Raw genomic sequence first — 72,089 nt, 5'->3', positions numbered from 1 at the left:
GACGATTTTTGAGTATCCGTGGTCTGTAAAAGCTTTTCAGTATTTATGTAATTCATTCAAAAATGTAACCTCAAGATCATTGAATTGAAGATGAAACCGGTCTATCAAGCAACACCGCTTGAGTATGAATTACTGTCCGTGAGCGCAACCTATACTTGAGTGTTCAAATGAAGTATATAAGTTCTTGAGACATGCCTTCGCTGATCAGGCCCTATGAGACTTAGGTTTCATGTATTCGCATGAATTAGCATTTCGAAAGTAATACTGCGTTTCTATGGACAACCGAGTTATGGGAATCGCATTTCGAAAAATATTTGGAATTAAAACAGCTGGTTGGTGGTGCAGAACTTGAGGATTGCTTTCATCGCAGCAGGTTTGCAGTGACTCGAGTCGCGATTTGCTGATGACTTGACGTGACTCGACTTGTCTGCGCATGACTCGGACCAAGTCATATGACACGGGTCTCAGACGGCCAAGACCGAAATTTCATTGTAATTTCGAAGAATAGTAATGTAACCACACTGTTGGTATTTCACCTATCGGTACCGGCGCGTGAAAAGGCGACCAGAAACCCTTAAAATTGAGGAAAATTAGTATATTTTAAATGCGAACCATTTGATATCACCAAACAGAGTTCTAAAAAATGGTTTTAACAAGACTTTAACTCAAAATGAGCAGTCAACGCAATGACTTGGACTCGGATTCGAGTCATAATACCACGACTCGGACTCGACCCTCTGCTCGCTGATTTGGACTAGGACTTGACTCGGTGGCGAATTAAAAATGACTCGACTTCAATCGAGTCAAAACTATAAAAGTGATATTGACTTGCGACTTGGAGCCTTGTGACTTGGTTCCAACCCTGTCGCAGCACCAAGTAACCTACATAGGGTTTCATCATGTCCTTCTTTGAAAGGCCTAAATGGAGGACGCCTAAATGTCGTCGTTTTTGGGAATTCGTCCTCCTTTATAGCTTTAACAGCCAGTGGACAGGCCGAACTAAAAACGCCATAAATGGCGAGAAATAAGGGTCTTTCGGAATTTTGTTTTGTCAACACAACAGTATTTGTAGAAGGGTGGGTCATGCGGAAGTAGAGTTGGAAAAAATGCCATTTTTTAGTCAACACTGGAAGATTTCCAGTAAAAATTCTGAAAGTAGTTTTCTATTCCGGTCATGTAACTTTTTGATTTGTGAAAAGTGTCCTCCTTTTCGGATACCAGAATATGGTAACCCTACAAGTACAAGAATACCTTAACATTAAATTGAAGTCTTTTCAGTTGCATCTTACGAAAAGTTATTGGTACACTAAAAGATAGAGCCTGACCGATATTGAATTTTTGAGCCGATGCCGATTAATCAGATAACTAGCAAGTTCATCGATACCCCGGTATATTCGGCTGATAGGCAACATATATGGCATCTAGCTTAAGACGCATTTCTAAAATTTCGCAGCATGTCATTGAACAGCTTTACAACTATTACTTTGCTTGGAAATGAAATAAACTATGGCTGCATATGGACATCTGCATAAGCTATTATAAGTTGATCTGTATACTCAGTCTAGCTGTCGCAGATTATTATAGTTCTCTTGCCGATATTATTTCTTAATTTCTGATGGCCGATGCCTTTAGTTATTTCAAAGTGTAATATGAACTCGCCATTATCGGTGAACCGATTATTATAATACACCAGGATCTACTAAAAGGATAGAAACAGATTTAGAAGTGATCAAATGTGGCAAAGTGTGACATAACATTCAGCTTAATCGACCACGAAAGTTGCATTGAATCAATGGCAACAATAATCATTGGAGTATTCGGTGTAACAGGGGTTCACAATCTTGTTATGTTCGGGACCCGATTGGAAAGGTTCCGCGAGCCACCACTAAGTTTGGCAGGCTTATTACTAAAAATGTGTTGGAGGTTTATCTAGGCTCCTCCTAGCCATCTCATCCGCGTAAGCGGTGTCTTACAGAAAGAGTAGAAGTAGACCGTGCTACAAGTCGGCAGCTACAGAGTGAAAAAAGAAATATCGGCGTGGTGTAAAGGGTCATTGTAGTCGAAAACACCATGAATGTCACAAACAACAAGAACTAAAAAAAGTAAGCAGAATCACTTCCGCCCAGACCTAAACACGCATATGTGGGAGGCTGATTACGATTATGTGCGTATACTATAGTGAAAGTTGTCGTCAAAGTAGTGAGGTAAGCTGGTCCAGTAAAGGTGGAATTAGCCACGCCAATATCTACCAAAATAGGACTATAGAAATAGAACTTTAAAGATCAACTTATAACTGCTTCAAATAGAAATAAAACTGGCTGACTTTGAATCTAATCAAGTAACTAAGTGAGTAGGCCTATGTAACTATAGGTAAGTAGGTAAATTAAGCTATGCGGAGGGTGCAGTGTGATTGGTTCGTACTGCTACATCTCAAGAAGTCTATATTTACACACCGTAAGAATTCGACCGCACCATTGGATGCAAATGATAGTTTTGCTGTGGAACAGCGTTTCTAAACTTTTTCTACCTCAACAACCCGGTCTAGAAAATTTCATGCAATGGTGGCTTCCCCTTTCAACTCTTTTGAACCTAATACTCATTTATTCGAATCATGCACAAAGCATCATCAGTGAGATGGCTACTGTTGCTTCTCCGTGACCATCTTGACTATGCGTGGAGCTATAGTTACCAGAACACACCTTGGATATGGTTCGTGTATTCGAATGAGGGATTCTGTGTTCAGATATATATGATATTTAATGTTTTGATTTTTGATACCACTGGTAACCATAATTTTAAAATAGTAGTTTGGACTTACTTATCTGTTTGTGGTTGACATTCTGATCGCGTGTTTCCAGAAAAAACTATGAAACGGCCATGCGCCCCTGGTACTGTATTTGATCCGAATGTCGGCGTATGCAACCATCCCAGAGACGTTGACGGCTGCACGGGTGAGCTGACCGGTTCGAATTTTTAATTTCATATATTACTCAAAATGTCAAACTACACGCCATGACATAGTATTGTAAAAGGTGATCAAAAGTACTTTTTCGCACTGCGTGACATGCAGTGATATGAGATGATAACCTAACACAAATCCGGGTATTTGGTCGATAAAAAAGGATTTGAATATCTGAATTACCGTCTTTAATTAAGAATCAAGTTCAGATTAAAATAAAATTTGGAATTTGCAAATCGCAAATATGACTGTGGTTTGCTAAATCTAAAAGTTCCTACTTAGCTACTCTCTAGTCAATGTGTTTCAGTACTAAAACAAATCTGAATATTTACTGAATTGTGAATTGGAACGCTTCACCACCCGGTTGTACTTTATTTAACGTCAAATCCGATTCCATCTAGTTTTGGGAGCCCCTGGTTCGATTGGGAATCCATGTATGATTACATCGGATTCGATCCGGATCCAGAAATACGTTATGTATGTGCTTCTTCGAAGTATATTTATAGTTCAGTACTGGCCCGTGAATTCGAACATTTAGACACCGGCATGTTATATACATGCTGGTATAGTATGCTTACAATGCCTACGTCGTTTTCGCTTTTTCTCTGATTATATGGCTGTAGGCAACATCTTGGTTAAATCAGACTGCATTGGTTGTAGTATTTGGAACGTGCGAAATAATTCATCCTTCAAAAAAGTATTCATAGTCAATTATAATACGACTGAAATGTCGGAGTACAGCATACATTTATATTTACAACTTATACAGCCACCTATCGCCACAAATAACCCAACGACGCCTTAACACACTATTGACATTTAGGCACAGAGGATACAGACGGTTGCCATGGGCACGATCACGGAGAATTGTACGTTCCAAGCGATGGCTGTTTCACATACTTCTACCAGTGCTCACATGGTATTTGAACTTACACTGGATGGTGCTACACATCCTAATCATTCGAATACTTATTGTTGCATGTAACAACTTTTGCATTAGGCACTACTTATAAAATGGATTGCCCGAAAGGCCTCATATTCGATGACTCTCTGGATATTTGCAACTGGCCTTCTGACGTAAGCATTTGTAATTCAGGTAAGCATTCATCAAGTTACTACGGCCTATTGTTAGATTTGATAATTTGGTGACTCCCATTTATACTACTCGGGTATCAATGACGTCGTCAATTATGCAGTCAAGTACAGGTAGAAATTGATAAATCACTATATTACTAAAGCTAAAACTTAAGCGAAATTACTTAAAGAAGAAGTATAAATAATCGGAACTAATGTTGACGAAGATATCGTTCACATGGTTGAATCAGTCCAACTCAGGAATATAGTCAGGTTCGATACGGGGCAATATAGTATCATTTACATGCGAGCATGGTAATGCCTGACCAATTCGATTTTTTTGATGGTAGAACCCCGTATAAGTCTAAGGCGTTATAAATAGACATTAAAAGGTTAGCTGTGTAAACATTATCGATGCTTTTCGTGGTCATGAATAATATTGACTTTTGAGAGTTTCGCTTGATATATGACCATGTTCTGGCTGCGAGTAATAACATGAGTAGTTTCCGTCACTATTCTATGTGTTAAGTGTTTGGCCTATACTCCTGAAAGGCGACAATGCTATCTATGGCAGACGCAACCGGAAATAATATGTTTGGATCCGCGGTGCAAAATATAGTTCCAGGCCTCTGCAGAGTAGCGGACCAACACAACAATACTCAGTGTGAATGCGCGAACCATACTGATAAAAAATAATCTACAAACTGATATAGAACACTGATGAGATATGTCATTACGGGTAACATCTTATAAAGGGCACCTAGAGTAGCCTACTTGATGCATGTACATTATTTTCAAACGACACTGATGTTGCGCTTCTAGATTATGCCATTACGACTCGCAAGTTTTGAATATATTTACACTGTGTTTGGAATCACATCGTATTTCCAGAGATTCCTTCATGAGTTTGTGTTCACATTTCAAAGATTCACACAACACCTATGGAAAATGCAACTTTAGCGGCCTTGCTTGAGTTATCCAAGTAAAGTCATTAATGATTTTTCACTTTACATCACCAACTCTTGAGTTGGGTAGGGACAATGTTCCCTCTAATTTTTCACGAGTCTACGCGCACTCACCAACTCACTGCGCGGTCCCTGGGACAGCAGTGCGTAACGACTAGAAAGGTCATCACTTTGGATTTCTGATGCGTTGCTTAGATTTTCTGTGCGCAGGAGAAAACAATGGTAGGGAATCATTTTTCGTTTCCATATTCAGGTAACGGCGGCTGCAATGGACATTCTAATGGGGAATTGTACGTGGATGGAGACGGCTGCTTCGCATTCTATTACATTTGCAACCATGGTGACTTGAAAATATGTGATAGAATAATGTATTCTGAATGAAGACGTACGCATGTATAGGTATAGACAATAATGTCATCGCTGCAGACTCCACGTCCGTGTTGAATTTGAAATGAACGTCTTCACATAAAAAAACTAACCAACCTATTAGATGCATCGATGACAGTGTTTGGTATGAGAAGGGTGAATGATTTTATAACCGCTAACAAATCATTCATTCATTTTGCTGACGACACGTTGATGCAGGTTGGCAGGTATAACACAGATAGCGGTCAGGTCTGAACTCTACTGATAAGGTTGAAGTTGATATTATTCAGATTTGACGACAGGATTATCATATTTGTGAATGCACCATTCCGGACCACAATTCAAGTATCGAATTCCCAGATAAGCCAAATATGCTGAAGCAAAAATAACCTGAACTTTAACTTGAACTCGATGGAACGTCGTTATCATTGGCCACTAACATGACTTGGCACTCTAATGAGCTTTCACTCAGTTCAGCATTTATCCATGCATGCTTCACATTCCTTCTATCGCTATGAAAAAATTCGACATAGGCACTATTGTTTTGTTCCTTTAGCGAGCCATATTATTTTGTTTCCAGGCAAACCTGTCAAACAGCCCTGCGCGCCTGGAACGATATTCAACCCGGATCACAGCATTTGCGATCATCCTCATAACGTAGAAGGTTGTGGTGCAGGTCAGTGTATTCGCTGTGTTGGTGATTTCCTAATAGCATTTGCAGACACAGAAAATCTTTACTTCCTCCAGACGAAGGATGCCACGGTCACGATCACGGAGAATTGTACATCCTGGATAATAATTGTTATCCTTACTTTTATCAATGTGTACATGGTAGGATTATTAGTATTAGTATATTTGCCGAAACAAATTAATCATCTTCCTTGTTTACTCCAGGGAAAGCATATAAGATGCCATGTCCGGAAGGATTGGTGTTTGACACGGATATTTTACGGTGCAACTGGCCATCGGAGGTACAAGGGTGTGACGGACGTGAGTTTTTCGTAGATACGCGAAGAGTTTATTCAATATAATAACGATATCATGACATATATCCAGAATCTGGGAGTAAAACAACCCCTCCTCATAATGTGGAGCCGCCAGCAACTACAGGTAAGAAGAATTTTCTGTTTTAATTTTCTTTGAAGATGATAGTGGGACGTAATACATAATACAAATAGTGTACTCGAGACACCCCATCCAAATTGGCATTAGCAATGTTGTCATTGCACAACTCAAGAGGGTGTGCCAAGACGTTGCGCGCGGAGAGTCAACATGAATGTTCTGACTCTCAGCAACTATGTTCAACTTTTCCCGAAATTATCGGACCTGTACGTGACGACAATAGCACGACATTTCACGAAAATGCCATTCTCAATTACAATTCCAAATTGGAAGGCGATTTTGAGAGGTTCCGGTGTACCCTGGCCTCATTCCATTTAATCAGATTTAGGCATCAAATAAACGCCAGCTTCCGTTTGATACAGGATTTAGTTTCACCTTTAGGCTGACACACCTGAAGTTACTATCATTCCTCGATTCCAAAAGACGAGAAATATATTGTATACAAGCTCAGTGTGCGGCGTCCAGTGATTCAGTCTCCGCAAATGCAAGGCGATGATAGTTGAACATTATGTGTAGGGTAGGCCTATACCTCGACGTTTTCATCCTGTGTACCTCCCTCATTTCATTCTTTTACTTTAATATATTTCAGAAGCACCTAAGCAAAGTACCACTACTACCGAAGCGTCACGAGGTAACTGCTGTTGCATTCGTAGGTTTAATGTAGTAAATGACATGGGGAAACGCAAATGTCGTTCGTAACGAAGTACTATTTTGGAGTTCTGAAATTAGTTTGCTCGCATGTAGGACCGGGCAAAATCGAGTACCTGAGTGATTCGATTCTGAATCACGTAATATGCTTCGAGTCGAGTCGAGTAATCGAGTATCACTCATTATGACGTCATAACAAAATGTAATATGTCGAAGTTCCAATATGTAACTTTTAGGAATATAATGCCTGTTTTCCATCACATTAAAGATACTTTGGTATTCTTTCGACCGTACCGATTTCATTGTACGTGATGACAATGTTGTGGGATGAGCATGATTTCGGAAATGTGCTATTGCCAATAACGTTCGTAGCTTTCTACTTTATGTTACTTTATGCCAATCAAGGTTTCAAGGCTCAAGTATAGTATCGAAACTATAATTATCGTTAATAAATTAACTTTCAGTGGCGAGGAGCGTATAATTTCAGTACTCAAAAAAAATCGTCTTTTACTACTCGACTCGAATCATTAAAATTAATACTCGATTCAGATTCGAGTACTCGAATCATTGTGCCCAGCCCCACTCGCATGTACTATTAGCCCAAGAGGTTATGTTGGTAGATTACTACCTCTCCTACCAAACAGATCTTAGGTAAACCGACTTACCTTTGCACTTTGGATTTTGTAGTAGAACTAGAAAGTAGTCTTGGGATATGTTTACATCACTTTTATTAGTGAAATAGCCCACTGAGCGAAATAGCCCACGCATTACGGTAAATGAATGTATTTCTGAATATGGTATACCTAGCCTTGTCATTAAGAGAGATGCGCAAGGTAGGTATAGTTCAGGGTTACCATACTTTGAGATCCAGAAAATACAGTATTTTCGCGACATTTATGCTCTTTTCTAGTGGTGCCTGTACAATCGCCTAGCTGTCAAAGCTGTATAAAGGATAACGAATTGCCAAAATGAGGAACATTTAGGCATTATCGGAGGACATTTTAGATTTCGTGAAAAAGGAGGACAAGTCCTTCTAAAGGAGGACGTATGGTAACCCTATTATAGCTAGTACTCAAGGGGAAGTTGTAAGTAAGCATAAAAGCGGAAATTCCACGCCTAGTAGTGCCTGAAAAACTTAAAACTATGCAGTAGAAGTAGTCTACAATTATATCCACTTGAGGAAGTAGAAGCATATATACTTCCTTCCCGACCACCACTGGTCATTAATCGATGTGTGTCAGCTGCGAAGATGCAGCCGTAAATTTTGGAACTATAGTCACCTTCTATTATTTGCTAAGAGTATGAGACTCTTCAACCAAATCTCCTCTTTAAGCTACTTACTTAATTTTCAGACCTCCATTTTCCATACTACCACTTGAAATAATTCGAACATGTCTTGGAAGAGGCTACTTCTGCTTGCAATTGACTATAAAATTATGGAATTATTCCTATAGTAACAACACTCAATACTGTAATCGTGATAGCAGAACGACTCCTATCGCACGTACGAAGACAAAGCTTGTTTTATTCAATGTCTTTGATGACCATGATGATTGTCACAATCAAAACAAGTGCGTATGCTATCCGTGAAACTGCGTGTGCCTTACAGAACGAACGTACGTCGGTTTTGTGATTGACGATAGCGGTTCCATGGCGAACGAGATTGAAGCTGTGAAGCAGTGGCTGAAAGGGTGCGTGGAAGGAACAAAATTCTTATGCGGTTCCGAGCCCACAGGAGGATGGATTGTTTCTACATTTAATGACCCAGGTATGCGTTGATGTATTTAATCGGTATGATATGCCAGCAATAGATTTGGCACCGTCGGATGTAGGAATTATCGCGTACATTTCCACGTATATGTATATATATACCTTGATCAAGTGACTTTCTCCTGTCACACGTCAAAAGCGTAAGCCATTGCTTTTTCGCATTTAATTTCATAGCTTCCAAAAGCTAGTTATTATCATATTACACTAAGAAGAAAGAGATTTACTGATATTTGCTGAGCGACTGCTGACTCAGATGCAAATTGCCGTAATATAATGAGAGAAGAGACATCGAGCCGGTAGAATCCAACACTTTTGAACTCTAAGTTACGTCAAATATATTTTATCATTCGTAGTAAATTTTATATGGTTAATGCTCAATATTTGCCAGTTTGATTGCATCATAGGGCAGAACTCAGAACACTAGCTCTTAAAATTTTCACTTTGAACAGATTATAATATCCCAGTTGAGAATAAATAATCTTTTGTAATCGGACTTTCGTGGACTATAAAGTTCTAAAAGCGCTCACTGCTGAGAAGATTCCAGCAGTACTTTTGATTTGTGTATGGAAGCCATGTTATAAGGCTGGTTTAATTGTACGTACAGTAAGTAATTCTTTAATCACTTTGTAGATGCGAAGTTAGAAATCGGACCAACGACTAACTCTGACGATGCTATCAACGCAATTAACTCATTGCAAACACGAGGAGGATGGGATTGCCCTGAAATGGCCATGGCTGGAATACTGGTATGAATATGAGTGACTATGAAGTTTACAAAGACTCACAAGCGTGCAGGATTGCAGTATAACGTTTTAAAGTCATTCCTCTATGCTAGAATGTGACGATCAATTGATGCCATGTCAGTATGCCGCTGCGATAAGAAATGTAAGAAACATGCAGGGTCGCGGGGAATGAATAATCCATATAAATATTAAGCCCGAAAGAAATGTGTTCGAGATAGGATAGAGTAACACAAATTACATTGTAACCCAGAATGAGTTAAGAGCATATATGTGTCTTTCATCACGATGAATATAATGCAACTCCGTCTTCATCGAAAAAAGTTAATAAATAACAACCAGGAAAAGCGATCTGTCAAATTGTGAAAATGCTGCATGCCGTTCGCCATTTCACAGATTTCCATGAAACAGCATATCCCTGAGTTACATAGCGGACTTTGCAGTTATCGAAAGACGAGTAGAAGTTGCAAGGTTGAAACAATAGTTTGAAATTCTACTTAACTGATGCGATACTTTTCGTCGGTATGAAACTTTCAAGTCACAAGTCAATGCTCGGGGAGGTCGCGGTCTCGAATTGCTTCTGTCAACGCTCGTGTTAAGTTCAAGCAGGGCCGTTCCTCGAAATGTAAACCCTAATCACATGGATTGATCATTCCTTGATGTTCCAACGTCAATATACTATCCTTGGTAATTGCTATCTGAGTCCAATATACGTGTTTCGCTATGATATTCTGTACCATTTTTTTACTATTCTACGTATGATATACCAACATACTATGGTATGATTGGTCACGATCATCAGTATCTAATGAGGTTGCCTGCTGATATACCATGCATATACTATGCATGAGCTAGATCTGCATTGAGAGCCGAGTTGAACTAACGTTGATTCAGTCCAGAGTATACTAGATGCCGTTTTGTATTATTATTACTTTTTCTGGAGCAGGATATAATTTTCATGACGGAATATCTTCGTTTTTACGAGTGAAATCGCCATCACGCTCTCACTTTAGCACGATAGCTGAATTTAGTTTTGTAATGGAATTGCTTTCGACACCATTTTGAATTAGTGGTGGAATTGAACTCGCTAATTGCATAATGCATATTTACACAATTATAACATAATTATACAACGTCTGAAAAAACACGATTTTTTTTATTAAAAGGCATTTTTAAAAACACCGTTCGACACATGTTGTGAACAAAGTGTTTTAAAATATCATTTTTGTAAATGCAACCCTAATGGCAATGATGTGTAAAACACGCAGATGCATAGGCTGCAATCATTTCCAATGCTAATTGATCGATCAAACTTTTAAATATTGATTTTCATCTCCTACTTCAGCTATAGCATACGCATGAGTTTTGTGCGTTCCTCTCTCAAGCAGTATACACCGGAAAGTAAAACCACCTACGCTGGATCAATATCAAAGACTCTGAACCGTCTTTACTTGGATAAGACGTCATTAACCAGACGGGTCATCGCTCGCTACATTAATTATATTTCGCACCCGGACTCATATGCATCGTTGTTGCGCTGTAGGATTCTCCATAAACGCATAGCATGTTATTATCTTTACACACCCCTTTACGGGTAGTCAGAATCAGAGTTGGATCAATTGTAATTTGTAATTGTAATTGAATGTAATTAATTACATTTTTCAATGTAATTGTAATGTAATTGTAATTGAAGCATTTTTATTTTGTGTAATTGTAATTGTAATTGTAATTTGACAAAAATTTTGCTCAATTACAATTTCAATTACATTAAATTGCTATTGAAACCTGACAAGCACAACATAAAATAATTGACTTATAATGCATTCTCTTTAAATGTCGACAAGGAATTTGGTGAATCCATTCGCCGAAGCCCTTGACTGCGCCCTTACGGGCGAAGTTTTTTTAAATTTTTACCGCTATGCTGGCCTCGGCTGCCATTGTATACAATTTTTAGATTACTAACCAACGGATGGATTCGCAACACGTGACTCACGATTAAATACGCCGAGAAGCGGACTGCTGAGCCGGCTAAAAGCAGCAGAATTGATAGTCCCATAGCTGGCGATCCAAGCGTCGAAATTTGATATGTATGGTCCTAATCAAAAGCTAGTGTCGCACTGATACCGCAATAAAAGTATATTTCCAGGCAATGGTACCATCCCAAAATAGTCGTGAAAGTCTGGGAATCGGCATTGTTCTGAACAATCGCTGGGCGTAATTGGTAATTGTTGTGGTCATGCTGCTGCAGCGCTCTCACTTTTCAGAACAGTCGGCCTTAAGCGGCTATTTTGGAGCAGTTACATTGCCCTGACGAGATTTTATTTTGTATTTTCGGAATTAGTACATCAATAGCTTACGATAAAAACCAGATGCATCAAATTTGGACGCATGGATCGCCAGCTCTAGGACTACAAAGTTTGCTGCTTTTAGCCGGCTCTGCAGTACGTTTGTCGGTGCATTCATCCGTGACTCACATCTTGCGCATCTATCCGTGGGTTGGCAATCTGCAATACGATTTCAGATCACGATGCTGCATCGTTACTTCGTCTGGCTAACTAACCAGACCACTGGATATTATATAACGTCTTATCTGACAAAGCACGATTTTGTTTTTACTCCTCATCCTAATTCCTACGTCCCTCGATAAAAATAATATTATTTCTTCAATTATATACTATATACGCAAACCAACACGCGCATATATTATAATACTTTTTCAACGACATACTGCACCCTATCCTTAATCCTAACCCATAGGAAATTAGGTAAATAACATTTTACATTTCCAATTACGTGAGCCATAATTACCGAGCATACAAAACACGATTATATTACGTCACAATGACATCTTACATAGCATACTATGTACGCACATAAACGCATTTATTACTACACAATCTGAACTAGACTTGAATTGTTGTTAAATACGACACTACGGTTGTCAAGGAGCACGGTTGAATTTATGATTATTCAATCACATGTTTAACAGCAGCAATTGTAATTGTAATTGTAATGTAATTGAAGCATGCAAGGAGTAATTGTAATTGTAATTGTAATTTGATATTTTTAGCATGGAGTAATTGTAATTGTAATGTAATTGAAACATGCATGAAAGTAATTGTAATTGTAATTGTAATTGAACTGAAATAATGTAATTGATCCAACTCTGGTCAGAATAACATCTTCTGTCTGTATTCCCTACTCGTTATGTACGCGAATGGCGAGTAATGTTGCGTAATAGCTTTTCCGTGTCGTCGAGCAAAATTGCTATCAATTTATCGTCTTCAGAAAGCATTACACGAGGTTCCTGACGATAACGACGGGTGCAAGATATTTTTATTCAGCGATGCGGTCGCAAAAGATGTCGACAGAGCGTATGAAGTTTTACAACTTCTACTGAGAAAAAGTAGGTGAACGTTGAAATGCATAGGTGTACGTTCGAGCTAAGCTATGGTAACTACGTAGTGCGGTTTCGTAGTTTAGACCCGCAGTGTATTAACTGAACAATGAACATGCAACACTCCTCATCAAGTATATGTCATCAAGTGAATGGGTTGTCTCTCGTTATTTAGCATGTAAGCTGCCCACGTAACCTAATATTCAACATGAAGACAGAGGTATATACACGTCTAACGAAAATAGTGTATATTCAAACCCTTCAGAGGATACAGGAAAACAAAAACTACTTCTGAATTTAGAAAATCCACTCTTAGGGTGTCGATGGAATACCGGACTTGTGATTGACTGAACAGTATTTCCTTATCGGTGTGTTTCAATTTATTTTATCACGGTCTGGTCCAACCATCATTATCAATCGGTGTTTTTCTTTCTATGCCTACATTCAATCGCTAGATTGGTTCTTTTGGTTACTTTTCGAAACAGGGGCTTGTGATTGATTCACGGGTTAACTTAAAGGCATTGCTACACATTATAGGCCTACTGCATAGTACATACCTATGTGCATATACTTTCGAACGTCCCTCCGGATGTGCCTATTTTCCTCACTACTCCATTTGTAGTTATTCTAGTTTGTCAGACATCATTTGTATTGAAATATTATGTTTGATTTATACCGCAGTATAGGTTCTGTTGTTGTCTACCTCCTTTATGGTGTGAATACATTCTCTTTTCGCTAACCGTAGAGTGTATAGGCTCTGCGTTTTGTCGTTAATCTGATGTACACCCAATGCTGTGGAACCTGATAGATACACTAATTTTTACTGGTCGACTTACTGTGTAGGTGCACTTAATCCGCTATTTTATACCGCCCCCCCCCCCAAAAAAAAAACTGTCATTATATTCAGGCGTTGTAATTTGCATTTACTGTTTGCAGGGTGTGCATTCATACCGGTGCTGACTTCCTGTTGTGGAAAGTGCCTCTGGCCTTGCATGGTTACGGGTTCTGACTTCTGTAAGCAGCATGTCTTTGAAAGAACGCGTACGCTAAGAAGGAAGCGGTCAACAGGTAACTTTAAACGACTTCAAATCAACTCAGTAATTCGAATATGTTACTGTGATCTTCCATGGCAGGTTATAGCGACAGAATGGAGAAAGCTTTCTATGAATTAGCAGAAGAAACCGGAGGGGATATCTTTATTTTGCCGAAGCCCGAAACTCCAAATAAAATGTCCAGTGTCCTTGAAGAAGTTTCTACGGCGGGTAGGACTATTGATCGTACTCTCGTAGAACACAACTAAAAGTTTACTTTGCTGTCATTGAAACTTTTTTCTGCCAAACCATAGTGACATAGGGCGTATAAAAATATATTGCCGGTGTGCCTGCGGTCCTGTACAATTTTAGGATGCGATTTGTAATCCTAAATCTACCAATACGCTAATGTGCACGTGATACGTTAATATTCTTACCTACAGCTAGAGTGAAATAACCATGCAAAGATTGCGAAAACAACATTTCATGGAGTACATACAAACTATATTTTATGTCATTATGACCACCATATTATGATACAGGTTTATGCGGTACGAGCATTGTCGCTGGACCTTCCAAGGGCGAATATTTATGTGAAGCTGACGTAAGTAGATTCTTGGTAGAATTAATAGTATATAATGCGCCCGCAAGTTATATAATCGTTTTAGATTGAAGTTTGTGAATAACATTATAGTGAAGTCTGAACTTATTCTTCTGTCAAATGATGACCCAAAAACCAAGAGCACATATCTAATCGCGCGATGGTCGGATTCCGCCCGTTCGCACCGGTTCTAAAGAACCGTCTCATGACTAGAGCAATTTTTTTAGATGTAGAAAACAGTCAAAATTAGCTCAAATTGTAGCGTTAGGTCCAAAAATGTCAGAATTGGTAACCAACTCAAAAAAATTTTGCAACCTGCATTTCGTTTGTATCGTAGATTTTGCACTGTCGCTGAGCTTATCGTTTGGAATTTTACAGTTTGTAGCCTACTTTATACGCCTACCGTTGCCTGTTCATTCTGAATCATAAACATTCAAATGAAACAAATAGGTTGATATGATGTTATGCTCAACGTACCGCAATATACTAACTGAAACGAAATTGCGTGGGCATCAAGCAGCGCATTATGAAAAATCGTGATGTAGACACGTTTGTCAGAATGAAGCAACTAGGTGTGTCACCATCAGTGTACGCACGCACAGCTTCAGTGTTGTCAACCAACAACTGCTACTGTTGAACGTTCTTTCTCCATTCTTAGCAAGATGCTTGGTAATTACAGTCACTTTCGACCCAAGAATGTAGGAAAGTATCGTTCGTTGTACTGCAACAAATTTTAATTATTTCTGCCATAATACGTAATGTAACTACTGGAATTCTTCATAGGGCCAGATTTCGTTAAAATAAAGTTTTTTCACGTAACAATTTGTCAATTTTTGAGTCCAAAAAGTTTTTTCACGCTGAAGTAAATCGTAAGGACAAACAGTTAGAACCAGAAATGAATATAAGTAGTACAATTCTAACATCATATGGGGAAAAAACTTAATTTGCATACATTAGGTCAACATTTGGCCAAATTAAGTTTTTTAAGGTGACAAAACGTCAAAATTTTGATTTTTTAGGTCAAAATCTTCCGTTTTTTTAGGTAAAAAAACTGCCCCACTCATGACATTTAATGAGATCAGCAAACCGGATTGTAATACATGTTACGCCAATCACTTCAATCACAGAACTTTCTCGATCGAGCTGGTGTCAAAAGTGTGCCATCTCCCATACAACTCTCTGAGTGATTTTCGTCCGTCTTGACGTCGTAAATGGCACGCCAGATCAACCCGGTACACGACTAATGTGAGAAGAGCGTTGTTAGGAAATATATTCACATTACAGTGTCTCGCAATGAAGATGTGCTGGGACCGGTCGTTGAGCAGATGCTTTTGTCCTGCCGTTGGAAAGTGCGCCACTGAGCTTATTCCGGAGCATCGTTCCCGGTGCACGAACGCAAGGGGCCACGTGTTATGTCATCCAAACGTTTCCCAAGACTACTTCGTGGATTCTGTGCGCTGTGACGCGTTCTTTACGTGCAAATGGGGGAAGGCCACCCACCATGAATGTGAAGAAGGTTTGAATAAATTCAATGGTCAATATATTTAGTATAGGCGGTATCATATGATTATCACGTTGAAATTAGAGCAGTAATATCCCTACCATTGAGGTACAGTATTAAAATCGGAGGGACTTGTTTTGGTGCAGAACATCAATATCCATTCTAATATTATATGCATTACCAACATATATTAAAATCCGAAGCTTTTCGAGCAGGCACTCCTCAGAGGAATTTCAAAAACTTTTATCTAACTACTTCTAACTTCGGGTTTTAATATTTACGTATACAATATTATTATAATGTAGAGGAACGTATTGGAATACTACCCCAATGATATAGTTAGATATTTCTACTATGTAAAACTAAACATTGCAAGGCAATGCAAATTACCGCAACATACCAACTTTCAAAGTTTGTTTTAATTTAGATCGGTGGATTAAGAATTTCCAGTGTCAAGACTTCTCACAATTGTATCACTAGCGCTGGTTAGTGTATGTGCTATCAGTCAAATTCCAAACATATACACTTCTTCCTTCCTTGGACCAAATTTATGTAGACTTTATCGCATTTAACAAAGCACTTAACTGTATATACTCTATAGCAGGGGTGTCAAACTCAAATTGCGTCGCGGGCCGGATTCAAGCCTTCAAATCTCTCGCGGGCCGGACTGGTCAACTGATTCCAAAATGTTACCTCGTGCTCTTGCTTTTCACTTGAATACCTCAAAAGCATAATAGATAATACGCGGATCATAGGGTTTTTAAACTAGCAAGTAGCAACACTTTTATTCGCGAACAGTGGAATTAGCAAAAATATTGTTCAGCTAAATACAGTTCAATACTACTAAAACAATGGCGGTAACGAAGATATAAATTGGCATATTCTATACTAGGGTTACCATATTTTGGAATCGGGAGAGGAGGACACTATTTCAAAATTTTCAAACGTAGAGTAACGGAGGAAAATCTTGAAAAAATGATAAATTTTTCCCACTTCGTGGTCGGTTGACTAAAAAAAGGCTAACTTTCTCGCTCAGCGCCCGGAATACAGTATTTCTCTTCATCAATTCATTGACTAAAAAAGGGCCAACTTTCCGCTCGGCTCCCGAAATAGCCCCCAGAGCGTTACTTCGGTGCTGATTTACAGTATCTCAGTCAAATTTTGCCCTATATGTGACCAAAATTCTCAAAAAAGAGGACAAAATCTCAAAAAGGAGGACCTGAAAAAGGAGGACAAATCCGCCTAAAGGAGGACGTATGGTAACCATATTCCATACTCCCTTTGATTTAGCCTTAATCTGATGTTAGCTCTGCATGTGCGATGTGAGAAATACAAGATATTTAATTGGAAACGCGGACGTTTCAATTTGGTTTATTACTGGTCAACACATATTTTTAGGCAGACAAAGTAAGAGTGGTTTTTGGGGTTCTGAAGGGCACTGATTCCGAATATGGCCTTATTTTTTAATTGGCTCTATCTACTTTTTTGTCCATATTTGTATAAAACTCGATATGAACTCAGTGCGCACTCCTAACTTTCTTGAAATTGGATATCAATTTCACAGACTTGTTGTTACTAGTGGTAACTAAAGTGAAACACAGCGTCGTATAGTCGGGTGGTTATGATGGGGCATATTAAAATGGAAGTATATCCTTCAAAAAATCTCAACATCTGTTACAAATGTGATGAAAATATAAGAATTTTTCAAGCTACTCAGAATTGCTTCGCGGGCCGGATGAAATCGTCTGGCGGGCCGGATGCGGCCCGCGGGCCTTATGTTTGACACCCCTGCTCTATAGAATACGCCCGTCTCTTTTAGAACCAACCATTACCTCAGAATATACCGCTACCCGAACGCGGAATTACATTTAACATAGGACTCGCAAACGCGGAACATATCCTTCGATTTATCTGCTCCTTTGGCAATCACCTTCCTTTATTTTTCAGGAAAACTATATACTTCCAGTAGAGCAGATCACTGTGATGTTCCGGAAAACGTCGAAAAACCGTGCGGTAAAAAAGATGAAACCGAGGAAAGCAACCTCTTCTAACTAAAGTCACCCACTAAATTCCTTAGAGGCACTTGAATCCGATAATTTATTAGTAAAATATTATACAAATTCATTTGTATTAGACGGAATAGATATATTTAATCACAGACGCTTGTTGTAAGACGTAAGTATCGGAAAAGCAACTGATCTGATAAATATGTTATAAAAAGGCGACGCATTCAAAGTGGATACGTGTCTTTTGCATCGCAGCCAGTCTGCTCAGCTGTTTCTGCTTAGAGATTTGAAGAAAGCGGGTATATCAGTTTAGTCGTATATTAAGCTTGATAAAATGTAAAAACCTGGTGCTGTTCACCTTACATGATACAGGCCAGTGATCTCCAACTGTGGAACGCGTGCCGCTGGTGGCACGCGAGAGCTTCTGATGTGGTACGCGAAGAGTGCTGTGAGTAATGCCAGCATACCCCGGATTGAAAAGCTTCTGCATAAGAAACAGTGGCAATTATCTCATTGGTATTGTGGTGCAATTCTAAGAGGAATAACCAATAAACGCCGGATCATTCAAGCAACCTAAGTAATTCAGTAGGTTCGCCGTGTAGTGGAAAACAAATTAGTGGTACGCTGTGTGGTAAAACGAATTAGTGGTAAGTAATCGGAAGAAGTTTGAGAAACACTGCAGACGGGAAATAGAGTGCTCGTCCACAAAATATGTTATGTAAGCCAGTGGTTCTCAACCTTTATCACCTCGCGTACCGGTAACATTTCAAAAAATGTTTGGCGGACCGGTGGACTTTCTAAAATTGAAATTAATCAATCAATCGAATATAAAAAAAAGTTTTTTGCAAGTTTATGGTGCTAGAGAGTGACATTTAGAGGACTATTCACGTAATTAATTATGTCCATGATGGCATCCATGTGATTTTGAGGTAGTGAGTCTGCTGAGTCGAGTTAAAATTGCCTTGTCCAGATAAACGTGCTACCGCCGACAGTCGTTTACAGTCTTTCTTATCGAAGGCCGTGGTTAATCGACCACACCAACTCGGATAATATTCTACTCTTTGACATCATCGAAAGAAGAAGAGTTTCGGAGTCGAAACAAGCACCTTGTCGTGCTACCTTGCTCATTGCCCACGACCGTCAGACGTAGCCTATACTCTGGCAACTGCGTGTACAATGTGCCGCACGAAAACACCTGATAACAGTTATACCGCGGACACCTGCAAAATCCGGGCCGAAAAAGCACTTCCTCAGCCAACCCACTAAAAATCGGTCTTGGGCCCTGACAGGGCAATAAATCAGACCCAACAGTTGGATGGATGATTTCATCTTTACTCGTGAGCACATTAAATCCACTTAGTGTGAGCAGAGAGTTTTATAGCCAAGGCTTAATCGTACCAATAGCAACAAATTTCGATCATTCAATCGGTCAATAATATTGGTAATTGCATATATATTGCCATAATTTTTTCATCCTCTCAGAATTGTCAGATCTTCTGGTAGAGTTGAGGGAGGTGTCGTCTTGGAAAATATCGAGCTTAAACATATTAGGGTGGGCCTTTTGAAATAATCCCTTCTTTGCATGTCATTATTTCGTGACCTAATAATGTCTGTTATATTGTGAAGAGAAATTGAAATCGTTCAATGGTACCTAACTAAAAGCCGCAGACTATTCCAAACTGGTATTTCTTCACTGGCAAATACTTTTGCTGTTTGTGATGGCATCTGTCATGTGGGGTAGGCTACAGATTACCGGGGCAGCAAGATTCCGCGCCAGCCATTTAGGCGCCTATGGGCAATTATTCATGTTAATCGAAATTTATGGTCCACGCAGTCCTCTTCGGGCAGGTTTTCTCGCTGCCGAATCTGGAGTTCCATGTTAGCCTCAACTTCATTATGTGTTGGTGAGTAGTGACGCGGTGATGGCTGAAGCCGAAATGCTTATTTCTATAAATTATGCGCATTTATTGGAAAAGAGCATCCCATATGCAAGACATTTAGTGACATTAACCCTAGAATGCATACGCGAGAAAACTTACGCTAATGCATAACAGGGGTCATTTTGACCCGTACTGATATTACTTGCAATTCTATTATGAAGACATTGAATATTTTTCTTTTTGGCCTCTCCACGGATCTTCCATTTGCATGAAGACGACATATCTACAGTTTTTGCTTCATTCTAATGAAACAACCCACGAAAAATAGTATAAAGAAGCCAATGGTAAAATGAAAGAAAAGTCCAGAACAGCTCACACTACGAAGAATAGCCTGATTCATACACTGCATTTGTTTCCTGTAATCATGGTCACGCTGTATTCAGAGCACACGAATCTGCAACATCTAGAGCAACATTTTGCAGCTTTCTTATCCTTTGGGTCTGAAGATAGGAACACCGCTTCTTCTTCAGCAACGTGTTTGCTGTTTGCAGGGATTAACTGCGAAAATCTAAGCCACATCTCACCATAGCCTTTCTTGTGGCTCTGCGGCATTGTCTCGTCTGTCTTGTCATTATATGCCAAGGCTCAGTATTGGGACCAGTCCACCTCAACTTATATGTCAACGACATTTTAAAACCTCCTAATTGAACACCGCACTGTCTGCTGATGATACTCACCTCCTCTCTTCCGCATCTTCGACGGCAGAGCTGGATGCCCTGACGAGTGACCAAATGCCCAAAGTGCATAAGTGGACGGCCCAAAATAACCTTTGCATAAACGCCTCGGAATCCTAATTGCTGACAGTAAATTAAAAAAATAACCCAACCGTTGACATCGCTGGTCAGCCCGTCTCCAACACAGAAAATGCCAAATATCTCAGGGTTTACTCGATTCGGAAATGTCCTGCAATAGTCATATTCAGTCCCTAGACATTACATTATCAGCGAAGTGCGGCCTGTTCTACAGCATTAGACGCTTCATGCCAGCCTGGGTTCTTCTGATACTCTTTAAATCCTTAATCCAATCCAAGCTACAATATGCCGTCCTCTGTTGAGGGGCTGCTAGTAAAACTGCACTCGAGCCACTGCAAAAACTACAACATAACGTACTCCATATCGCAGCTAGGACCCCAAAGGGGACTGGTTGTCCATCCAACAAGTCGCTGCTGTGTTCTAAACATAGAAGATATGCGGAAACTAGAAATCGCCAAGTTTATGTTTCAGTTCAACTGCGGCCATTTCCCCGAATATTTCAATGACTTCTTTACCTCGGAAGCAAAAGAGTACAAGTACAACACACGCGCGTCAACGTCGTCCAACTATCACATGATCGACCGAAGTTCATCACTCTATCAAATATGCCGAATCTGTTGTGTGGAACAGAATCCCGCCGGCCATCCGACGAGCATGTCCACATGGAAGTTGAAATACAAGCAATTACTACTAAATTAATACTAGACCATCTTCAAGATTACCGAACCACGACCTGACACATCAGTCTCGCCATCCATGACATCTCGCCCCATTTCTAGAGGCCATCGGCAGGTTTGTCGTTTGCAAGTATATGTTTGAATCATTTGGTCAATCAAGACCACACAATCTTTGTCTGGTTATGAAATCTGATGATCTCAGGCCTCATTTGTTGGCTATTTTTCTATTTCAATATGCTGCGGGTCAAAATGACCCCCGTTATGCATTCTCGGGGTACTTGATGAAAAATGCATTTTTCTTGTCAAAGGTAGAATTTTACAGAACAATTTTTCCCCATCATGTACAAGTATAAAAGACTAACAAAGTCAAGAAATTGCAGGACTTAATTCCCAATATGTGTTGAGCTGTTATGATGAATAGCACCGTTTGGGTCATTTTGACCCCTGTTATGCATTCTAGGGTTAAATCGCACAAGAATGAAAAGAAATTGAAAAATGTTGGAAAAAGTTTCAAAAAATACTCTATGATTTATGTTGATTTGCGAAATAATTTTGGGTCACCTTCAAGCTCAGCCCCCCTCCAATTTGGGGGGTAGGGTGCACCAGTTACGGTCATTCGCAAAATGAATGAATCAAAAACGAATGATCGCGCAAACTGCGCGGTTAAGCGAGTCAGCTCGTACTTGTTACTCGCATGTCGTCAAATGACACGTCTTGAACTTCAAGTCAAATCGAACATGTTTCCAGCACTAATGTTACCTGAATCAGTTTAAAATTAGATGTTTTATTTATATTATCAATGGACAAGCCTATAAAATTGTAATATACCTGGCGGACTGGCAGGAACGTCGTCGCGGACCAACATTTTTACGAAGAAAACTACCGAAGAGCGTCAGGCTCAGTAGTCTACCGTAATCAGTGGAAATATAGCTTCTGTTAGTTAAGAAATATCGACCGGCAAAAATTGATTACCGCGAAGTGATTTGAGTACGTCAATGTCCACTAATTTTAGATTGGGTATAACATACGATCCTGGTACTTGGAAACGGTCATACATCGAAACATATATCTACGTTATGCTTCACATGAATGCTATAGGCCGATAACCAGAGTTGACCTGGTGCATACTGAAAACGAATTCACGACAAATGGGGCTCTGCGACTTGCGTCAATCGCCGGAAACAATATTGGTCCCAAGAGCACTCGGTGAATCGTCAAATACACTGTCTAGAAGGAATAGCGAAATGGATTCATCTGTGCGGTGGTAATATCGTATTACCTTGGCGTGTATTTAGTTATAGCTCGTGTGGTTGTTTTATAGGTCATGCTCATGATTCCAATCATACGTGCTTTCAGTAAGGAGAGAAGTGAATATCTAGTAATTGAAGTCATTTCACTGAAGGTATTAAGGTAGTCGGAGGCCGCTATAATCGAATGACCTCCGATAACAACCACAGGAAAGGAGGCTGTCGAAGAAACTTGTGGCACAACCTAGTAATAGGAGGAGAAGGTGTGAATCATTGGAAATGCTCTAGCGAGTCGAAGTCTGTTTAGAAGACAGTGGCGCATTCTTTATAACATTATCAAATATAGCGGAAGAAGCAAACGATCAATTCGAAACGTTGCTAGTGCATCAGCTGGGAAATAACGGCCAGAATATAAATTTATTATGGTATATGGGAGCTTCATTGCCTGACAGTTCAAACATATATGATCCACTAACATTCGATTTGTTAAATGGCACGGGAAGCAGTCTACATTTACTATTCCGATTAGTAGACCGATATAGGCTACTTCAGTGAGAGTAAGTAGGTATTAGGGAAATACTGGGGTTTAGCTGCTTGACTTTTCGCCCCAGGACAACAACTGGCCAGTGGCCATAATCGTTACTGTATGTTACACTGTGGCAATATTTTAAAAGTATATCATGCGTTGAAAATCCATGAAATCCAGTTTACCAGGTTACCATCGCAGCTACTAGCACTTATTTCTGACGCTACCAAGATTGTGACATGATCGTTTAATGTTGTTAGACAGATGTCTTACCTCATTGTTCCGTAAGTCTATGACCAATTAGAATAGGTTTTCAAATACTTTCTGACATCCATTTTTCTGTATAGCAGCTGTCAAGCTTTATCCTCTCATGATTATACGTGAATCGCCATTTAATTATGACGAAACAGTTCAATTTTCGTTTCGGTATTACAACCTGGGTTAGATTTCGGCCTAAATTCGTTAGAGCAGTGGTCTTGAAACCACTAACCATGATAGATTCATTCAAATTCAATTATAGAGCGCGAACAAAGTCGGTCAATTTCTTGTAGAAAGCGTGTTGGATTCATCTTTATGCAACATCAATATATCGTAAAAGCATCATGTAGCCCAGGGGTGTCAAACAAACTCCAGACGATTTCATCCGGCCCGCGAAGCCATTCTGAGTAGATTGAAAAATTCTTACATTTTCCAGCACTGCATTTGCAGCAAATGTCGAGATTTTCTGCACGAAATAATTCCCTGTTCACAGGCCCCATTATAACCACCCAACTACGGCGCTGTGGTTTTACTATAGTTACCACTATAGCCTAATATGTCGGTGAAATTGACATTCAAGAAGGCAAAAAGTGAACACGTAATTCAGAGTTTTATAGAAATATCGACAGAAAAGTAGTTGTTCACAGAAGCAAAAACGCCAATGTGGAACTGTTATATACAGTTTGCATGAAATATGTTATATAAGTTGCACAATTATAATAATGAAATATTTATGGTCGCACTGCTGTGTCACTTTCGACCCAATAGATCCCCAGACATGAGCGAAACCAGACTTGTGGTTTAATAATAGACCAAATTCCAACGTCCGCGTTTCCAATTGAATATCTTGTATTCCTCACAACGCATATGCAGGGCTAACTCCAAATTACGACTAAATCAAAGGGAACATACGGCATAGAATATGCCAACTTATATCGTCGTTTAACCAAACGACACTGTTTTAGCGGTTTTTAACTGTATATAACCGGACAATCGTATTTTTGCCAATTCCAATGTTCGAGAATAAAGGTGTTGCGACTTGCTACTTTAAAAACCCTATTATCCGTGTATTATCTATATGTTTTTAAGGCATTTAAGTGAAACGCAAGAGCACGAAGTAACATTTTGGAATCAGTTGACTGATCCGGCCCGCGAGGGATTTGAAGGCTTCAATCCGTCCCGCGACGCAATTTGAGTTTGACACCCCTGATGTAGCCTATTTTCCTAACATCAGGCCAATTGGTCTTACTCTTAACCAGGGTTCCCTGAGAAGTCTCAGAAAGATTAGGACATACACTCAACTCTTATATATGATTACTGATCACACGCGCGTCTTGGTCATCATTGCTACACGCAATTACGCGCGATCAGAAGTCGAATTTTTACTGTTATGTTGAACGTCGTTGCAATGATGTACGTAACGGGTAGGGTTTCATTTAATACAAATGGTTGTGTAGAGCACTCTGTCAGAAACATGTTTTAAACAGTGTTTTAAACAAAGGCCTTTGAAAAAAAAAATTGTTTTTCAAGTTGTATAATCATGTCATAATTGTGCAAATACTTTCCAAAACATGTTGTATGAGCCAACGGACGACGATTATACCACCCGATATAGCCGACGTAGAAAATGTGGGAGGTTTGTAACCCTCGAAATAGGCGGTTCAACAGCTATATTAGGTAGATATCGATAGATCATTGGAATGAATGTTCTGATGATGGTGATCGCCGACCGTAAAAATGCTGCAAGACGATGTATAGTTAGTCCTGGTTAAAGATATTTTTAGTCCGTATATGACAGGGGTTAGAAGCCTATTTCGTCAAAGGAGCCATATTTGCCCTATATTTTCAATTGTGAATATCAATCCACGATGACGTTGCAATTGAGTATGCGTGACGTCATGGCTTACAAACAATAAATAAAACAATAGAAACATGTTTTAAGCAAGGGCCATGTTTTAAACATGTTCGTTTTAAATTGATTTTTTGAAGAGCTTCTTGGAGGTACAGAACTTCAATATACAATTAAATAGTATATTCATATTGAAATGAACCCGAATATTTTCGGCTGACACTCGTCAGGGGTAATCGTCAGCAACTAGTAGAGAATTGGAAAGAACATTGTATATCAACAATCGTATCACAAAATATGACGTCACCAGCATGAAATTTCGAATAAGAGAGCGTTCAATGTACTATTTTTAGGTGATACACGAACTCCTTTTGTTGACAGAGTTTTGGTTGGTGTATTTTGATAAAAGTTGATTCCAAGGCACACAATCCATTTGTGTGCCTTGGAATCAACTTTTATCAAAATACACCAACCAAAACTCTGTCAACAAAAGGAGTTCGTGTATCACCTAAAAATAGTACATTGAACGCTCTCTTATTCGAAATTTCATGCTGGTGACGTCATATTTTGTGATACGATTGTTGATATACAATGTTCTTTCCAATTCTCTACTAGTTGCTGACGATTACCCCTGACGAGTGTCAGCCGAAAATATTCGGGTTCATTTCAATATGAATATACTATTTAATTGATTTTTTCTTTAAAAACTCCTGTTATTCTGAAATGCCGATTGTATCTGCTAAAGTTATCATCTCATGGGCTACTAAGCAGTTGGTATCATGCTTTTGCGTTTCGATCGAACAATATGATGGCACTTTTTAAGGCGAAGTCCCGCATTTCTGAACTCGTATCTGAAATGGAACAACAGAAGTCAATCAGTTTTGCAATAAATATTCATAACCTTTTTTTTCGTTGTGTGTGAAAATTATAATAATATATTATATATTAATGGTTTTGTATTTTTGACCAGAGGTGGTCAGTAACGAAGTACTTCTACTTTTTCGAAGTACTCAAGTAGTTTTCCTCTACTTCTGGTACTTACTCAAGTAGATATAATCTTCGCTACTTCTACTTCGTAATATTTTGTGATCTACTTACTTACTTCTCGCTATTTTCAGTTTGTCAAGTAGAAGTAGTGTAACCCTCCAACTAGAAAGAGAAACTTGGGAATTCTCGGGCTGTTTTCACGGAGTTTTAACTTTCAATTTTAGGAAAATTTAAGTCAAACCCAAAATATCCGTCGCGCTACACATGAAGTAGATATAGAGTTACGAATATGTTTTCACGAAAGGTAATATTATTTAGGTTGCAGGTTGCATTGCACCGCATTGTCGCGCATATGACGTATTTCATCACAGTAAATATGGCCCATCATAACGTTTGAAACAACCGTTTCGCAGTGTAGCATTTAACTATCATATCGTAATCTAGCAGCCCATGGCGTGTCCTAATCTGGAAAAGTGAACTGTGACTTTATGAGCGTTATATCTGTTTTAGCAGACCACCGTTAAAACTGTCTCGACAAAAGACATAGAATACATTTCCCGCTTTTCTGATGTAGTATTGGTAGTTCTCGTTCAATTCGAAGTATCATTAATAAAAGTCCTAATTAGTTTCATTTCTTTTGTCTGCAGAACATACATGCTTAAGTTTAAAAGCAAGTGTTGCATCGCCGTCTACTTTCCCAAAATACAATTACGCTATATGGCATTTTTACGTTACGACATATTTTTTTGATCATCGTATACGAATCGCACAAAGTGTTAACATCGTATTCATACAACTTCTCCGTATTGCTCTTCAACTAAACTGAAGGCCGTAATATGGGTGAGGGAACAAGCCATGACATTTTCTAAAACGGGATGTTCGAGTAAACAAAAGATTGGTATCTCATTTCTATATCACTAATATCATTTGTTGCTCATGCTGTCGGAAATTTATACATTCTGGGATGCATCAATATGCATTATACATGAAGCTCTCTTCACCTTCCGACGAATCAATAAGCTCTTTGCACCTTCCGCATAGCTCAATTCGCAGCTTTTGACAGTCCATGCGAACGAATTAAGACTGTTTTCAAAACTACTTACTTACTTGAGTAGATTTAAAGCCAGCAAATTCTACTTCTACTTCAAGTAGTTTTAGGTTGCTCATGGAAGAAGTACTTCTACTCGCGCTTGAGTAGATTTTTCCGTCGCTACTTCTACTTCTACTTGAGTAGCTTTCTTGACTACTTTGACCACCTCTGTTTTTGACACACTTTTTATGCACAGTTCATTTGTACGCCCGTAATCTATAGTAATGTACTCGATTTGTAGTTGATGTGTCGTGTGATAGATTTCTATTCTTGTGGTTCAGCCAAAATTTGGGGTTCACCGAAGGTTTGGAGATTAGCGAATAGGTTCAACAGGCTATTAAAGGTGAAGCAGCCTTTATTACGCAATGTGTGAATTTTAGGTGAATTATTTCAGGATATAGGCGTGTCCGAACGAAATTAGACAATCTCTATATGCTATTATATGATAATCATTCGTCACTCTCACTCGCCAGGTATGGGTTATAGCAAATGTGTAGTTCACTGGTTCCCAAAGTGTGGCCATTTGCCACCTCGAAGGGGGCGCTAGATGCTAATTGGGCGATTGGGGCGCTGAGAGTAAATGTAGTCGCTATGGACTATGGAAAACTGATTGAGAAACTCCATATGTTAATAGCTCTTCCTGTGCACAAAAGTCAGATTTATGTAATTGTGTTCACGTCGCTTGCGGTCGTAGAAGGTGCATTTAATCGAAAATCGACACCATCTCCCTCATCCAAACAATCAAGCAAACAACGAAAAGACTAATTATTCAGTGACACTTATGGCTGCTGCACACTGGCATTGCAACACGACTAAAACAGGTAATTCCCCGATCATGTCGCGCTCACGATCGCGGTAGTTGCGTTCTGCTGCACATTGAGACACCGAGTTGTAACGTAGGCCTATCTGTTCTGTACCAACTTAATGATTTAAATAGTATATTCATATTGAAATGAACCCGAATATTTTCGGCTGACACTCGTCAGGGGTAATCGTCAGCAACTAGTAGAGAATTGGAAAGAACATTGCATATCAACAATCGTATCACAAAATATGACGTCACCAGCATGAAATTTCGAATGAGAGAGCGTTCAATGTACTATTTTTAGGTGATACACGAACTCCTTTTGTTGACAGAGTTTTGGTTGGTGTATTTTGATAAAAGTTGATTCCAAGGCACACAAATGGAATTGTGAACGGCCTCGACCTACGATTCGAAATCGGTCGTCTCGATAATTATTCGCACAAATCGGATTATCCAACAGATGTTTGCCGATGGCAGAATTAATTGCCTTTGATCGATCAGCATCAATCTTAAGTGGATGAGTTAAGGGTGAGCTTTTCACATCGCGTGACGCACGTGTTCTGATAAATCTGGGGGACATGTTGGTTTATGCGGTCCTGCAGACGTCTTGACGTTCTTCCCACGTAGCCACAATCACAGTGGCACCTATATTCGTACACTACATTACTTTGTTGAAGTGCAGGAAGCACGTCTTTGCGTGTTGAAGGGAGCAGTTGTGTTGTTGTAAAAATCACATTGGTTTTGACTGTATCGTAACATTTACCGACAGCAGAAATCAATTGTTTTTCAAAGCGGGTGGAATGATTTCGTAACAGTATAGGTTCTCGGTTATTACTATTGAAGAACACATCAAGATACTTCCTACACATATGTGATTTCTATGTGTGCTGACAGCATTTTGCTGATGCTCCGAATTATATAAGGAATGCACTATAATGCCACTGAGATATTCTCAAATTCGAAAACTCAGTTTACTATTTCAACTCAAGACGCAGATGCACAATATACAGTACGCAAGATACAAAGAATATAAACAAGATGGTGTCTAATCGTTGAAACGCCCTGACATAGTCCATCAATCAGATATCTTTATAATATATAGGCCTATACTCTTCTTGGCCTACATGTACTTTCGTAATGTCAAGCATTTCAGTAGCATTGGCGGGCTAGCGGTCATGTTCTCTGTTATTCATCTTGTATTGTGATCGCATAGTAATCCAATTATCAAATATATCTTCATTTCGTTCTTCCAACTTCAAGTTATCAACTTGAGTGTGAATCATTCTTTTTCTGGGCTTGTTGGATATCATACAGCGCACCGCGTCAATCCCGCATAGCCTTCACCATGTAACCCAAGAAAAATTACGCATCTGGTACACGAGAATGGTAAATTAGAAAGTTGAACGATTAGAAAAGATTGCAGCAGCACCGTCGAAATAAGAGCGCTTGCTTATTTTTTACTGCAACTGAGCCCGCAACTCGCGACAAAGTGGAAAATTTTCAACTTTGTCGCGGAGCTGCGCAGCCCACTCGCCGACGCTTTGTTGCGTAGTCTGGCGACGCGGTGTTAATAGTTTTGTCACAGACAGGCGCGATTCTCTCGTGTTGTCGTGTCGCGAGAACCAGTGTGCAGCAGCCTTTAGCCTACTGAGCGCAAATTATGAGCAGGGTTGCCAGACATCTTTTGCGAAAAAGGGCCAAACAGCGCCGGAAAAAGGGCCAAAAGGGGCCAAAAAGGGCCAAATTGTTCAACAACGTCAATAACGTTGCAACATTACCCATAGACACCTGGAATTCCAGTTTTATATTGTTGATACTGTTGTAGGACACCAAATCCACTACCTGCAACTACACTGGATCCTACTACAATAACTGCTTCATTATTTCAAGCCTTTTCCGACTGAATATGCTATAATATGAGAGTGATTAAATTTTATGAATTTTAATTAAACATTGAGAGAATATTTTCTTTACATTTGAAACTTATCCAACTTATATACCTAATTTTTAGGTTTTTCACCAAAAAACTCTTCGGTTATATTGAATTTTTTTCTTTGAAATTTCTATCAATCATTAAGTACTATAAGAGTGCTCTTCTTCAGACTTTTTCTGCTACATAGTTTCCAGCCATGTTCTATGCTTTTTCGTCCACCTGTTCACAAATCTGTATTTACAATTCCAAAACAGTCTACATTCTACAAAAACAAATCCCAATCTTCCACAGTGTTTCCACTCGAATCTTTGACATTGGCATAAACATTGTCAGCTCAATTTGCGAGATAGATTTATTTGAATACTTAGTTTGACGGTATGTCTCAGCTGCTTCCAAAAAGGGCCAAAAATTGAAAATAAAGGGCCAAGGGGCCAAATTATTATTTTGGGGCCAACTGCCTCTACAAAGGGCCAAATTTCACGAATTTGGCCCCGAAAGGGCCAATCTGGCAACCCTGATTATGAGCAGAGATGCAAAGGCATATAAAACGAGGCCGATCAGGTTTTAAGTAGGGGTGGTGTGAACGTGAGGTTCACGTTCGCGTTCTGTGTGTGAACCTCAGAAAATTAGAGGTTCGCGTTCACAAACGAACCTTGGTAGGTTCTGCACTGTGAACCTTTTACATACATTACATTTATCGTCTCATTACAACATCTTTGGTTAGAATTTATTGCATTTCAACTGTATGCATGGCGCTGGCAGCATAAAAAAATCAACACTATGCGAGCATGCACCTGTGCATTGTACAATCTCAAAAATTTTAGTTATTTTGTTAAAGAAGCTTGTTTGAAATATCCAGCTTTCCGTTTCTGAATATTTAGTGGCTTTCTGCTGTGAGCTTGACTCGCAATCATTAAGAGCGAAGCGAAATGCGCTACCTGTAGGTATAGTTAGCGAATGAGGCATATTCAACCAATCAATGAAATTGATATCGTTGTCTGATGGAACAAATTTAGCAAGCGCATGGGGTCAATCTCGATTTCGTATGGTAATTGTATCATACAAACCAAATCAGTGCAATTGGGGGGTTGGCTACTGCTGTTTAACTTGTTTATGGGGTAACATCGGTAGCAAGTATATTGAAACCTGTTCTACACTTTGCCCAATATCAACGTAGCAACACTGAGACTACGAATACATTGTCCGAGCTGGCCTAGACCGTTAAGGCGTAGGCTTAAATTCCCTTGCAAGTCCCCGTCGAAATTGTTGGCAAAGCTACGGAAAATATTGATCTTATGGGATTAATATATCATTTGATTGCCCCAGTTGATACATTTGGCGTCGTTTAAAAAGTCAGTAGGCCTATACTTCAGCATTGTGGTATTATTCGGCTCGAGTCGTCGATAAGTATCGTGTACTACTGTACAATAATATATCGCTTCACTGAAATGTAGGGCTGGAATTAGCAAAATGACGTCACGTGACGTCATGAGGTTCACGTTCGTGTTCACACAGAACCTTTGAAAAAGGTTCGCGTTCACACGAACCTGAACCTTTCAGAGGTTCACACCATCCCTAGTTTTAAGCGCATATCGCAGCAAAACGAAGTACAATTATTTGTGGAAGAAGTTGCCTTGTTTGAATATTTCCCCTGATTGTGCTTTTAGGGTGGGCGAGGTGGGCGGTCGCCCGGAGCCCCCCTGGTTGAAGGCTCCCCCCCTATTCGGATTATGCGCTTTTTTTCAAGGATAATTACGAATAAACATGGAAATCCGTGTACCAAGCAAGAATATGATTCCGTACAGATGTGTCAATCATCATCAAATCTCTGCATTTATTAGAAAAGTCCCGTATACCGATAATTATCACGTCTCTGCACGCGGTAGAATTGCTTAGTTTTGATGTAGTCTATCCTTGCACACATGCAATAATAGATATGGCCGAATCCAGCACCTGGTCAAACCTTGCCGTGGTGAAGGATAGATAATAATAACAGATGCGAAAGGGAGGTCTGGGGGGCGGACCCGTTCAAACCCCGTTCGTAGGGCCACCACTGCTTGTACTAGAAGTCGTACAAAACTGTAACTCTGACATAGCGTATGATATATATCGGACTGGCAATAAATTACATCAACATAAAAGGGAGGCATTGTGTAAAAAAGTTTGGAAAACACTAATATTTTAGAGGCCGGCAAAGTTTTGCTATCATCGGCCGGATGAGAAGATAAGTCATAATGTGGATCAAATATATGTGTGTTGACCTTTGCTTAGTCAGTCCGTTGGCAGATCACAGTTACATCTGCATTCGAAAAGTAACTCGTAGCCCGCAAAATAGTAGGCACCCCTGCTATTTACTGATATACCATAGAACGGAAATAGCCTGTGGTGCAAACAAAATGATTCTTATTTTGTGCACCCAACCCCTCAATTCTCGAGGCATCATTGTTTCTTATCTAAGTTGACAAGTCCTCTACTCACTTATTCAACTTCTATGTTGAATGTTGGTAGAATTGTGAGGTATTCTTGCCTTGTGCTTAATCATAGTTCTAAATTTGAATACACAGATCATAACAGAAGCGATGAGGATATTGAGTCTGTCTCTATTGGTAAGTATTGCACAATGTTACGCGAAACTTCAAACTTTAGGAGTACAATACAGGCAATGTGTATACCAGTGGTTCCCAACGTGGGCGATATCGCCCCCCAGGTGGCGATTTGGCGGTCTAGGGGGGCGAAAATGACGAAGGGGGTGAAAATGGACAAAGGGGGCGACGGGGGGTGAAAATAGCGAAGGGGCGATAGGGGGGCGATGACGTGTTAAAACGGCTATATTGGAGTCAAGTCGGAGAAATGACCGACGTTTTTTTTTTATTTTAGTCATCCCACGAAAATTCAGTTGCAAAAGTGTAAAATTCGACATCGAACGGCAAAGTTGAACTTTTTATTTTATTTTATTTTTTTAGTCAAGCCGCCGGCGATTACAGTTTGTATACCGAATTTTCGATTCACAAAATTTGAGGGGCGATGTTCGGCGTTGAGCTCTTATGTTGACCTCGGTTTCTACATCATGTCCGTTGGTAAGGTTGGGAACCACTGGTGTATACTGTATAGGTTGCATTTAAAACAAAAATCAAAACTTGTTTAAAACAAGACCCTTGTTTAAAACATATTTTTATTGTTTTTTTTTCTTAGCCATGACGTCACGAATATTTATTGTGACGTCACAGTGGATTGGCATTGACAATTGAACTTGTAGGGTAAATATGGTTCCATCGACGAAAAGGGCTTCCGATCACTGTCATAAACAGACGAAAAACATCTTCAACCAGAACTATACCGTTATGCAGTATTTTCACAGTCGGTGGTCAGCATCATCAGAACACCCATTCCGTACCAATGATCTATATCTGTTCGAGAACTGTTGAGCCGACGAAGATTTCGAAGGTTCCAGCCACCCCACATCGTATTGATCGACTATTTTGGGTGCACACTGCACATCGTCCGTAGGCTCTTACTACATGGTTTTTCGGACGTATTTACACAATTAGATAACATCTGAATAAGAACATTTTTTTTCAGAAAGTCATTTGTTTGAAACACTGTTTAAAACATGTTTTAAACATAGTGTTTTAAAACACCGTTTGTTTTAAATGCAACCCTAAATGTGTAACCTACGGACGACTCTTTTCTCTGACAGTTATACTGAAACAACCTTACTAATTAGTCAGATTTCGTTAGTAGTATGCGACAAGTACAATTTCTAACTTTCAGTTTGTGAATCTCACTTGGCTAGGACGCAATTCAGTTTATTTTTGACTACACCACCATTTGTCCTCTCTACGCTATCCTGGCGTGCTGAGCACCTACCAGAGAAGCTGCTGATACCAAATATACGATCGAGTTTTTTTGAGCCGACGAGCTACCGATCAATAAGTCGCAAGAGATTATAGGTGCATGATTGCCAGTCATAGCTCATTCCATAATAACAACTGCTATGTCTTAATTCATACCTATCTGCCATTTTCTGCATTCGATTGCATGATGTTGTTTGTTTGTTTGATGTTTATGGTGTTTCGTCTACTTTTGTCATTTCACACCAGACCGATATTCTTTATTTTTGATTCCGTATTTACCGACTTCTAGCATGGTCCACTTCTAGGTTTTTATAAGACACTGCTTACGCAGATCCCGTGGCGAGGAAGAGCCTAGATAAACCTCCAACACTTAGATAGGAATTCTGGAGTCGACCTCGGTCGGACTCGAGCCAACAACCCATTGGTGTTGTAGCTGTGGATCATACCACTACGCAATCTCGCCCCGCCTGATGTTGTTCATAGCAATATCCTTACAGATTGCCACCATGCGCAGTGATTTAGCTGCTTACGACTGCATTCAACACTGTGCATGCGTCAAGTTTGAAGGTGTCGTCACGGCTAACTGCGCAGCTTCCAACTTCACGGAAGTTCCTTTTCCTAGCCTGGTGACTGATGTAAGACATGATGTTTACATTAGGGATGGTGTGAACGTAAGGTTCACGTTCGCGTTCTGTGTGTGAACCTCACAAATGTAGGGCTTCTCGTTCACAAACGAACTTTCGTAGGTTCTGCACTGTGAACCTTTTTGATGTATTTCACCTTTTGTTGAAATTTCCGGCATTTCAACTGCGAGTCACTCTATAGATGGCGCTGGCAACATAAAAAATCAAAACTTAACGAGCATGCCCCTTGACAATATCAAAAATTCTGCTTGCTTTGTTACAGAAGTTTGCTCGAAATATCCAACTTTCCGTTTGTGAATATTGAGTGACTCTCTGCTCTGAGCTTGACCCGCAATCACATAACATCAAGAGAGAAATACGCAACCTGTATGTAGTCAGCGAATGATGCTTATTCAACCAATCAATGAAATTGATATTGTTGTCTGATGTAAAAAAATCTAGCAGGCATACGGGATCCATCTCGATTTCATATGTTTATTTTATCATAAAAACCGAATCCGTGCGTCGGGGTGTTGGCTACTGCTGCATAACTTGTTAATGTTGGTAATATCGGTAGCAAATTGAAGAACGCGTTTTGCACTCTGCTCAATATCAACGTAGCAACGCTCAGACGCCGAATACATTGTCCGGTCTGGCCCATACCGTTAAGTCGTAAGCTTATATTCCCTTGCAAGTCTTCGACGAAATCGTTGGCAAAGCGGTTAAAGATATTGATTTTATGGGATTATTATATCAACAATTCATTGTCCCAGCTGATACTTCTGGCGACATATAAAAAGTCTGTTTGAATTTCAGCATTGTGACATTATGTGACCTGATTCGTCGCTGGGTATGATGTACATTGATATTTCACTTCACTGAAATATAGATTTGGAATTAGCGATATGACGTCACGTGGCGTCATGAGGTTCACGTTCGCGTTCGCACAGAACCTTTCAAGAAGGTTCGCGTTCACACGAACCTGAACCTTTCAGAGATTCACACCATCCTTAGTTCGCATGTCTCGCGTCGCTTTTGGTGTCATGCGTACGTTAATATCGTCAGATTCGCAACTTGTTTCTGGAATTCAACCTTATCAGCGTGATTCGTGATAATGACTTTATCATGTTCGAAGATTTGAGACTACTAAACATGAGCGGAAACCGATTGTATACAATTGAAAAGAGTGCTTTTACAGGCCTGCAAAGGTGAGCTAGGTTTAATAATTAGGTCGTGCGCAAGGGAATGAAATCGTACCAAATTCCGTATCTATACAGCCATTGACTTTTGTGCTATGCAGTATGCAGTCACCCACTTGACTGGTCAAGTTGTTGCGATGTTTTTACAATACGTTTATTACCGTATATATTACGAACATTCAATTTTATTCAACATTTAACAATAAATACATTCATTCTGCACTTCATAGCAAATATATGATCAATTCACTAATCCCGCATACATTGAACCCCGATTCAGGTTGGAGAAGCTTGATCTTTCTTCAAATCTCCTCACTACGATACCCGACACAGCGTGGAGTTCAATAGCGAGCAGTTTGACATGGCTGTCGATAAGTCGCAACGCCTTTTTCAAGCTACCGAATGGAATTTCGAATATGGATAGTCTCGCCTATCTTGAAGCGTCCAATCATTACCAAGTAACGAATATCAAAAATGGTAAAATTTGAGTTACTTCCAAAACAGCAATATATATATATAATATCAAATCAGAACTCTCATACCACCCCTGATCTCGTATCACCCGGGAACGATGATCTGTCTCTGCGTACACACCAAGTTTCAGGAGCTCTTGACTCACGGGAATGTTCATATTACTTCAATACATTAAAAACGAATCTACTACACAAAACACGTGCCTCCCAAATATTTCTCACTGTTTTAGATTGCATTTGAAGTACTACAGAAGTTCTTATTTAAGCTTTGACGTCCCTATCTGCTTGAACATCAAGAAGACAGCAGCATCTAACTTTGGTGTCCACTTCAGTGACTTAGAAATTGTATCACAAAAATGGTGCCAATTAACATAGTTGTAGGCCTGTGGTATTTCTGACCCATTTAGCATCATATGAAGTCGTCGAGGATAATTCACAATAATGTCCTAGTGCTAAATCTTATTGACTACAATATTAAATCGGTAACCTCGTACCATATAGCGCTGACTTTTGATCTAGCAATAGGGATGGAGTTGCCTGTCCCATACCAGTAATAATATTACCAGGGTAATACTACATCGGGTGCGAACCCATAAAAGATAACGAGTGCGATTCATAGGAGCAAACTTCGTATGCATATGAGTACTAAAGTACAACGTGATGACTGCTTTTCATACATGCCTTGCATATGGACAACTTTGCACGATTGTACTACGTCTTCGATTGTGGTTATAGCGAATCGAAAGACGGAAACTGGCCGTTTTTTATTTATTAATATAATAATATATCATATATGCAAGTGCTCTTCTCATCTGTCTATATGACAAGTATACCTCAAAACATAGCCGCGTATGTGACAGGCGTACGTTCATGCATTTGTCACAAGTAATTTGATTTGCATACAATTTCTTCACGATTTCAGAAGCGCCCTTAAGCGATATAGACATTAGGCCAGTGTTTCCCAAACTTTGTTGAGCTACCGCACCCCTGGTGGCCCCCGGGCGCTTCCCGACGCCCCTCACCACGTTGTAAATAATAAAACGTAACTTGTTCTGCATTTATGACAGCTTGGCTATTGAAACGGATGGTGCTGGTGTATTATTACCATCACGCTGGTCATATTAGTAGGGATGATGTGAACGCGAGGTTCACGTTCGCGTTCTGTTTGCGAACCTCCGAAATTTAGCGGTTCACGTTCACAAACGAACCTAGGTAGGTTCTGCACTGTGAACCTGTTTCAAATATTACAATTTTCACTTCACTATATCTTCTTTGGTTGAAACTTATAGCATTTCAACTGCGGGTCACTCTATGAATTGCGCTGGCAACATAAAAAAATTAACACTAAACGATCATGCACCTTGACAATCTCACAAATTTTACTTGCTTTGTTACAAAAGTTAGCTCGATATATCCCGCTATCCGTTCGTGAATATTGAGTGACTCTCTGCTGTGAGCTTGACCCGCAATCACAAAACATCAAGAGCGAAATACACTACATGTAGGTACGTAGTCAGTCAGCGAATGATGGCTACTGCTGTATAACTTGTTAATGGGGTAACATCAGTAGCAAGTATATAGAAACCCGTTTTACACTTTGCTTAATATCAGCATAGCAATGCTCAGACGCCCAATACATTGCCCAGTCTGGCCTAGACCGTTAAGGCGTAAGCTTATACTCCCATGCAAGTCGTCGTCGAAATAGTTGGCAAAGCGGCGGAAGATATTGATTTTATGGGATTATTATATCATTTGATTGCCCCAGTTGATACAGTTCGTGACGTTTAAATCGTCAATATGTACTTCAGCATCGTGGCATTAAGTGGCACGAGTCGTCGCTAGGTATCGTGTACATTATTATAGGCTCTCACTTCACTGAAATGTCGGGTTGAAATTAGCAATATGACGCAACGTGACGTCATGAGGTTCACGTTCACGTTCGCGTTCACACGGAACCTTTCAGAAAAGTTCGCGTTCACACAGAACCTTTCAGAAAGGTTCGCGTTCTCACGAACCTGAACCTTTCAGAGGTTCACACCAACCTGAACCTTTCAGAGGTTCACACCATCCCTACATATTAGGTTTGAGTTTTGACAAATACAATGTCATTCTGAAATTCGCTGCAATCTCCACATCCCGTACTGCCAAGTTGGTTTCTGCTGTGAGTCAAAAAACTTGGTCGCGGCACTGAAAAACGTTCTCTGAAATGAGGGGGAGGGGCAACGATGAGAAAGTCAGAAATTTAGAGTATTTCTAATTGATTTAATTGTGTATCCAGAAGGATTGATTAGAGTTATTGAACTTTGGTTTGAACTCAAAATTGTTCTACAATGTAACCGCAGCTCTTCGATCATTAAATGGTCGTTTACTGCACAAAATGGATAGATCATCCAGTAGGGGAATTTCCAATTGGAATACATCCTAAAATCAAATCACCATATCCTCATGCAGTTTTCGGAGATGAATAATTTATGTATCTCCGTCAAAATCGGGTATGCGAGCTACACGGGAAGCTCGGGCAAGCTTGCGAATTGCAATAGTTAGCGTCTCGCAAACTTTCGGTGATACATCACTGGCTTTTCACTGAATGCGAATAGTGCCATTTTCACTTTGCTCAGGTTTCATAATTAGTGAGAATGGATGTATTCTACTGATAAATTTTGGAGAATATGTCCGTTAAGTAGAAGCGATATCGTTTCTCGCAACCAGAACGCCGTGCCGAAGACCACGGTCGCAGCACTGGGTGAAATCCACGATCGTTTGAAACAGAGATTGAAATAACGCATGCCGTCACACCTCGCATTGGGTGATAAATGCTCAAACAATTCGTAGTTCTCACGGCACACAATGAACCACGCTTTCTTGGGATTCGGTCGACTACTAAATTAGTCCATTGATGGGCGGGATCAACATATTCAAGTAACAATGGACTTTTCCGGTACGACGGACGACTCACTTGAGCCGATTTTGCATTTTTAGTGCGTATTCAGCTGCTCTATTCATCAATCGTCTCAACACTACCCAGCACAGTAGTCTTCTAGAGCTATACCGCACCCATTAGCTCTAATTGCCCCCTTACCGTTCAATTTTACAGCCACCGCTGCCCAATCGCCCATTTCATGGCCATCGCCCCTTTCGCAATCGCGAACGTGCCCTGGGGGACGCTGGCGCCCACTTTGTGAATCACTGCATTAGCCTGATGATAGCCGCTTGATGTGAAGTTGTCATATGAAGTAGGCCAATGGACTTCCACTTTCGTTTTCTTTGTGCGTTTACGCAATTACAATGTGCGGGGTGGATATCATCCTGAAATCTGGAATTGTCCATCATCGGTGCAATATATAAACTACTGTTGCTGTTCGATAAATCCTAATCCCTTAACTAATCTTAATTTAGTTCGATTAGTGTTATCTCTTAAAGTTCAATGGTTGCCTGCTATAAAGCATGTGTATGAGTATACATTAGGGTTATGACGTGAATTTATTTTGCCTGTAGCAGGAATTGATGATCATTTTGTTATACATTAATAAAATTATAATTATTTTGTTCAAATCGTATAAAATATCACGCACAAACTAACTTCAATTTTCGATATTGGTCCAAATAAAGAACAAAATGTAAATTCAAAGATTATTCTTTGCCACAAATTTAATGTTCAAATATTCGTCCCTTTGCACTTCTGGTAAAGTTCTTCCATCAATTTCACTTGCCTTTCTGTAATTATGTTAGTGCCAGGTACATCTACAACAGATTGATCCGACTTTCAATGGGGTCGCTGCAGGACATTCGAGCTCAAAGATGGCAGCAAATAATCTTTGGTATATTGTAGAGCCCGACCGGTGTTGGATTTTGGGTCGATACCGATAAAACCGATATCTCACACATTTGCCGATAGTCCCCATACATTAAGCCGATATTCAAAATAAGTGGAATATACCTTAATAAGCACGTTTACAAAGCATCATGGCATTTATTTGTACAGCTTCACAGTTATTATTATACTTTAACGTGAAATAAACTTGAAAGGCTGCATCTGGACACCTGTAAACTGTAAGCCATATGAAATATATCAATATTCTCAGTCTAGTGTTCGAACATTATAGTTTTCTGACTTACTATCGCCACGTTGTGACGCCACGAAAACTGCCGATGATTTTTCACCTCCAATGGCCGCTACCGATAATTATTCCAAAGTGTGATATCATCTCGATAGTATCGGCGAATCGATAATAATCGGTCGGGCTCTAGTATATTATATCTTTAGACATCTGGTTAAAATACCAGACTTCCTAACACGAATTTGCGATGACTAAGCATAATATCTCCCGAGTTGCTCTCCATCTGGGGATTTGGAAGTACGTATTCATCGCCCTTGAGCTCCATCTTGGATTGCGTTCAGATGGACGTTTATGTCATTTGATTAGTGGCAATCTACGATTTTCCTTGAAAGAGCGGCATGCTCTGCACAGCTTAAAGATAAACATAAAATCATCCCTCCATCCTCAGTTTTCTAATATTTTCATCTGAATTTCTGGCTTGGGAATTGTACCAAGTTTTCGTAGTGTTTTACCGCATGATCTCCAAATTTGTAGCTGAGAGTTGGATATGCTCAAGACCAGGGGTGGGCAAACTTTTGAGCTCACGGGCCGCATTCAACATCTGCATTCACTCGCGGGCCGCACTATATAAAATGTGGATTATAAACTAAAATGCGATATTGATATTTGATTATATAGTGAGGACATGGAGACAATATATATTATTATTTAAAACTAGCCAAATATTGCTTTGATGATATCGTACATGCGTTAGAAACATATAGTGGCGAGATTTCATAGGCTGGCGGACCTCAATAACCAATTTTTTAAAACTATAGAGTTGAAAGTCGGTTGGCCCGATTCTTAGAACAGGATTGAAATATAAATCTGTGAGCAGCGATCTGTTCATAGATTTTTCGAATTCTACTTTTGGCTCAGTTCCAGGACACACAATGCTGACAGCATCATAACCAGTTAGCTTCAAACACGCTTCTACTATGTGTAGATAAAATATAAATACCCCCATTCTACGCATACAGACAACGAATCTACCTAAGACACGCCCGAATCGTTTTTTATAAGCATATCACTGAAATAAATGAAAATGAAGTGGCCAATCTGAAATCCCACTGGTGATCCAAATTATGTCAATCTCGTTGCAGCTATCCCGCTGTGATATTAAGTATTTACCTTGGATCAGTGGTTCTCAAACTTTTTAAGACACGCCCCGCCCCCGTATGATGGTCAGAGATTTCGCGCCCCCCTCACCGTCATATCACAAAACGCAAACAGGATGCTAGCAAACCTAACGGGTTTTGATGCCATGGAAGGTTACGACTGTGGATGAGAGATTTTCAAATATGTAATTCAGACTAAATACATAGCAATAACTATGAATTGGATTAAAATCGCGCCGAGCGCGAAATTTTTTTTCAGTTTACCTCAGCTTCGTGCCCATCTTCAGATGCTTTCACGCCCCCACCGAGCGAGATAGTGTAATGGTTATGCGTCCGGCTTCTCGAGCGGTAGGTCGTGGGTTCGATCCCCGGCCGGGTCATACAAAAGACTCGAAAATTGGTATCCGCAGCTATCCTGCTAGGCGCTCAGCAATCTCGGATAGCATGGAGGAGAAAAAAAAACGGGGGCGCAGACTAGATGACCTCATGGGGCCGTATCGCAACTCCGTCGTCAAAAGCATCTCGATGGTGCAGGCGAAAAAGAATATCATCTCTCTTTCTCTCTCTCCCCAAGAAGGGCGCGCCCACCAGTTTGAAAACAACTGTCTTAGAATTATCATGGTGAAATATATTAAGAAAAAGTTAATCAAGTCCATGCATTAATTCGATTTTTAGTACTCATTTTATCAAATTTTTTAAAAAGTTTCTTTGGACTCTCGCGGGCCGCACAGAACGGCGTAGCGGGCCGTAGTTTGCCCACCCCTGCTCAAGACGTTGGATTGCATAACTATGATATCTGATTTATGACTCGATAATATGATGTTGGCAACCAGTATAATGTGATTTATCAAAACCTTTGCTCATCATTGCATTTTGCATTTTTACTACAACGCCATTCCGCCGTCTAGTATATCAACAGATGCTGAGTAACATACGATATGACGTTTTCAAATTTTCCTATGCATCATATTCCTCTAATCGGTTTTCTAGACCGCAGAAAATATGTTCTACTTTCGCTTTTTCTAACACCCAGTTTGATTTATGTCAGGCAAATTGAAATTACGAGATATATACAGTCTACCTCTAGAATCGAAATTAATGATTATTTATTTTTGACTGTAATCGAGAACTCCATAGGCTTAATTCAATATGGATAATCACAAATTACCAAAATACTATTTTCTATCTGCGCAATTGGAATTGTGTCAGGTAAATTTCAGGGTTGCAACCAAGTCACAAGTCAATCTCACTTTTATAGTTTTGACTCGAGTCAAGTCGAGTCATTTCAATTCACCACCGAGTCAAGTCCGAGTCCAAGTCAGCGAGCAAAGGGTCGAGTCCGAGTCATGGAATGATGACTCGAGTCCGAGTCCAAGTCACTGTGTTCACTGTTCAGTTTCCAGTTAAAATCTTGGTAAACCTACTTTTTATAACTCTGTTTGGTGATATCGAATGGTTCGCATTTAAAATATACCAATTTTCCTCACTCTTAGCAGTTTCTGGTCGCATTTTCAAGTACCAGTACGAACAGACGAAATCCCAATAGTGTGTTGGCTCTGGAATTACAATGAAATGTCGGTCTTGGCCGTCTGAGACTCGTGTCAATGACTTGGTTCGAGTCCTGCGCAATGACTCGAGTCCAAGTCGAGTCAATACACAGATTGACTCGAGTCGAGTCGAGTCATTTCCGTATTTTGAAAAAATGACTCGAGTCAAGTCAATTCATCAGAAAATCGTGACTCGAGTCGGACTCGAGTCGAGTCATGACTCGAGTCATTGCAACCCTGGTAAATTTCAATCAGTCGTTATATATATTACATAGTCTGTATCTACAAAAGAAAGCATATCCTTCATACAGTGAAAACTGGAAAATTTATGTGCGGGAGGTTTTTGTTTAAACAATCTTCACTTTTGTGAATTTTCAAATCAGGCGACAAAAGTTCATCATTTGTGATTACAGGAAACACAAAATCTTGTTTTTTTTCAAGTCATACCCCTAGTATATATATTGCCTTTCTTCATAGTAGGCTTAACAAGATTGTCGACTATACGTATGTATATAGACGCTGGAAGCAGCTTTTCAACAAAAGTTTTCGAATTTCAAGCACCAGAAATGGTTTGGGAAATAAAAATATAACTCAACATTTCATTCATCGGTAACTCCACCGTGAAGATTCACCAATCAAAATCGGCTGGGTAGGCTCACATCACATCACATCACACACATTTGTTCTCTATTGCAAAATATTGAAGTTTTTGTTTATTTGTTGCGAAATATTGATGCAAGACTACCAAGCCGGTGACTACTCGACTCGGATATCCACATCGCGTGCTGTCGTTGCCTCTTCACGAATATTATCTCATTTCACCGCCATGTCACTGCGCAGTGTGCACTGTGCATGTGCAGTAATGAATTGAAGATGGGAGATAACTGCGACCAACAACATTACGACAGATTATAATTTTAATTATCGGGAATACCACCATTTTTCAGAAATAAGATCTGTGACCGATGTGTGAAATCAAATTACATGTTTTATTTCTGACCAACGTATACGTGAAGTATGAACATTGAACTTTCCTCAGTTTCGGAGTGAAATGTTTGTATGTGTCAACTTGATGTAGCCTACTCTCCGCCATTCCCGCTTTGGGATGCCCTGACCCAAACACCCATCTCGGTTGAAAATGGTCTGCAATTTACATCGTTTCTTGAAACCCTGTCAGCTCACCACACTTTCATCTCTACTGTCAGCTGTCCTGAAATATTACCAAACAGTCTCATGTCAATGCTAGTGGGTTCTGGAGAATGGCGTGTGTGTAATGTTTTGTGTACATTTGCGACTGCGCTACATTCCTAATCTTTAACCATGGTTTAATATTGACGTCGCATTTCTAAATTTCAGTACACTTGCCTCCCTCATTGGTTACTCTGGACTTGCGTTGCAATGGCATCTTGAGGTTTAGGAAATCTTCGTTCGACCACTTGAAAAGTAGGTGTTCAAGATTATTTGAATTATATTTTGTCATCTCCAAATTCATGGACATATGGTCGTATGCCACCGAGAAGCTAACGTCTCAACTAATTTTGGTCTCCTCCTCGACACCTCAAATCTTCACCAGTGCTGTCCTTACACACCCCCAAAGCTACGGTGGGCTAAAGCTTAAGTGGGGCGCCCTTAAAGGCAACAAAATATACAGGTTGAGCTTTATCTGCATTCCAGGGGAATATATAGTAGACTCGGCGGGTATATTCCCTATAATAGATGTCACGAAAGCCTGCAAGACAGTTTCCTGAATTCGATATCAAACAACGGCATGTGAATTCTGAATAAATCTTGACCCATTGCAGATTTAAGCTCTCTCGTCTTGAGCGACAATGCCGCCGGCTCCTCGGTTTCGTTCGAAGACAGGTTTTTCGATGGAATGGGATCGTTGGAACTTCTGGACCTCTCGCGGGTATTCTGCAGGCATCTGTCTCGTGACAGTTTCTCGAAGCTGACTAACTTGAAATCACTGTCGATGAACAACTGCTACCTCCGGGAACCTCCTTTAATGATGGGAAATGCGGATACTTATGGAAGTAAGCGTATATTCAATTCGTCCCTGCTATGGGAAGATTATTTCATTATTTAGCAACATCCCTGGTAATAATCCCACAATCGGTTGGAAATAGAACCTATTTGAAAATAAATATATGTAGTAATAATCAAGTATAGAAATTACAGATGGTATTTCCGGATGGCTGACTTTCAATCCAATGCGAGCGTTCTGTTCTGGTAGCCTACGGGTTCACAAGACAACATCAGTAGGTTCCACAATGTAAACGTTTTTATGAAACACCAGAATTCGTGTCAGAATTTTGGATTTTTGAGTATTCGACAATATATTCAACTGCTGCATATCTTTTGAAAACTTGAAGTTCACTCTAAAACTACTCCAAAATCTGAAATGTCATCAAAGTTCACCCTCCCATCACTTTCAAAGATTACCAAGCGGTGGAAGACCAGCTTTTATGTCACATTTCTAGTTCATTATGATAAAACATGATCCGTCGATGATTCGTGACTGAGAATTGTAATTTGGTGCGACCGTTCGTAACATGACTCGAGGGGTATACGATCGCCAGAAAGGTTAAGAAACACTGCTATCACTATGGTACTGTGGTACAATAATTATTATAATTAATTTGTTATTGATCTGCTCCGATAACCGAAAGAAAATATAACTCTCATTTAATTTGACTTTGGCACTGACATGAACAACAGCCTACTTATTAGGACTATACCAAAAACCAGGAAACACCGTTCAGATGCTTTGATATCAGATTAATCTTTTGAAGATTTCCAAATATTTTACCTATAATGTTGGTACTTAAAATGTCCAGTAGCTGCAATATTACAATGTGACTGCCTTTACGAAGTCATGGTGTATGTGTCCTCTCGCATGGTGTCTATTACTCAATATTTTTTTGACAAATTATGCCCAGAAAAAAAATATACAAAATTATTTGAAAATGTGATTAGTACAATAGTAAATTACATTTTCAGGACGTTTGTGTGATTCTAGTCTGCAAGGTCCCGTCAAATAAAGTTTAGTTGGAAACTATACATTGAATACCGCTATTAGCGATGATGCGACCCGCGGCGTCTTCAGAAACTAGGAAATGGGCCTGCGAGCACATTTAAGTTTGTGAGCCCTGACCTATATGAATCACCCTTTCCTCCTTCCGTAAGATTTTGATATACTTTCCGTAAATTCTCTTGAAAGATTGTCATCAAATTTCAGGCATAGCGAGTGGCAATTCTTCAACATCATCGTCAGATTTACAGATTTGGTTCAACCCATATTTGAAGCATCTGGATTTGTCAAGCAACAGTCGTATGGTTTTGAATCCCAAAGAACACCATTTCCCGCCGTCGTTACTGGACTTGCGATTGGATTATACCGATATCGGTTCCGTAGCCGACGGTATTTTCAATGATTCTCTGTCGGTGGGTAATCAGCAATCCAAAACATAAGTTCTAACCTTTTAAGCACTCGCACCCTTTCAAATTTCATGACATTTTCCCGTACACACTGTCTACAATTGCCACAGGAAGTAAATAACATTGTTTCAGTCTCAGTGTATTTATCACTTATGTAAACTTTATCTGCATTCCAGGGGATTATATAGTATACTAGGCGGATATATTCACAATTTAGTCATCACAAAAGCCAACAGTATTGTAAGCAATGTTAGGATGACTCGAGTCACATTTTTCAAGTGCCTTGACCAGAATCACTACCCTAAAATATATGTACTTGACTCGGACTCGACGTATTACAAATATGAAATAACTCGTGGTTATATTCCATTGGTAGCAACGACGCATGCAAAATATTGTAAAATGGCATCATAGTATCATTACAACCAAATTAAGTCATTGACAAAATTAAGCCACCAATTCTTGGTTTGCTTATACATAGAGAAACTCTCACGCCGCATACTATATATCCAATCGGTTTGGATTATTATTCTTTTTCAAATCGAGTAGTGAGGAAAAGCTAGAAAAGTTCTAGAAAAGGGACGATGAAATTTGGAAACATTGTGACAGGACTGTCCCATTTCTATTTAAAAGTCACTGCAGCACAATTGTCCCTGTAGAAGTCTTGCCCTGCCCCACCATCGTTATTCATGCCAATGAACACTTCTTGGATTTCTTTAGATTCACTGATGACAGGTATAGTGGAACATAATATATGCTTTATGACGGCACAAGAGGAATCCTAAAACACGCGATATTCTCACCAGTCGCAATATAGCCCAATACCCAATTCCCAACCGAACTATGCGTAATCGTATGAGCCTGGCATATACGATATTGACTCTCGAACGCAGAAGGCCGAGAGGAGCGAGTTTTGTTTGTTTGTTTTACTAGGTTAATGGCTTGGTAGAGATTGATGTAATGACCATATCATTTGTACTTGACTTGAGCTTGACGATCACTTGACCGGCCTGGAAAACAATTCGCAACAAACGTATTGGTCAACTGATTGAACAAAAGCTGTAGATTGCATCGATGGTTTAGTGACAGATAAAGTTTCGTGACTCCCGAAAACATTTCTTCGCGACTCCATTTGGGATCAAGACCTACATTGAGTTTGTGAGAAGCCGTGGATTTTATGATATTGGTGATAGTCAAAATTTTTTAAGTGCAATGTTTTGACTGACTCTGTGTTTGTGAGTGTGTACCGGTATTTGTCTGTATGTGAGATAGGGAGAGAGTTTTCGTCGGTTTCAACATAGCGATCGTAATCATTTCCGACATGAGTATTTCTGGTAATTAGTAGCTACAAAACATCGGTTATTGGGTTTTACTCCCCACGATATTTGGATAATTGTGAACAAATTGAAATCAACGTACTTGCATTTTCGCTTTATAGTTTTTAAATCATTCTACGTTAATGCTATGGCAGTTTCGTTTAAAACTTTTAAGTAATATATTTAGGCCACAAGTTATGTATGTGAACTCTAATATCCCTAAATAGGGAAATGTCGTGACTAATGTAACCATTCCTATCGTGGCCGTTTCTAATATTACCAATTGAAATTTACATCACAGATACAAAGTTTGAATTTGTCCAACGCAAAACTGGATACAATATCAGTGGACGCACTGGACTGTCTTGTGAATATATCAACGTTCGATTTATCGCACAATCAGCTCAGCAAAATGCCCACATTTCCTAACAACTTGAAGTGGTTGGACATGACCGATTCAAAAGTTATCAATGTTACACGAAAACAACTGCAGAACCTTCGAGACGTGATCTTCCTGTCGCTGGCGTACGGTGATATCGTGGAAATCGAGGACTTCGCATTCAGCAATCTTACGATGCTGGAGGAATTGCGTCTCAACGACAATAAAATTCAAGCACTGACCAGAAATACTGTGTACATAGAGATTGACATCGACGTACGTCACCTGACTACTTTGGATCTGTCTCGCAATATTTTGGCCAGTATCGAAGAGGACGCGTTTGTAACTCTGAATAGTTTGAAAGCTCTGGATCTTCAAGTGAATCTGCTAACTCTTATTCATCAAAAGACGTTTGCCGGACTCGCGAATTTGATGAGTCTCAAGCTGAACTCGAATGCCATCGAGATTATTGAACCAACTTCACTAAATCACATGGAAAAGTTGGAGGTAAATCATACGAGACTTGTAGTATTGCGGAAACATACTGCATGACGGAAGGGTCTATTTCTTGTCAGGTGCCCAATCATATTTACTCCATTAGCACTCTAAATATTTGAATAGTAGCATCATTTCTGTTCTGAATTCTGAATTCTGAATACTGAATTTTATTATCATCGTGGGCGCGATAATAATAATCAATTCGGTTTACCATATTCCACAATATCATAATGTATATTTCCGAATTAGCCGCACCTATCTCCTGCTCCGTTTAAAACTAGGCACATTTACTTTTACTTACAATACTCTTACTCACTTACTTACTATACTATTACTCACTTAGTCTTTACTTATCAAGTCGTTTGTTTCTACATATTATTCAAATATTTGCAACTCATATTGACAAAATTCTTACTCTTGAAGACACATCATCTCAGCGATAGAAATTACTATCGGAAGGAAAGTAATCTATGAAATAATAAGTTAACTGTTAACTTGGTTCGTCCACTTTCTTGCCGGCCAACCAGTCAATACATTGGTTCGATTCTTATGGTGCTCGATCGAAGAACATATCCTGAACTATATGCGAACAGGTGTGGTCATGACCGGATTGGTAATTTCGCGCTAAGTTTTGAAGAAAGGTCAAAAACGTACCGAGCCATCAGTGAGAGACGGGATTTGTGTGGTGGGACAAAGTCACGGATGCGGCATATATGTGGTTCATCTGTCGTGATATACATATCACGAATATAAAATGCTGATGAAAGTTAGTCGATTGAAAGTCTAAACCGGGCGTGTCAAACTCCACTTGCGTCGCGGGCCGGATTCAAACCTTCACGGCCAGCAGCAATCAAGTGATTCCGAAATATCACCTCATAATCCATGCCCTTGTTGTCAAATTGAATATCTTATTATCACCATACAAAATTGTATGTTACACTTTATAACGGATATTAGGCGTTTTATTCCTGCAACATCTCTATTCGCAAACAATGGAATCGGCAATAATACGATGATTGGCAGGTGACAGTTATGAAGCGCTGAAATAGTGGATTTAGCGACGATATAAGGTGGCACATTTCTATGCTCCATATGTTTTAGTCGTATACTGGCGTCAACCCTGCGTATGCATTTTGATCATAACAGATTTAACTGTAAACAGGCTCGTTTATATCAACTTCATTATTATTAAATCGCGATAAGGGTTTCTGTCGAGGCCCTGGATCTTTTGAGTCAGAAGTGATGTAGCAGTGCCATTACATATATTTGAATTATATTTCTGCGTAACTATTATATCCTCCATGTAACCTGTAAATAACGGTTTCGCAATTGCTAATTCACTTCTCTGAATAACTACATTTTGGTTATTGGCCAATTTTTTTCTCCATAAAACACTGAAATCTGTATGTACTTTATGCCTTCTCGGAATTAGTGGTAATGTCAGCTATTGTTCCTAATGGTGAGTAGTGTGAAACCACAACACCGCTGTCGGTTGGTTAAAATGTGGCATTTGAATATACCGTACAACTGATGCCTCGAGAGATTATTTAAGGGGAATATTCCTTACTAAAACGACCCACATTTGTTAGAAATTTGCTGGATAATAGACACTGTTTTCAATCTACTCAGAATTGCTTCGCGGACGGATGAAATCGTCCGGCGAGACGGATGCGGGCCGCGGGCCGTATGTTTAACACTCCTGGTCTAAACTCTAAACTCTTGGCTTCCAAAGCTCTCAGTGTTGAACCACCCCAGGATATGTGATGCCAATATACCTACTCTCTCCGTCAGGTCAAATATGATATACCGTAATACCGGTATTTTATTTCTGCCCCCTTCCTCCTGCTCCTGGGCATCCAAAGGAAAGTGAGTGACTTTAATGTTGTGCGGAGGGATACAATTACAAAGCTGGTTAGCAAATAATACAGGCGAAACGCTTCAAAATATAAAACAAGTCATGCCCATAACGCTTTTCAATCGGAATGATGCCCCATCATTCATGTATTGTATATATATTGAGATGTTCCATCGCGGCACAAAATTGGACGATAGTGTTGCGTTCAGAACTTTATGATTCCTATCTCTTTCCTTTGCAGATCCTCGACTTGGACGACAACCACCTGGAAATTCTATATCTCGGGACGTTTGCAAATATGAACCGACTAAGAAAATTAGTTCTCAGCAATAACAACATTATTTTCGTGCATCCCTTTGATTTACCGAGTCTTCTATATCTTGACATATCGAGTAATAACCTTACACATTTCCCTCGCATTTCTACCGAATCATTAGAACACCTCGTTGCGAATCATAATCCATTGGTTGTTATTCCACCGACAAATGTAAGAGGTTTACGGCGATTGAAATCCGCAGATTTGTCGAATTGTTTGATTACGAATTTTGACTTTACTATATTCAGACACAGTGAAGCACTGGAAACCCTAAATTTAGATCAAAATCAAATTAAAAACTTCGTCGATATCATAATACCGAATTTGAAAAATCTTGTACTTTCATCAAACAAAATTTTGAACATTTCCACACGACTAGACATGTTACTACCGAAATTGCGAAGTCTGGATTTGCAGTCGAACCAAATGCGTACCGTTAGCCGTGATGTCTTATCAAATACAACCGTTCTGAAACTAGACTTATCACTCAACCCTTTTTTGTGCGATTGCGAACTTGTTCCTTTCACTAATTGGATTGTTGAGCATAAGGGAATTGCGGTAGGAATAGACAATTGGGAATGTAACTATCCGAGGGCGTTGCAGCATAAAATGATTCTGGACGCCATTGCGACACTGAAGTGCGACCCCACGCTCGATACAAAGCAACTATCCATCGCATTGATAGTGGTGACCGCTGTCGTGGGCATGATATTTCTACTATTTAGTGCCTATGTCGTCATAGTTTGCGTGAAGTCAAAACGTGCGGTTGAAGCTGGTCAGTCTGACGATGGCGCCGGTTACGAAATTCACGAATCTCGTCTCAGTAGATTTCGCGCGTTGTTGTGTTGCAGACGAATTTCGTCTGAAGATCAAGGTAATCTGGTGTCAGCTACCGCGACTTCACCCTCTCAAAAAGATGCACCTGCATCGCTATAGTTTATGCAACGAGTCCATTTTCTTGGTATGCGCTCCAATGTCTTTTTGTGAGAGTAATACCGTGATCATTCATGCAGTTCCTATTTTCATCAGTACTCAGGTATTGATCGATTGCACGATACTTAATTAAACTCGAATGCTGATATCACACATTCCGAATTTTGTGAAGTAGCCGGTAATTAAATGAATAGTACGGCTTCATTTCCATATGCGAGATGGATATGATGGCATGGCAATCTGTGTATAATATGATAGAATCACATAGCAATCATTGCTAGGAATCTTAAAATGTCATTTAGTCCGCATTGTTAAGGGATTTGCAACCTGTAGCTTTATAGGTTGTCATGTTTACAGACTACTTCTACACTGCTACATATAAGTAATTTATAACCACTCAGTTTTCTTATCAAGAAGTTTAGGACTACCTCTGATGATGATATTTCTACTCGCTCTCATACTCACTCAATACTCATGCCCGCACTTTGGTTTACATTTGCGTTGTTCCGGTATAGCTAACTTAACTATAACTGCTTTTTCGATCTTAAAAAGCGCATATCACAGATGCATGTGGTCGCGTGGATTTGTAACCAACACAGCCTCACACAACGTGAATATGTCTACTGTCATCCCGTAAACTCTTATTTGGTCAATTATAGTTTTGTTTCAATAAATTGATTTATTGGTGTATCGTTTGTATATGTGATAGTTTGCTACTTACGATTTCATACGCATATCACATAAAATAGTTATACTGTAAATACAGTATTAATTCCGCGACAATAGAAAAGCATACTCTGCTCCTTCAATAGCCGATAGGTATCAATCCAATTCTAGGGGCAGATGTAACGGATATTTTAATGGTATTATGTACCTCGATGTACAAAAAGGATCGATCGAAAGCCTTCACAGCCATGTATACGAAAAATTATTTGAAACCGATTTAGGTTCAGACTCAGGCAAAGGAATCAGACAGTAGAAGGATTCATTGTGGCAGCACAAGCGCAATCACACACCACTATCGGACTATCTGTAATACCGCGAGAAAATCCTGAAGCGAAACACCAAGACGAAACTGTAGTAGACCTGATGCTCGAGTGAGATGCACTTATGGTCACCGAATGCACATGGATAGATAATAAAGATGGTGCGAACCTCTGGAAGGTTCAAGGTCATGTGAACGCGAACATTTTTGGAAGATTCTGTGTGAAGGCGAACGTGAACCTGCGGCGTTACGTGACGTCACATTGCTAATTCCAACCGTATACATTTCAGTGAAGTGATATGCAAGATAGGCTACCTAGCGACGACTTAGGCCACGTGCTGAAGTACATGATGACTTTTTAAACGTCACCAAATCTATCATTTTGTACAATCAAATGATATATTAATCCCATGAAATCAATATATTCTGTGGATTTGCCAACAATTTCGACGATGACTTGCCAGGGAATATAAACTTACACCAGAACGGTATATAGGCCAGACTGGGCGATGTTTTTCTAATGCATCTGAGTATTGCTACATCGATATTGAGTGGATTATAAATCGGGTTTCTATACTTGCTACTGATATTATCCCATAAACAAAATATACAGTAGCCAGCACCGCAATCGCGTGGATTTCGTTTTTATGCTACAACAAACATATCAAATCAAGATGGATCCCATACGCCTGCTACATTTTTTACATTACACAACGATGTATACTTCACATCAATTTCTTTGATTGGCTGAATAAGCATCATTCGCTGACTACCTACATGTAGTATATTTCGTTCTTGATGTTGTGTGATTGCGGGTCAAGCTCACTGCAGAAAGTCACTAAATATTCTCAAACGGAAAGCTGATTATTTCGAGCAAACTATTGTAACAAAGCAAGTAATGTTTTTGAGATTGGCAAGGTGCATAATGGTTGGGTGTTGATTATTTTATGCTACCAGCTCCATGCATAGAGTGAGTGGTCCGAAGTTGAAATGAAAAGAATTTTCACCAAAGATATTAAAATCACTTGAAAAAATGTAATATATGAAAAAGCTTCGTTTGTGAAAATGAACCTCTAAAGTGGTGAGGTTCATACACAAAACGCGAACGTGATCCTCGCGTTCAGACCATCCCTAATAAGTAGGCTAATATATAGTAGGATTGGATACCGCATTCTAAAGACAGTTCAATATCTTCACGCGAACAATTGACGCAGGCGATAAACACGCGGTAGTAAAACAGGAATGCAGAATCCGGCTAACAAGATCTGTAACCTCACGGATATATTGGAGGGGGGACAAGAATGGTGGGAATGTTGCCTTCCATGAAGAATCTGCAAGGACGATACCAGAATTCATCTTCCTAAGGCTTCCGTTCATACCAATATCCGGAATCTAAATTACTAATTTATTCAAGTTTTAATGTCGGTGAAAGTGCCCTTTACGATTTTGAGGGTGCAAGTGGTTACTAAAAACTGCAGGAGGTAAATGAGGAAAATCAGACTTAACACACGGGGTCAGAGTGCTAATTCCTTGCTTTGTTGTAGCTGTGTGAACTGGTAGTATATATGTTGTAGGAACATGGCCATTGGTCATAGTATGAGAGATGAGGAAATTTATAATATGCCATATGGGCTCAAAGGCTAAATCAAAATCCTGAATCGGTTTTATATCTTGCAAAAATACGAGGCAATATCCAGTTTATGAATATAAAAGCAGTCTCAAATTGAAATTCGGTCTTAATTCAGTTTTGCAATTAACGTGCGCGAAGCAATGCCTCTTTTAATTGCTGCGGCATCTGTGCATAACGAGGATTTATTCTAATCTGATTCACGCACGTGTGTATGATAGGCGTTGTAGTCCTGAGAAAATTTCAAATTATATCGTATCGGTCGAGTTTTCCAGTCCTTTTAGTTAAACGTGAATTCGTATTAAAGATTTAAACAGTCATTGTATATATACGAATTCAAATATGAACACTAGCAGGCACACTCTTCTCTCCATCAATAGAGTTAAACATTCGGACGTTTCAATGCTCGGGTATTTGGATTATTTGAACAAATAGGTTGTGTTCTCAAATAATGCACTATATACAGTGAAGAATTTACACCGAATGTTCCATCACGTAAAGTAGCCTCCGGCTGGAAACCTGTGTCATTTTTAGCCGATTGTTCCGATGAATATACTACATAATGTCACTGTTGATAATAGAAACGGTATATATAGTTTCAAATCAGTAAACTTCTTCAATGAAATGGTGGAGCGGATTACTAAAAGCTATAATTCACCATCGCAATGCTCAGTGTCACATGCATCCACGCATGCTATTATTTACGATGTTATATAGTGAAGTCTACCCAGAACATTCTAGAAGACGGAGATGTTAAATCGAGACGATAGTCAGTTGAACGATGGTTTCGCAATAAAACATTAAGATTAGACTAGGCGTGTGTGCGCAGAGTCATTGGAAAATTTATTCTGTACCGATGGACTTGGTTTACGCAAACAGGTGATCTCTCTTTGCAACGCATATTCAGGTGCTTCTCGTACCAGAATGCATAACCTTTTACTTTGATGTTTTCTTTTTTTAGGAGATATGCTTACCATTACGATTTTGCGAGGCACTAGAGGTTTCAATGTGAGATTGAGCGATTTCCCAGAATGAATTCGTTAGCCGCATATAGAATCGTGGAATTCCAGTTACGCATACGAATCTTGTATTTCTGAAAACAGTCGCACGCTCGATAAAATACTACGACGTGCTGTCTGGGACAACATTTTGGAGGTACTCTTCAAAAATATCCATTGTCACCCAAAGTCATCCCTGGTTGCCTTGATCTAATTTGGTGAATAAGTTCGGTATCTAGGAGAATTTAAATCACACCCACCCATGGCCACCACTTATACAATCTAATTTACAATGCTACAATAACGACACAGCGCACAAACTGATATACTGCCAAGACGCTCATAATCCATTGTGGTATTTTGGAATACGCGATACTGCTCTCTCACAATGCCTGGTTTCTTTCTAGTGTAATTTTTCAAAATTACAATTTAGTTTTACGATGTACTCCAAAGGAAATAGTTTTGGATCTGAGTCATTTTTGTACTGTACTCCCGGTGTGATGACTAATGAAATGGATAGACCCGTTTGCGAAAAGTTGCCTCCGTATAAGAGAGTTTCTACAATGAGTAGTTGATCGCAAAGACTGTCTTTTGCAGTTACGTGGTTCCATACTTGTACGAATCCATCTTTTCATCGGAATCCAGCAGATTCAAAAAAATATAGAATTCGAATCCTCCATATTCTTCAGGACTGGGAGCACAGACTTAGCGCTAGAGAAGTGAATATGTTCGCGTAATTACCGTACTCTGAGTGATAGGAAGATTCACAGGAGTAGGAACATGTATTAAAGTTACCTAAAAAGAACTTTTCATGGAATGATATACGTCGAATACAGTCTAATGATGATACTACTGTCAACTTGAATTGTGTTTCTCTGAAAGGTCATGGGCCACTGGGACACAGGAGTCTGTTAAGGTGGTGTCCAGCATAAAATACGCTACAGCAGTTGGCCGCTCAGAGTGGCCTTGTCTGAGTACCGGAATGCAAAAATTATGCATCATTTGTTTATGGAAGTCAGGTATGAGGGCAGAAGTAATAAATATCACAAACCTTCAAGGCATCAATTTCTAACATATATTCCCTTTCCCGGTGTTTCCTAACCGCTTACACACCAGTACCCCTACCAAAACATTTATAATTTCAATAACCCTATACTTCGAAAAATGATTAATTGCTTATATAACTATTAAACATATATAATAATTCATAATATATTATATATATTCTTTATTCACAGTAAAACTGGTATGTACACACATAAGTGTCATAGTTGCCAGGGTATTGGCCGTCATGGTGGCGAGTTATTTGTTCTCTCTTTCCATGTTTGAAAAGTTCCTTCGGTCACCATTATTATTATTACTATTTGCATGATTTGTTTGCATGTTTGCATGTCGCCAGCAACGCGAATACGGTTATACGGTTAAGCTGCTGTCGCATATATACCGGAAACGTCAATATCGTTCTGGATAAGTCACCTGTAACCCTAAAAGTCGCACCGTATTACGAAATTGGTCATGCTTCCGGATAATCCATGAGCAGCGAACAGGGTGTCCGGTAAATACCGAGAAAACCATTACCTAGAATGCCATTACCGAGTATGGACACCACCGAGAACGAACATTACCGAGAGTGGACATTACCGAGAATGCAATGTATGCAATGCAGGCATGTTATGCATATGTACAGGTCATGTGAATCACGGCTTTGCCACATTCGGTGTCGATTCTCAGATATAAATTTCTCGACAACGCCGTCTCAGTGGTCTCTTGGCATTGGTCATTCTTGGTAATGACAATTCTCGGTAATGTCCATTCTCGGTAATGGCATCCTCCGTAATGTATATTCTCGGTAATGGTTTTCTCGGTATTGGTACAGAACCAGCTAAGAGACGAGCTGTCCGTGGTGCCGGAAAAATGTATCTAATATTATTGCGCGATATTGCGTTGACTCTGAACGAATTTTTACGTCGTCATGTAGAGGCACGTGTAATCAGTGCCCTTTCTATCACGAATCGCAACGTCAACTTGTTTTAAATACATAAAACCCGCTATTATCGGGTTCAAGCTGAAGAAATTATTAGGCCATAGTCATGCAATACCTCATTATCACGTGGCTCACGTGAGCATTCCAAGTGACAAACTAGTTGAGAGTAGCTGTATACTTGTATTCGAGAAGTATTTCCCCTGACGAAATCAAGTAGGCCGATAGGGCTACATGGAACAGCAGTTGATTGTCTCGCGCGCACTATGTTCAGTGTTATGCATGAACAGGTCATTTGGCGTCATGAGTGCGGATATGCAAATACATGCATAATGTATATTCCAAATGCATCATACACTCAATCTGAAGCACTTTATACGACAACAGCACAGGTACATCAGAAGTGACTAAGGTTAATTCCGTGCTCATCTCTCATCTATCCGCAACTCAATGCGTCAGGGAAGAGATTCGATAACATAGTATTAGAGGGTTGTTCACAGGGTCCAGCTGCTGAAAAGTCAGGCCATACCTATACCGGATCGCTATTTCTAGTACTAGTAGACGTCGATATCAAGCTACATTGCCTTACGAAAATAGTAGGCCAGCATTATTATATAATTACACGGTTTTGTAATAAACGCAATGTTATTCAAAGCCGGTTCTGTTCACAACATATTTTAGACAAGTATGCTTTAAAACAGTGCTCTTCAACTGGGTGTGCCGTACACCCTAAAGCAGGGGTCGGCAAACTCTTTAGCTCGTGGCCCTCCCTCAACATTTGAATCCATTCGCGTGCAGCACTATATAAAATTGGGATACTATGCCAAAATTAAATATCGTTTTTTTGGTGATTTAGTGACCGACGACATGGAAATAATGTATATGTAGTTGAATATTTAAAACAAACCAAACATTGATTTGATGGTAACGTACACGCGTCCGCAAAATTGACGAGAATTTATTATCTGGTTGGCCTCCTTTTTAAAATTAGGAACGAAAGTCGGTTGTCCCGATTCCTCGAAGGGGATGTAAATTTGAGTCTGTGAGCACCGAGATGTTCATAGATTTGCCATATTGTACTTTTGGTTTAACTTCAACACACACAATGCTGACAGCATCGTCGCTTCTACAATATATAAATATTATAAATATAAGTAGGGGAGATGTGGTACCGATGGATCAAAAATTGGAAAATGATCGCTGGCTCTAAAATGTTAAGCCGAAAACAGCAGATCTTTTGCTGGCTCAGCACTTTGATACAAGCTCTACCTATCGCGCACATATACATGAATATCCGTCTTTTCAAAAAATATTTATGGATGTTTAAAATTTGTTGCTCGAACGTGTCATCGGTCCCCACCCGGTGGGTCCAATGGCACACGACCCGGGGACCTATGACACATATACCCTAAAAAACTCAGATGTGACAACTTTTCTTGCTCAGTATTATAATCTAAGCTACAGCAAGCCAAAGAAGAATTTTCGGTCGCAACCGTCAACAAATAGATTAAATATTGACACAAATGTTGTCATAAAATCACGTTTCGATTTAGGCTTGGACTTATAAATTTGAGGGTACATACATATTGCCCGGAAATCGACAGTGTGACTTCCAAAGACCTCGTTATAGCGATAAAACATCATATACAATTATTACATAAAGATTTTCTGTACGTAGTCATGTTTCATTTGTTTCATGATTAGTATGCTTGATTATTTTGCTTGATTTGGCTATTGTATCATCGGTCCCCACCCTACTAATTTTGTACATGAATCGAAAAAAAATCCACTCAAGGAAAGTACTGAAAAAAATAATAGGTTCCATTATATAGCCTGATACAAGCCCTAGACTTCACAATAAAAATGATTGCTGGTTTGTTCGTGTTGAAGGTTACAAAGAAAAATGTATATGTCGATATAAATTTAGTTTACACCCCCCAAAACAAAAAACATCTGTGAGCGACCCCATAGTTCGCGCACGTCGAATTTTTTTGTATGTGAGGAAAGATGTTGCCAGTATGCAATTGTAGACAAGTTCACGGAGTGTAATCATGGAATTATCATAGATAATTTTCAAAGTATTTTCGGTCCCAGTGATTCATCGGTACCACATCTCCCCTACGTCTACACATACAAAGAACGAATATATCCATCAAACATACTTGCGAATCGGATTTTCCACGTAAAGCATTAAAAGTAATAAACTTTCTCGGGTTGCCAATCTAAAATCACACTATTGGTGCGAATTAAGTCATTTGCGTTTCACTTTCTGTGATGTTTAGCAATTGAAAGATTCAAAATGCATTGGCCTCGAGGTCGGGTTAGCGCGCCATCAATGAAATATAAAAACACCGCGGTAAGAATAATTATAACTTATCAATATGACGTTGAGGTATATTAAGAAAGAGTTTAATCAAGTACCCACAGTAATTTGATTTTTCAGTATGCATTTATCACTATTTTTACAACGATTCCTGAGGCTTTCTCGGACCGCACAGAACGGTGTTGCAAGCCGTAGTTTTCCGACCCCTGCCCTGAGGTGTACCATAATCTTTCAAAGGCTGTGCCGCTTGGATGGTGTGTACTGGTGTGCACCACATGGCTCAATATATCCAGCTGACAAAGTAGGATATTTGATCTCAAGCGGCCATGAAGACAAAATTGTTTCATATGACCTACCCTATAGCTTACAAAATAACATATTGGTTTATTAATATTCAGATTGCAGATTTAATGGTTTCGCCGAGCGATATAGTGTAGTGATTTGTTTGTAATGACTTGTAGCACGGCCACTTCTAGGCTTTTATAAGACACCGCTTTCACGGATGATATGGCAAGGAGGAGCCGAGATAAACCTCTAACACTAAGGTAGGAATTCTGGAGTTGACCTCGGTCGGACTCGAACCCGCGACCCATTGATATTGCAGCTGTGGATTTTACAAGTAAGCTATCTCGTCACTGGTAGTGTAATGGCGGATGGTGATGCGTCTGACTTCGAAATCGGTTGATCGTGGGTTCAATCCCCGGCCGGGTCAGACTAAAGACTCGAAAAAATGATATCCGCGGCTATCCCGCTAGCCGCTGAGCATCCGCGGATAGCACGGAAGAGAAAATTGGTGGTGCAAACTGCGAAAGGCCTTATTTAAAGGCAGAGGTGGTCCGTACAATGCATAATAACCTAGCCGTGTTGTTCGTACGTAACAACAGAGGGCTTACAGCAATTCAACAACCATTCTACCCTACAGTGACGATTTCAAATATGACGCCAAGTTCCGTGAAGCATAAGCGGGCCTACACGAGCAAAACATTTTGATGTCCGCACATATTACTACAACGCATACTTCAGCAACGAGCTTCGGTGACCTCACCTTACATTCTACAACGGGAGTCACAACATGATGCAGCAATCCTGCATTTACATCATATATCAATGCACAAAGCACGCTTTTCACTACGCATATCTTTACTTTACGCGATTCAACGATCGATGGTGCAGCAATCCTGCATTTACACAGCGTATTAATGCACAAGGCACAATTTTCATCACGCATATCTTTATTCTACGCGATTTACTGCAACACATAATCATTCAAATGTCTTGGTCTAACAATTCGTCTCCCTCTGGACGTATATCTTGTACTTGACTCGTTGAGAGTTCTGCCTTCATTACATGTTTGGGTCTTAGATTTGGATTCATGCCCATTATTATCGCGATCGACTTCAACAGGTAAGCCATCAGATATTCGCTCTCGAGACGCGTCACCAACACTACCCGGACAGTCGCTACCGCTGTCATCACAACTAGACGACACTACACACGCGTCGCCCGTATCTACCGCGGAGTTTTGTACCACTTTGTCCGCATCAACGGGCGGAAACTGCTGCACAAAATCATCGAACATGTCGTTATCTACATCAAATGGAGGAAAGTAACACACTTTCAGCCTGTCAATCGAGACAGCCTTCTCCTTTCCCTTGATTAACAAGGTAAAGGCCTTGCCCGATTGCGATCTCTCGATCACCCTGTACGGGCCCACATACCAGAAGTCAAAAGCGGTCTTTTTACCTCTCTCATTTTTGACATATACATGTGAACAAGCCATAAGATCTGGCGGGACGTACGAATTTACATTCGTCCGTATGTTGCTCTTATTGAAATTCAAGTTTTCGAAAAATTCGCGCACATCACAAAGTACCTCTGCTTGACTATTCTTGAACTTATTCGGGTCATACTCAAAATAAGTTCCCGGCAAGCGCACATTTTCCCCATAGGTCATTTCCGCCGCGGAATAATCATATCCCTCTCGCACCGAGGCATTCAATGACAAAATCACAAAAGGTAATAGCCGATCCCATGCTGCGGGATTATTAGCGCAACGCAAACCGCGCTTTATTCGCCGGATCCCCGTCTCGGAGATCGAATTCTGCTGTGGCGAAAGTGCCAACGAAAATGAATGCTTACATTCAAGCACCGACATGAACTTTTCCCATTCATACGATGTAAACACTGAACCACGGTCGGACCTTATCACCATGGGTGCTCCGCGATCCTTCACAAAACCATTTATCAAAGCACGGATCACCGTGTCAGTATCTTGTCTTTTCATGGGGACTGCATTAGTGTAATTTGTTACACGATCAACGATGATAAGAAAATATCGATTACCATCTTCCGTTTCACGAAGCGGACCAGCGATGTCAATTGAAATGTCAGCATTGCGATCACTACGTCGCGGCACATGCTTTAATGCGGAGCGTACATGACGAATAATTTTACTTTTGTTACACATCGGACATGCCCTCACTGATTCTCGTAACCATTTGTCCATGTTAGGGAACACATAATGCCGTTTAGCCAATGCTAACGTCGCGCGCATTCCGGGGTGCGAAAGAGAATGTACATGTTCAAACAATTCCCGTCTCATATGACGTGGAACCCACACTCGTGGAATTACAGAAAACTTCTGGGATTTATCGGTGGAATCAGGCACGTGACAAACAACGCCCGTCTCACACCCCAGCAGTTTCAACTCTCTTAACTGCAAACCAGTCTCAGCCAAAGTACGCTCGCGAAATTCTGCCAATTCCTTGTCTTGCCTCTGTGCAGCTGCAATACGCTTTATAAAATCAGGTTTCAAGCCATCTGGCACAATAAATTCATTAATCTCAACACGAGACAAACAATCGGAAACGGAATTGAAAATACCGCGGATACATGTAGTTTTGTTCACAAAGTAATTAATGTACTCAAGGTACCGAAACATAGCCGGGTCCGCACATTCCTTCGGATTGATAATCATCTTAGCCAACACCTGACTGTCTGTGACAAGGCTCACTGACCTGCCCATGCAAAAATCTCGAAAATGCTGCAGAGCCATGTATACAGCGTACGTCTCTCTCTTCACAGCTGACCATTTTCGCTGAGACTCAGTTAAACTCTTGCTGAAGAAAGCCAGAGGTACATATCTCCCATTCTGGTACTCATTGATTACTGCGCCCAATGCAACTTGACTGGCATCTGTCACAAGCTGTATAGGTCCTTTGAATGTCGGAAAAGCCAATCTCGCTGCATCTATCAAAGCTTCTTTGATCTGCTCAAATGCATTCTGCGCCACACTGGACCATTTGAGCTTACTCCGAGCATTAGTTCCCTTCAATAAATCATAGAGCGGTTGCATAATAGACGAGCAATTCTTGATACTCCTCGAATAATAGTTGATCATGCCGATCATCCTTCTCACCTCACGAATAGTCTTTGGCACTGGAAATTTCACAATCGCCTCAACTCGTTTGGGATCTGGTCTGATGCCATCTTTGTCAATTAAAAACCCCAAAAATCGAACTGACTCTGCTCCGAACTTACACTTCTCAATAGACAACGAAAGGGACTCACTCTTCAATTTCTCAAAAATTACTCGCAACGTCTCCAAATGAGACTTCTCGTCAGGCGTCGCTACCACAATATCGTCACAATACAGAAAAGTATTAGGAATGTCCCCAAGCAACTCGTAAGCCAATTTACACCATTGATCCCCACTGGACCGAAAACCGAACGGACACACATTGTACTGAAATTTACCGATTTCTTTAGCATAAAACGCTGTCAAATGGCGGTCTGACTCCGCCACCTCAATGTTGTGGTACGCGCTTGCTATGTCGAGAGTGGAAAATACCTTGGCCCCTGCCATTTGTGTACGCATCGATGCAATATTCGGTAATGGATAACACTGAGGAGCCACATGAGAATTCAAATAACGATAATCGATGCACAACCGCACACCGGGAGGTTTCCCCTCAACGTGACTCTGTTTAGGAACACACACGATCGGCGAGCAAAAATCCGAATCCGATTTTGAAATCACACCGCGCTCTAACATATCTTTGATTTGCCGCCGAACTTCTAACAAATACTGGGGTGGGATTGAACGTGGCTTCGGAGATTTTAGATAACCGAACGTCTTTATTCGCATGACATGTTTCATTTCGCGCCGTTTAACAGGTTGCCGGACCAAGATTTCCGGGAACTCTTTAAGTAACTCAGCGTATGGCGTGCGTTCACTCGCGTCGATATGCGCGACAAGAGACGAAAATTTATTTTGAGACAATTTTATTACAGTACTGCGGTCACGAGTCGCGAGTTCATCCAGTTCCGGATCTAAAAGCAACTTATGCTTTTTCATAAAATTCCAGCCCAATATTGGCTTCGACACTTCGGTTATTACAAAAGGACATTCAAGTGGTTCATTATCACCAAACTGCAACATCAAAGTCTTAGTGCCATACGCATTAATCACGGAACCATTTGCTCCCCGAAATTGCCACTTCGGCGTATAGTGCCGAATCACATGTTCACTCGCTGGTAAATTAGAAATCATGGAACCACTGTCACTCAAGAAATTCAAACCATTTAATTTATCAAACGCATAAGCCAAATACTCAAAATCAAAAGAATTAATACTTGGACCACTTGGATAGAAACCACTGCCATATAGTCATGAACTACGACCAACACATTTACGTTCACGATAGGCTGAAAAGCTCCGATCACCATATCGGTGATGATTCTGGCATACCCATTCAGTATTACTGCCACCTCGGGTACCAACGTTGCCGCCCCGATAATATCGCGTGCCTCCGCGGTTTGACTCAGCCCTATTCTGCGTCATGGGAGAATGGTTCAAAGAGTTATCGCTATCATCACTTGGTTGCACTTTAACATCATCCAATTTCAATTCCGCCATTTGCTTCTCCATCCTAGCAAGTTGCTTACTTATCGACTCGATAAACTGTGTATCTTCCTCAGCTCTTACAACCGCGCGCTCCTTTTCCGGTTTTGCCACACTTACTTCATTAGTTTGAATGGAGTTATTACCCGGATTCAACCCCCCATTAAACAGCTCAACCGCGCGCTGACACATTGTATCAAAATCATCTCTATAATGTCCACGTAATGCGAAAGCGATGTCGGGCCTGCAGTACTGCAAGAACATGTGGCGTTTGAACCCCGCCATATGCGGTGAATTATCGGCACCCGCACACTCAATAATCCGCGATCGCAAATCTCTGGGATTCATACCCGGAACTACCTCGGCATAAAAGTTATTCAACTTCTGATTAATCGGAACATCAAAACGGTCCAACAGAACTTTTTTAAGCAAATCGTAGCAATTTGGATCATGTGAGCTAGGAACACTTCCGTCAATAGCGGCGAATTGCGCGTCATTCAAGTTCCTCAACAAAATGAGATATTTAGATTTTTGCGACCGTACATTCTCGCCCTCGAGCTGATGTTCTAGCAGTCTGAAATACCGCGCCGGCTCCTGTTTGTTAAAAGGTCTATTGATAGTGATCTCGCGCCTTCTGCCTCTTCTTCTAGCCACCGGTTCGCTGTCACTAGTTTCCACTTCCATTTATGACAGTGAATAGCAATTGCTCATGCGAGGATTGAAAATGATTACCTTTTCGTTGCCCGTACACGCAAATGTCGCACTGCACACAGACGAATATTCCGGCATAAACGCCAACTCAGACTTTACCACGAAATAATGGCTATATCACTGAAAAACAAAATTACAATGAACAATACGGAATTCACACAAACTTACTAGCAATTTCTAATTATAATTAACCTGTTCAACGGACATGAAAACTTCCCAAACAACACAATTTCACCACATAGCTCGATACTCATACTAAAACAATTATTTCGAAAACAGACACAGCTCCATTAAACAACGCCGTCTCTGCAATTGAAATAAATGCAAAACCCTGTCCGGGAAAGCAACTTAACTTCAAATATGGTACAATCCTCCGTATCTTCTGCGCAGGCGCTCTTCGTTGTCAATTCTTCTTGCGAGAACGTCGCGATGACTTTTGTTATCTGTCCTCGTCACTGATTGTTGATTGAACGTTTTCACCGTCGTGCGATGCGTATGGTCTTTCTCGCCGCTGTGCAAGACGAATCTTTATATTTATTGTCTTCGGTCGGTCGGCCGGTCGGTCTTGATTGATTGAACGTCGGAAGGTCACCACTTTAACGCAGAGCGAACGTTTGTAGTTGTATAATTGTATATCTGACTCCAAGAAGGTTGCGTTTACAATTCGCTGCGTGTTTCTTCTTTCGTTCGACGGACCGGCCTAACTACGCCGTATACGACCTTGTTGGCTGACGTACCCCGAAGCCTGTCTATGGCACACGTATTCGATGGATCACACTGACGAATATATTTTGTTTCCGTCTCCCCGACTTGTAACTTTATTGAATATCACGTACAGTTCAAAATGCAATATATATTTCTCGCAATTGGCGAAGTACTTATGAATGTCTATCGACTTCCGAACCAGCTAATAATCATGAATGTATATCAACTTCCGAACCAGCTAATAATCACCACGAATGTATACATACACACGTATATCTCGAAATGAACCCAACGTCGTACGATTTATACTTCTTATCTATCATTCACACGACAAATAAACGACTCACACATGTCTTATCAGGTCTCAGTCCAGGGAATTACGTAAGTTCTACCAACTCCTTATTGACTATTATTAAGATGGCATTATACCAATATATTTCGTTAAAGTAGTCAAGAAAGCTGCTCAAGTAGAAGTAGAAGTAGCGACGAAAAAAATCTATTCAAGTACGAGTAGAAGTACTTCTTGCATAAGAATTCTAAAACTACTTGAAGTAGAAGTAGAATTGACTGACTTTAAATCTACTCAAGTAAATCGTTCGCATGAACTGTCAAAAGCTGCAAATGGAGCTATGTGGAAGGTGCAGAGAGCTCGATTCATATTGATGCATCCCAAGAGGTGTCAATTTTTGACAGAATAAGCAGTCGTCCTCATCATGGGATGTAAATGATAGTATTGATATCGAAATGCGATACTAATCCTTTGTTTACTCGAACACCCCATCTAGAGAATATCATGGCATGGCGCCCTCCCCCATATTGTGAGGCCCCTAGTTCAGTCGAAGAGCAATACGGAGAAGTTGTGTCGAATAAGGCTTTAACACTGTGCACGATTAGTATACGTTAATTAAAAGATGGCAGACCGTAAAAATGTCATATAGTGTATTGCTTTATTTTCGAAAAACATAAAGGCATTACTACACTTGCTCTTATACTTCAACATGCATGTTCTACAGACAAAAAAACTAAAACTATAATTAGAACTCCACGTATAATACTCGTAATTGAAAGAAAAATGCAAATACTACTTCTAAAAAGCAGAAAATATATTTCATGTCTTTTGTTCAGAAAGTTTGAACGGTGGTCTGCTAAAACAGGTCTAAAGTTTTTTAAAAAAAGTCAAAGTCCACGTTTCCAGATTAGGACACGTCATGGGCTGCTAGGTATAATAGGTATTCGCTAGATTGCGAAACGGTAGTTTCGAACGTTATGGGAGCCATACTTACTGTGATGAAATATTTGGTATAGGTGGCAATGCGGTGTGAACGGAACCACGCAACACGGTATCTAAATTATATTCAGCGATATCTTTGGTTAAACATAGTTCCTACTCCATCTCTACTGTGCGCAAAGCGCAACGAAAATTCTGGGTATTAGATAACTTTTATGGAAATTAAATGTTGGTACTACGTGAAAACAGCCGAAAAATTCCTTCGGCTATATTTCTTATAGGGGGATTAAACTACTTCTACTTGACAAACTGAAAATAGCGAAAAGTAAGTAAGTAGTTCACAAAACATTACGAAGTAGAAGTAGCGAAAAAAGATCTACTTGAGTAAGTACCAGAAATAGAGGAAAACTACTTGAGTACTTCGAAAAAGTAGAAGTACTTCGTTACTGACCACCTCTGCTTAAAGGTTGTATCGTATCTCCATTGCCAAAGTATTTCGACGGTCCAGGCGAAAATAAATCTGATCTCTCTCTCTCGCGGCACCCCTGAAAATGCATAGTTGTCCCCCGATTGCGAACCATTGTGTTAGATCGTGGTCCGGGATTTTGGTCGATGATAGGTATTTAGCATTAGCATTTCCTATACCAGCCTTATTAATCTTGAATCCGATTAGGATTAGTAAGGATTCGGTGTATCTGGTGAACTGGGGTGCACAGGATTTGCGTAAACGTTAAAAGGGCGTACCATTCCGAAAAAGGTCGAATAGTGCTGCTTTAAAATACTATTTATTTTAAATGCAACCCTATCTCGTATCATTGTCGATCGAGTTTGTTCATAGAATCGGAAGTATGATGTGAACAAGGCAATGTTTTGGCTTACGGGGCTTTACCAGTGGCATAATTACTCACGCATGCGTGATTTATAGTCTGACAGTGACATTGTGCCATACCGCTGGAGCGATAAAATCTACGTTTTATAGTACTACCAATTTGTGGTGCTTTTAGTAAGGAATATATGACAGTCGTAATGAGTGCAATGACCATGCGTTACCATGCGTGATTAAGAATAAGTAACATCATGTAGTTCTGCCCAGAGTGCACCCAGAGTATGCAAAGCTTTGCAATAACAATCAGTTTTCCATAATTGCTCGTGGTCGTTCTCTTTTTCATTTAAAGGTCCTTGAATCAACCATTATAAAGCTGCAAAAGCCGATTCTCTGTCGCCAAAAGGAATACACGCTGGGAATCTTCCATTAGTGTTGTTTCGTCATTCGGCTGTTTTACAGCTGATTATTTATGTGTGTGTTGTAACGTAACCGTGCGTTGTTTACTGCCGTTCGAGACTCTGTGTACTTGCCATTATTACGTCACAACGACAAAATTATTTCTATATTTCGAACAACTTGGTTAACCTCATTTACTGGCGTCCGCTCCTGAAGAGAGCCAGTCGCAAAGCTTCGAGTGGAATAAATTTGGCAATATGAATGTATTGTTTGCTGCAATAATGACCAAACAGCGCGTTATAGATGAAATTTTGACGTGGAACTACAAGCCTATAGCGGCCGGAGATTCCCTCTGTACCGATATTAGTATGAAATCAGCTCAAATGTAACCAACCTGAAAATCGTATTTCGTGAGGACTGAGTGTTGCGATTCTGCAAACATGACGTATGTTCACTTTAATATGACGCGTAATTCCTTAGCAACGGTGTGCGTAAAAATCGCCGGAGGCTATAGTTTGTGCGGCTCGTACATCTACGTTTACATTCCCCGCTCACTCTATCACTTCCCGCGGAAGACGTGTAGTTGGGCGTGGGCGAATCCTACAAGGTTCAGAATTACGACTTTAATCATTGCTGCTGCGCTAATGAAATGTTTAGCTCAAGGCGTTTATGTTGAGGAAGGCATTGTAATTCATGCATCGCGAGGGCAGTTTTGCAGCTGCGATTGGGACTATTCGAGGTGGGCAGTAGCAAGTGAAGGCAGTTGTACAAATATTAGCACAACCGGATCGGTCATCATTAGCATATGTGTCTAGGGCAGATGCCTGTGATGGATATTTATCAGTAACACCTCTACAACAGGACTGCTTTCCGATTGAAAGCACGCAATAAAGAGCGCGTTGATCAACTCAAGTTGCAGTTCCGGTCCGTTCACAAATAAAGGACCTTTGTATGACTGATTTCGTAAATGGCTTTCCATGGATGCATAGATAGGCCTATTGTGTGAATTACAAGAATGCGTCTCAACAGTCCGAATTTGACCAATTTTGTCTATGCCGTTAAGGAATAAAAGAACACAAGAAAATTGTGGACAATTGGACATATGAGGCGCGTGGAGGAGTTGTATATGCCAATATTGAAATTGCATTGAATATATCGGTTATACTGTGCGGTTCCATACGGAAACTATCGCATATGCAGACTATAGAGATGTACAACATACATTGTACATGATGATTCTTGCTTGGCATATTTTTTGCCAGATAAGCGGTGTATGGTGTATGGTTACAGCGGCTTATTGAACTATCCCTCATTCTGTCGATTTTATTTGAAATTAATTAGAAATCGATCTTAATAAGAAGCCCCCATATACCTGTGTCATCGGATATATTGAGTCAGGCCAGCCACGTCACTGAAAAATGTTCATCCGGCATGATATATAAATTTATCAGAAAATGTTTGCATCGTTTCCGCTCTGACATCACGCAACAGCGACAATCTCATGTATTCGCCCTCCGGGATAATCTCCACCACTGCAGTTGTAGACAGGATTTGTGTTCAAGTATTATGTATATAACAATCCAAACCCAGGATCTGCTCTGGCTTACAAGAAGCCGACAAAGCACTAATCTCAACAGTGGTCTTTCGACGGCGAATTGCGCGTCGGGAAATTATAGTCCTAGCTAGTTGTATTTGAATGCGCATATATACAGGAAAAACAGTGCTTAGTACGGACGCTTTGGCCCCGCACACCATTGGTCGAATTAAGCGGATAATGAAAAAGGGCTTTTTCGTTAAACCCAGTGGTTCCCAACGTGGGCGATTTTGAGAACCAAGGGGGTGACAATGCCAAATGGGCGACTAGGGGTGATGGGGACGAAAATGTTAGAACGTTCTGTGAGATATATTTAATTAACACGGCCCGACACCTGTATATGACACGTAAGTTGACTAAAAAAGTCATAACTATGGCGATTGCTTTTGACATGTCAAAATTGTAGCGTTAAGTCAAAAAATTGTCGAAATTGTTTACAAAATCCTTTTTTTTTGCCACCTTCATTTCATTTGTATCGTAAATGTTTGCACTGTCGATGAGCTTTTCATACAACATTTCACAGCTTTTAGCCTACTTTATCGGCCTACCGTTTTAGACGGTCCATTATCTGCTCATTGTGAATCATGAACGGCCAAATGAAACAAATAGGTTGACATGATGTTATGCTCTACGTACCGCAATATACTAACTGATGTAAAACTGCGCGGCACTGGTTCTTATATCAAGAAGTGCATGATGAAAAATTGTGATGCATAGACAACATTGTCAGGAAGCAACACGGTGTGTCACCAGCAGTGTACGCACAAATTCAATGTTGCCAGCCAACAACTGCGAATGTTCAACGTTCTTTCTCCATTCTTGGCAAGCTACTTAGTCGGGACATACATTTTCTACTTAAGAATGTAGGAAAGCGTCTTTCGTTGTTGTACTACAACAAATTATAACTATTTCCACCATAATGCGTGATGTAACTACTGGAATTCTTCACAGGTCCAGATTTCGGTAAAACAAATATTTTTCAGTAAGAATTTATCAGTTTCTAATTCAAATATTTTTTTTTCAGGCCGAACTACCTAATAAGGACAGACAGTTCCAACCATAAATGAAGATAAGTAGTACAATTCTAACATTATGTGGGAAAACACCTAATTTACATACATGAGGTCAGAATTTGGTAAAAATCAAGTTTTTAGAGTAAAAAATCTCAAAATTGGGATTTTTAGGTCAAAGTCTTCCCCTTTTTAGGTATAAAAAAATCGCCCCAGTCATAACTAAACGGAAAATGGACGCGGTTTCAAGAGCACCTGTTCGGAATAATGACCTAGTTTTAATCAATTACCGTATATATGTCCTTTTTCTTGAATCCGTAAATATTGGGAGGCGAAAATTTGTGTCGATCTTGATAACGGGGCGATTATTTCAAAAAGGTTGGGAACCACTGGTTTAACCGGAAAATCAATTGCTCGTTTCATTTCATGGCCATGCAGAAAAGGCGGATTAAAGCACTGTGGTGTTAGTCGAACTCGTACCCATTCGTATACGCCCCCAATCCGATATAGATTGTGATAGCTATCGCGAATTACGAATCACTTCTATAGCTATCTCCGTTGATGGTTGCAAGTGAAATGAGTATTAACCAGCACACGATTAGGAGCAAAGTTATCGTTGCTAGGATGATTTGCTATTTTTTTGACGCTTATCTGTTATATTTTCGGAATCTTATTGAGCGCGCGCTATAAAACATTTTCAAACTGGATCGCGGGTGATTGTTACTTTACTGATTTGCACATTTCATTATTCTATTCTTGAGAAACATTCCTACACTGGAGTGATCGTTGCATGTTTTACAGATCTTTGTTTTAAAAGTCGAGCTGTCATCTCGGCGTAGTTATTTATTACCTACCTACTCTGATCATGCAGAAGAGGTATATCTATCCACTTATTGTACTGTGGCTACGGGG

At 40.0% G+C, this 72,089-nt stretch overlaps 3 protein-coding genes across 4 annotated transcripts in view; all 3 read left to right on the top strand.

The window, feature by feature from the left end:
- The window catches only part of LOC145457115 (uncharacterized), a 20,497-nt gene extending 2,167 nt beyond the window's left edge, over positions 1-18,330 (top strand). Inside the window, exons 5-21 of the mRNA XM_080335280.1 lie at positions 2,859-2,951; positions 3,783-3,878; positions 3,960-4,055; positions 5,252-5,338; positions 5,945-6,040; positions 6,112-6,195; positions 6,259-6,354; positions 6,421-6,474; positions 7,076-7,117; positions 8,744-8,902; positions 9,535-9,650; positions 12,933-13,050; positions 13,978-14,109; positions 14,175-14,303; positions 14,615-14,676; positions 15,958-16,189; positions 18,122-18,330. Of these exons, the coding sequence (XP_080191406.1) occupies positions 2,859-2,951; positions 3,783-3,878; positions 3,960-4,055; positions 5,252-5,338; positions 5,945-6,040; positions 6,112-6,195; positions 6,259-6,354; positions 6,421-6,474; positions 7,076-7,117; positions 8,744-8,902; positions 9,535-9,650; positions 12,933-13,050; positions 13,978-14,109; positions 14,175-14,303; positions 14,615-14,676; positions 15,958-16,189; positions 18,122-18,225 (1,796 nt within the window). The 3' untranslated portion in view covers positions 18,226-18,330. The remainder of the gene's footprint in view (positions 1-2,858; positions 2,952-3,782; positions 3,879-3,959; positions 4,056-5,251; positions 5,339-5,944; positions 6,041-6,111; positions 6,196-6,258; positions 6,355-6,420; positions 6,475-7,075; positions 7,118-8,743; positions 8,903-9,534; positions 9,651-12,932; positions 13,051-13,977; positions 14,110-14,174; positions 14,304-14,614; positions 14,677-15,957; positions 16,190-18,121) is intronic.
- A 9,391-nt stretch (positions 18,331-27,721) lies between these two features.
- On the top strand, positions 27,722-52,585 carry LOC145457078 (uncharacterized). Of its 2 annotated transcripts, XM_080335245.1 has the most exons (10): positions 27,724-27,849; positions 32,809-32,850; positions 34,596-34,733; positions 35,787-35,929; positions 36,201-36,397; positions 44,512-44,598; positions 44,958-45,188; positions 46,394-46,599; positions 48,211-48,795; positions 50,883-52,585. In XM_080335245.1, exons 1-10 carry the CDS (start codon positions 27,751-27,753, stop codon positions 51,891-51,893), a joined length of 2,739 nt encoding a protein of 912 aa, XP_080191371.1. In that variant the 5' UTR covers positions 27,724-27,750; the 3' UTR covers positions 51,894-52,585. The 2 variants fall into 2 exon arrangements, with proteins under 2 accessions (XP_080191376.1, XP_080191371.1); XM_080335250.1 differs by lacking the exon at positions 32,809-32,850 and having other exon boundaries at positions 27,722-27,849.
- Positions 52,586-71,945: 19,360 nt separating this feature from the next.
- LOC145457381 (uncharacterized) overlaps positions 71,946-72,089 on the top strand; it is a 14,756-nt gene continuing 14,612 nt past the window's right edge. The window contains exon 1 of the mRNA XM_080335587.1: positions 71,946-72,089. This exon is cut by the window's right edge and continues 17 nt beyond it. Within this exon, the coding sequence (XP_080191713.1) occupies positions 72,043-72,089 (47 nt within the window). The 5' untranslated portion in view covers positions 71,946-72,042.

This window comes from Botryllus schlosseri, chromosome 2 (assembly GCF_051294905.1).
Source record: "Botryllus schlosseri isolate E-star chromosome 2, Bs_hap1, whole genome shotgun sequence".
NCBI lineage: Eukaryota > Metazoa > Chordata > Ascidiacea > Stolidobranchia > Styelidae > Botryllus > Botryllus schlosseri.
This window is presented reverse-complemented; position numbering and strand designations above follow the sequence as displayed.

Coding starts and splice junctions, on each gene's coding strand:
- LOC145457078 (XM_080335245.1), top strand. CDS start 27,751: ATGTGTCGTGTGATAGATTTCTATTCTTGTGGTTCAGCCAAAATTTGG. Junction 36,398..44,511: donor AGTAACGAATATCAAAAATG/GTAAAATTTGAG, acceptor TCTAAATTTCAG/TACACTTGCCTCCCTCATTG. Junction 48,796..50,882: donor ATCACATGGAAAAGTTGGAG/GTAAATCATACG, acceptor TTTCCTTTGCAG/ATCCTCGACTTGGACGACAA.